Source organism: Ammodytes marinus (genome assembly GCF_949987685.1).
Source record: "Ammodytes marinus genome assembly, chromosome: 21".
Taxonomy (NCBI): Eukaryota; Metazoa; Chordata; class Actinopteri; order Uranoscopiformes; family Ammodytidae; genus Ammodytes; species Ammodytes marinus.
Window position 1 is genome coordinate 8,324,566 of NC_137225.1, and position 71,535 is coordinate 8,396,100.

The following is a 71,535-nucleotide window of genomic DNA, read 5'->3' on the forward strand; positions in this document are numbered from 1 at the left end:
GCACAAGTCATATTAATGCCAGTTAAAATTAAAATAACAGGCCTTTAATTTGTGAAGACAAAATCAAAAATCTCACTGGGCAAAGGTGTGTTCCATTTTGAAACTCTGCAAGCGTGGCTTGAAAGCTCCCAATGAGGTCGTGAGAGCCATTGATATGACTGTCGTAACATTCAACCTGAAGATAAACATTTAAAATAAATCAAGGTTGGCCCATAATACAGTATGTTTAGAGACAGTCAACTAGGTATCAAGACAGGAGGTATAGATTAAGGGGAATGTGATTCAGTATTTCAAAATACATTACAACATTTTTTAACTTAGTCTATGTCCATTTGAATTAAAAAGCAGTATTAATTAAGCATTAAGTAAGTGCTTAGAAGTGTTGTTTTTGTCAGCATTTGAAATTAAATTTTCACTTCAATGGCAGGTTTCTCTGGTCATAAATGTAATATAAACATTATTTACACACACACACACATACATACAGTATGCTATTAGTCTTCTTATACCAGTCTAACTATACAATAAATAACAAAGATCCCACTTGACACAAATAATCGATCGCATTTAACTCTCAGTTATCAAAATAAATGCAGTGGGAGTAATGACAGAGACTCAACTGAGCAAAAAGAAAATGCACACCTTCATGTTGTGACGTCATGATTTACACATGCAAACACACACACACACCGCTTATCCAGCCGGATCTGAAGCACCCCCCATGCTCTGAGTTTGGGGCGCATGAAAGGGAACATTAAAGGAAAATGCAAATACATGGTGAGTAATTAGTTTGTTAGAGTTGCATGGTCAGGCTGTATTAGATAAATAACTTAAATGGTAAATAAAAAAATAAAAAAACACAAAAATGTACCTTTATAGGCTTCTCCACATCTCCTCCACAGAGAGCTCGCAGTGAGATGCGGAAGGGTCTCCATATTGGGTTGAGGTTGTTTTTTACCACCTACATAAACGGATCATGAACCACAGGTAAATGTTTGTATGCGGGCAGCGGAATGAGTTACTGGTAATTGTGTGTACCTCTGTCCTGTGAGCTAGCTGCCATCCTGTTTCTGTCCGCTTGTAGAATTCCAGGAAAGGGTCGGACCACCACAAATACTGAACAACCATATCCAATGAATAATCTACAGTTCCTCCAGACATAGAGTAAATCAGAAGGTAATTGAAATAAAGAAGCAAGATTTTAAACCTAACTTTTTACATTACCTTTTTGTCCAGCCTGCGGCCTGACACCTCAAAGCATGCCACTCTGGTGTCGGTTATCTCTTCAGCACAGATCTATAAGTAAAAATCAGGTAAAAATACAGTATTCTAATAGTCTGAGCATTTTTTTCTCAAATTGGGGATTTTCAGTCATCGATTCTAGAGAATGCTTTTTGTCTAAATCAGTGAATATCTCTTCATGATCTGCTACCTGTCTTTGCTGAGTGTGCGCTGAAAAAAAGTTGACACACAAGTTTACAGAGCCAAGGCTGTAACAAGCAAGCTGACAACAAGCGTTCTCAAGAATCGCTGACTCAATCTTTAAATCAATGTCCAGAAAGAGAGTACCTCAATGGCACAAGACATTGGCTCGTCACTACTTTCAAACATTTGAAATGACTCCACTCACTGTGATGGTCCCTTGACCAGCAGGCCTCTTGTCCTTCAGAAACAAACTTCGAGTGATCTGCCTGTTAGAAACAATCTGGACACAAAGCCCAGACAGTGTCACAGAACAGTGAAGAGGCAAATAAACGACCAAAGTTGACTTTTTTTTATAAAGCGAAACTTACCTGACCCAGGGTACATTCAGTCTCGCCCAGAAAGTCATCATCACCCAGGTCATGGGTGTCATTGTCAATATCATACACGCAAAACTTCAGCCGCTGCACCGTCTCAAAATGGTAGTCAATGACAAACTTCTTGGCAAACTTTGGATTCAGGCAGTTCAGGATCATCTCTGTGCGCCCAAACTGATTCACCGAAACAAGTATGATGATGTCAGAGGCAAAATCAGTAGCTAAAAACACACGTTGAAAGAGAAGACTGGGAACATTATCTGTGTTGGATGTAAAGCCATCAACTTGTCTACCTAATACAGACCTCATACCACTGGATGGAGCCTACAGTGTTGATGTACAGGGCACACAGCGGGTCAGACTTGGAGAAGACGTCCATGTCCATGAGGTTCTCACAGGAGATGGTCAGCTCCACCTTGGTGGTACACTGAGCTCCCCCTGGCAATGGAGCCCCGCCCGAAGCCATGGCAGCTCCCCGGTACTGCCACAGAGGATCCACAAATACATGAATGGAAACATAATTTTCTTTTTACCACTCACCATAACTTCTACTAGCCTACTATTATTAGTTGTCAGTTATTGCAATATAGTTATAGCAGTTTTCACAGAATGGACCTTATGTGCGCTATAAGGGGATCTATAATAATACATTGAGAAGGCCTCAAAGCTAAGTTTAAAAAATATATATAATTAGGCTATAATAATAATGTAATGACACACACACATAGCGTTACATCTTTAAAAAGAAAACGTTGGTACGCATTCCACGTTACAGAAGTGTTAGCTTTGAGAGGTGGGTGTGACGAGGCTGCACCAAACAACAACAGGCACCCTATCCCCATAAAACATGTTTGTTTTTTTAAATAGCAGCTGAAATATACTACGGCTTATTTACCTGTTAAGTTGTTGAAAGAATATTCAGTTCTGCCCTCCTTTGGACATACATGAATGCCGTAACGTAGGCTATATTTGACAAGAACAGCTGAGGAGCCCCCAGGGGTGGAGCTGAAACTCCGCAGCGCTAGGAGATGTCAGCTAACTTCTTCTGCTTACCAGACGTTCAACTTTACTTTTTTACTTGTTGCTCTTCAAATTCTCCTATCGATATTGTTTGTCAACATGTTTGAGTAGCCTATGTTCAAAACATTGTCCAATAAGTAGGAATATCCAGGACCTAGATTCCAGGGTGAAACGAGGTGAAATTATAACGGAACTCTCATGGATAGATCGTTTCTTATCAGCTGAATAAGCAGGGGGACAGACCTCTCCGGGGTGCATTCAAGGACAATCATGTAGAAATCCTTGTTTTGGTATGACGCTGTATGTTCTAAATAGATGTTTATCTAACGAATGCAGCATTTATTCTGTGTCGGTTTTTTTTTTTGCCTTAAAATACATTTGTAGGCCTACACTATAAAATACACTTTCGGATGTTAATATACGTTTAAAAACCGTAGTATGTTCTTGTAGTGTTACCTTTACAGCTTCCACAAGTTGGGAGCGAGCTGGTGCCGGTGTTGCACCGAAAACTGTGACCTGTCAGAATGTGTGACCCTAGAGGGCGCTGTTCTTATTTCAATAGACTGTAGGCATATCAAGTATTACCCGACACAGTGGCGGGTGAAGTGACACAATTTACACGCCAGCACGCAAATCTACCCGCATTTGGCGTGTGGCGGGTGTTAATTTCCATCCCTGATATCAACCCAGTCTCACAGTGAAATGTTTTAATACTTATGTTGGTCCACAGCTGAAAACATAGTTTCACAAAAACAAGTTGTTAAGTTGTTTGCTTCCAATTTAAAATGATTGCGCAGTGGAAAAAGTATAGCCTACACATTTCACTGTGATGGGTAACTAGGTTGGCTATTCACCGTTAAAAAAACAAAAAAACAATCTGACCATTTCAGTGCCAATTTTGAGAAACGTCTACGATTTGTGCAATGGACCAACGTTTTTACATAGCCTAGGCCTATATTTCACTATGAGACTGGGTTAATCAATAATCACACATTCTGACAGGTCACAGCTTTCGGTGCAACACCGGAACTGCTCCCGAGTCTCCAGCTGGCTGTCTGCCGGCTATCTGCATCTTTATTATTTGTCTTTTAGCAACCTTTGTTGTGCTCTTGAATGTTGCCTGTTTGTGTGTTTGCCGTCGGTCGCTGTGATCTGTCGCAAAGCATCTGAAAGTTTGTGAAACTGTCAGGACACCTGACCACTGAGTGTTCATCTGCTCACGTCTAGTTTATGTCTATGGTTCTACTGCTGACATACAATGGCTAGAATAGTGTTGATTCGGCGCGTGAGCGGGACTTTACTGTCAGCGTACCGTGCAAACTGCATCATGAGCAGAGGGACTCAGAGCCGGTGTTACTATAACACTGTGAAGAGGACTGCCGCTGCTCTGACTGTAAATACCAATGCCTTTTACTCTCACTAATCGGAAACTGTGTTATCCTACATTAAACTATGAGAATAGACCACTTTTAGATGCACAGGTTCACAAACTAAACGCGTTGGAAGGACGGCGGTGCAACAGTAAAAGCGACTGATGTTTGTTTTAGTAGGTTAAAGGGCACTAGGGCAGCAGGGCTAGGGACACACTGCGGCTTTATTTCCGGATGTAACGTCACCACTGTGTCCAAGTGTAACAGGTTTACAACAATAATGATGCATTTTGGCTATTCCTTACCCAAATTTAGGTTGAAGTGAAAATGTAAACAGCAAGTTTATGTGAGTATTTGCATGACCACCCCTAAACCAATATTTGTAGGCTATGCATATATGCTATGTTTTGGGAAATGTAGGCCTATATTGAATGCAATTAACTTAAAGGAATACTTCACCCATACGGAACAGGCGTTCTATCATTATAAAATCACTATTATAATATAATGAATTAGGTTTTTCTTCCCTCTGTCTTCCCTTGGCCCAGCTGTCCTATTAATCCTAGCCCTTACTGTGATGTCACAGTAAGGAAAATGTAGGGTTAGACAGTGAGACCATAAAACACTCTTTCTGCCTTTTCTCAGGCAAGGATGAACCAATTTAATTTTTTTTGCACATTTATACTAAATAGGATCTCAGAATTCAATACACCTTCATATTCCCACCGGTGAAGTAGGTCTTTAACGATGAACAGTCAGATGAAATGCATTGACCTGCCTCCACGCTGCTTTTCTGGCGAGTGTCAGGTTACCTTGGTTCAACTGAGACTGATCATTGTAAATAAATAATAGCTATCTCTGAAGTAGACCCCTACATGATGTTCTAAAATAAATAATCCCTGCGTTCCAATACCCATACTGTCTACTATTGAGTATTATAGAAAAAAGATTTAGGATGTCCCGATTCTTGTGGCCAGGTTTAGTATGGTTAGAAATAACCGGATTTCTACTACATCCGTCCGAGATTTTTAGTGTTGAAAACATCCTACTTGGGCGATCCATACGAAAACAAACGGGGATGCGACGGATATAAAAGCAGGAGGCAAGATCAAGGCGCAGAGTTATGATAAAATAAATAAGTAAAAGTATGTCCCAATAGTATGCCTACTGCATCCTAACTAGATTGTTGTTATCGTCAGATGTAGTATGTAGAATAGAAAAAAGAAAGAGTATGTGATTCAGAATGAAGGGAACGTGTGTTTGTGTCACTTCTTTCCTGGTATGCAGGGCGGAGGGGCTGCGTTCCTCCTGGGGCTCCCCGCGCTGTCCTGTCTGGTTTATGAAGCTTATCGCAAAGTGCAGAGTTCAGCCGTGGTCTATGCTCTGCAAAAAGGTTAGTGTGCTGGAGGTGTATGGATCACACACAAACACACACACACACACACACACACACACACACACACACACACACACACACACACACACACACACACACACACACACACACACACACACACACACACTCAACAGAGAGTAGAGTTGAGACGGGGGCTGGCCACTGGTGTAATGTGCTTATTTTGTGTGTGTAGAGGAGGTGTTGGAGCAGGCTGACTACCTGTACGGCTGTGCGGAGACGCAGAAGCTGTACCAACTGCTGCTGCAGTACAAGGACAGGTGAGGAGAGAGCTCACTCACACGTAGCCTAGTCACCACATCTTTTGGGGGGGATCTGGGCTTGTGAAGGAAAATAAGGCAATGGCCCGTAGCAATATTCTTCTACTCCTTTTAGCAAACCGATACAAGGGGGGTAATTCTTAAACATTTTCCATACGTATTTTTGGCGGTTGGTTCAGTTGATAGTACAACAACGGATCGTTATTTGTTTCTGGTTTCTGGTTCGCTACTTTTGGCTTTCTGCCCCTTTGTATGACGACCCCGCATACGTTCAGAAGGTACTATTAGCAGTGGAAAACGACCCGTGCTGCTACCAAAACCAAGTTGAGCTGAGTCGAGTTAAGTCGAGTAGAGCTACATCATGTGCGGTGGATAAGCGCCATAAACTTGGTGTCTCCTTCCAGTGATGATGCAGAGTTCCTGTGGCGGCTGGCCCGGGCGTCGCGCGACCTCTCCCTCCAGCCCACGGTGGAGGCAGAGCAGAAGAAGCAGCTGGTGTACGAAGGCTTCACGTATGCAAAGAAGGCACTGGAGAGGGACGAGAATAATTTCGCAGCACATAAAGTAAGACAGCAGTCTCAGTGAGAAGGCATGTGAGTTAATCACTTAAGTGCTAAGATATCAGTTTGAGACCCCTGCTGTAGTAGCCTGGCACCGCCCGCCTACATACTTCCGCTCAGTTTTCATTTCCCTTCAGTAGTCAGTCTGGGAGTGCGGTGTTATTAGTCTCACAAAGCCAGACTAAACTACAGCAAGTAGTATGAGCGGTATTAGTGGGTTTTCTCCAGCCAGATTTCTGCCAGTCCAATCAGCGAACAGAAGGAGTGGCTCAGAAGCCGGCGCATGACATACGTCACGACCAAACGTTATGCGATTGGTTGGCAGATCCAGATTGGCACTGGGTAGATCCAATAGTTTTAAACTTCAACAGACACCCACCTCCAAGTGAGTTAACGTTTCCAGACCTTCTTCTGTACAAATGAAATGAAGTACGATGATCTAGGACCAGGCTACTGCTGTAGGGCATTGTATCATGAGTATCACAGCCATTGTAAAACTAACATTAACAGCGACATTATGACACAGTGCAACTTCTTTATTTTTCTACCAAACACTGACCCTTCTTTCACTTCATAGTGGTTCGCGGTGTGTCTCAGCGATGTCGGGGACTACGAGGGGGTCAAGGTGAAAATAGGAAATTCATACATCATCAGGGAGCATTTAGAGGTGAGTGTTTGGGTAAACCTGGAGAGATCAACCTGGGGCCTATTGCACAAAACCAAGATAAGCCAGGACATTTTGGTTATCATGGCTTGGTTTAGCCATGATCCGGTTGCACAAAACGGGACATAAGTTACCATGGAGATTTATAAATGTATTCTGTTGCCTGATTTGTTCAGTCAGCTGTCACTCTGATCTGAAATCAAGGTGTTTAACAGTCATCCCACGATCTTCTGTGTACTGCTTAATTTTTATTAGTTTTAAAGTACCACATTAAAGACTACATTGTCATTTAGTGAAATATTTCTAATTTGTTATTTATTTAACCTGAACCATGTATAATTAAATTAAATTAATTATAATTAGATAAAGATAATACCAATATCAATTATAATAATTGATGTGATAGTCTGTTCATATCGTAGGCTATAATTATACAATTGATTATCGATGGCAGATGAAGTTGCAAATGTGGTTTAAATGAATGTTCTCACTTTGTACTTATAACCATAAACAGGTGCATCTAAAAAAAAAATATCAATGAAAAGTAAATTTCTTCTGTAATTTAATGCAAAAATTTAAACTTTAATAATATATTCTATATTCATTACAAATGAAGTAAAATTAATCTAGAATCAACATACATTTCAAAAGGTCGACATTTATGTATTATACATCTTTTTTTTGATTGGTTTTATGTAATATTGTAATATTTTGGATTTGCATTTGTGCAATTGACTAATCCAAAGTGCCCAGACTAGACTTTGTCGTGGCTGGCTTTATCAATCATCCTGAATACCTGAATTCTACTTTCGTGCAATAGGCCTCGGTTCTGGCGTGCAAGATCACATGATTTTCTTTCCCGCAGATCAGTCTGGCCTTTCTCAAATCTCCGTGGGGAGGAGTCCGGCCCTGTCCGTTTGTGGAAAGCAGCCACTGATTGGCTCATGTAGTCGTCAATCTAGCCTCCGACCAGGCGGGCCCTACTTTTTCCGTCCTTAGCACATGATTTGTTCATGTAGCTATTGACGTGAACATGGATTGACCAATGTGAAACTTGTGAGATATAGCTGGTCTCGCAATGGCTAGATTGACGACTACGTGACCCAATCAGAAGCTGCCTTCCACTATAAGGGATGAACGTTATGTTTGAACGTGTGTTCGAATTGTATTTTTTGGACTGCAGAAGAGAAACAAATGTGAAGCTTGTGCAAAATCAGGCTTGTCTCACCAGGCTGTCTAGGTCACATTATCATAGTGTCACGCCTATCTGTGTTCTTAAACCATACGCGTTGCTTTTTCTGTAGAAAGCCATCCAGCTCAATCCCAAAGATGCCACTTCCTTACATATCCTGGGTGTCTGGTGAGTATTCTTACTGTAACATCCATTTGTTATGCAGTGGGATGTGTTTCTTTATTATTATTATTATTATTATTATTATTATTATTATTATTATTATTATTATTATTATTTTGAGATATTTACGGAAACCTGCATGTCTTCTGTCTCGCAGGTGCTTTGCTTTCGCTGAGCTGCCTTGGTACCAACGGAAGGTGGCGGCGGTAATTTTCTCGACACCGCCTACGTCAACATATCAAGAGGTGAAGACTTTTCTACAGCTGACATCAGTTGTTGGTTCTTTTTGGTTTAGGACAGTTTTGAAAATATCTTCACAAATTCCTGATTTTCTGCCTTCTCTTTCCAGGCATTGGAGTTCTTCCTGAAAGCAGAGGAAGGTAAAACACAGCATACTAAATCAAATATTGAAGTCTGTTTGCTGCGGCCTTGAACCAACACAGCACTGTTGGTTGGAAGTCAATTCCGCCAACATAATCTCCTATCTCCTATTGTTTTTATTTTTTTCCAGTTGATCCAAACTTCTACAGCACAAACCTACTACAGCTGGGGAAGACCTACATGGCCATGAAGGACAATCAGACAGCAGTGCTCTGGCTGACCAAAGCAAAAGAGTACCCAGCTCACACACTGGAAGACAAAGAGGTATACACACAAACACACACACACACACACAAACACACACACACACACACACACACACACACAAACACACACACACACACACATATATTTTAATCCAGATGTTTTATAGTTGAACTGTCATTCTTGGTGGGTTTACCTCCGCAGGTACACAAAGAGGCTGTAGACCTTTTGAAGAAGCTAGGATGAAGCCGTCGTGCCTTTCAAGACGTCTGGACTGCTAACAGAATGTTTTTCTCACATTGCAGTGGCCTGACTTTTCCCTGACATCTGGCTTAAATGTCACTTTGGAGTGTTGAATCTGCCCATACGTTGATTATAACAATATTTCTTTAAACCAAATGACAAATCTTGGCTTCAAATGCATCTTTATTTAGCAATGGTTGTTGTTTGTTGACCATGAGCCGATGAAGGAGTAAACACAGGACAGGCATGTGTTTGATTGTTGCCAGTGTGATTGCAATGGTTCTCTGATTAAATGATAGTTTATAACTCTTCCGGACACGTGTGGTTTGAAGAATTGATTTCAAAATATTAATGTTGGTTTATAAAGCCCTAAATGGTCTAGGGCCAAAATATATTACTGATCTGCTGATACGTTATGAGCCGTCCAGAGCCCTTAGGTCGTCTGGGACAGGTCTACTTACAGTCCCCAGAGTTAGGACTAAACAAGGAGAAGCAGCGTTTAGTTTTTATGCACCAAATCTCTGGAACAGACTGCAACTCTCAGATCTTTTAAATGAAGTCTGAAGATTTTTCTGTTTCCATTTTAACCTGTAATTTTTAAATGTTATTAATTCGCTTTTAAATCTTTTATTCATTCGCTTTTCTAATGTGTATTGTGTATTTTAATCTTGCCCCTGTAAAGCACTTTGAATGGCCTTGTGTCTGAATTGTGCTATATAAATAAACTTGCCTTGTCTTTAAGCCATTCCCCATTTCAGCAGTGCATTCAACAGCTCTTATTAGTCATACACACACTGATTGGACTACAAATAAAAAAACAAATCAGCTGTAAAGATGATCGGATATGTTTATTAAATAGTTTTCTTTCTACAGGCAAGATCCAATTAGAACAGATTAAAACCTGCCCACAGTCCTGAGCAGAAGACCTCTCCCCCGGTCATCACAACAACGAAAAAAGAAAACAAAGCGTGGTCATGGAGGGGATTTATTCACTTATTTATTTGTATCTCATAAATCCATCTCTTCATTAAAATGGGTGGAAGCAGATTAAAAATGAATCTTCTATACACATTGTCTCCAATAAAGGGGCATTCTGTACAGTGTAGTTGGTGTTTACAGTGTGTATCTACACTCGATATGTTACAGTCTCGGTGCGTTTCAGACGGCCAGAACCGCAGTCGGCACAGTAACAAGGTCCCTGCTGCATTCCCACGCACTGAAATGATAAACAGCAGCAGGAAGCAACTCTGCCTCCAGGGAATGCACCTGGACAGGTGAGACCTGATGTTGTCGCTGGCTACGATCAAGGCCACCTGAAACGTCCCATCTATTAATGATAAGAGCAAAAGGCATCACAGATTTTTCCATCAATGGAGCGACGGCTCTGTGTAATTAATCATAATATTTAAGTATTGTATTTACTTTCATTATCTTTATACAATGAACATTCACATACACAGTTGATTTTTCTTTGATTACAAGTTGCTGTTCAAAAGGAAGCACAGAGTTTATGCAGTTTTGACTTTTCTTAAAAAGTCGGCTCCTTTTGCTACGGTAAATGTTTCGTCCCTCCTTTCAGCTCTTCCACAGGGACAGATGTCATACACATGACTGATAAAAAAAAAATCCTAAAAAGTCGAAAGCAGCTTGCTGCTGTTTGCAGTGATCTGAAGGTAAAGTGAAGAAGAAAAAAAGCTTGAGAAAACCGAATGGCCTGCCACTGCCACAGCTTTACCCTGCATTCAGACCACTGACTGACATAGAAAGCACCAGAGTTGTCCTTTAGAGACAATGGAATCAGACGTGACATTACATTACATTTTATTTAGCTGACGCTTTTATCCAGAGCGAATTCCATCCACTTAACGTTTGGAAAAACAAAGGGACATGTCCCTTGAAGCGTTACAGGACAAAGGGGAAAGTGTGCTGCTTGAAAGTATGTGAACCCCTTGAGCTGTTTGGAATGTTACAGCTCAACCATTATCAATTAATTTTTTTTTATCAAAACTGGTATTTTTTATATGAAATAAGAGCTGTCTGTTAATCAATTCCACATTTTTCTTTTCCGGAAATCAATTGTTTATACAAATAAAACAAATGATTTGCTAAATTTTGTATGTGCAAAAGTTTGTGAACCCTGAGCTGCATTGCTTAAATGGAGCAGGTAACCACAATCAGGTCGGCCAAATTGAGTGATGAAATGGACCAATGTGATGAGAGATCTTTAGGGAAGAAATTGGGCGGCACTAGATAAAACAAGACAACAAAAAACCAGGTCAGTTTAGGCTCACCAAAGTGAAACCATACAGGCCAGACATGCCAAGAAGAAAGAACATCTCAGAGGATCTCAGGAATAGAGTTGTGATGTTGCACATTTGTCTGGGGACAGCTATAAATTAATTTAAGTTTGAGCTCCATCAGTCCAACGAGAGGCAAATCATCTACAAATAGAAAGCTTTAAGAGTGACTCAACATCTGCCTAGAAGTAGACTTCCTTTAAAAATATCCACAAGCGCCACAAGAAAAGTGATTTTTCAGGTAAAAGCCAACCCAAACATTACATCTAGAGATTTGCAGACCATTTGGCACCACCATTCTTCACTTGAGAGAAGGTTCTTTTGGTGGTAGGCAGCGTTGCCTTTTCGCCCAAACATGGCGGTTTTGGTTATGGCCAAACAGTTCAATTTTTGACTAATCTGTCCACACAATAGACTTCAAGAAGACTTCAGGTATCTCCAGGTGCTCTCTGGCAAAGTTATGACAAGCAGTTTTGTTCTTTTTCGAGAGCATAGGATTCTTTAGCAACCCTCCCATGAAAGCCATATTGACTGGGTTTTCTTCTTATTGTGGAACCATGCACATCTGTCCCAGAATCTGCAAGAGAGGTCTGCAAATCACTAGATGTAATGTTTTGGTTGGCTTTTAACTGAAAAATCACTTTTCTTGTGGCGCTTGTGGATATTATTGAAGGAAGTCGTTCACTTCTAGGCAGATGTTGAGTCACTCTTAAAGCTCTCCATTTGTAGATGATTTGCCTCACGGTGGACCGATGGAGCTCAAACTTTTTTTTTTAAATGTATTTATAGCTGTCCCCAGACAAATGTGTAACATCACAACTCTTCCTGAGATTTTTTTTCCTCTTGGCATGTCTGGCCTTCTAGTGCTGCCAAATGTATTCCCTAAAGTTCTCTCATTACATCCATTTCATCACTCAATTTGGCTGTGTTTACCTGCTCAATTTAAGCAATGCAGCTCAGGGTTCACAAACTGTTGCACATACAAAATGTGGCAAATCATGTTTTATTTGTTTTAACAATTGATTTCCGGAAAAGAAAAATGTGGAATTGATGAACAGACACCTTTTATTTAATATAAAACATGCTGGTATTGATACAAATTAATAAACAATGGTTAAACTAAATAAAATTCCAAAATGCTCAAGGGGTTCACATACTTTCAAGCAGCACTGTATGCAGATGCATCAGGCTGCTGTTTCGGTCTCCAAGCAGCCCTTTGGCTGCTAAGGAGTTTCCACCTATCAGGTCTGTGGCACATTAGTGTCTCATTAATGGAGACTTTAGAAGCATTATTTGTATGTGAACAAGGTCACCGTAACTGACTTTATGCACACATCTTTATTAAACTAAGGCCATATCATCTAAGAATGTTTTTAACGCTCACTTTATTTTACTTTCCACTCTGTGCTGCCTGCATGGAATAATGTATTTGCTTTCCAGTCATAGAAGACATGACATTTGCTGCTTTTTATGGTAAGGTGCACTGTAGGAGTATTTGCCTACTGTGATACCTATAAGTCAGGGGCTAAAGGAGCTGTCATCAAAGGAGCACATTATGTCTGTTGCTAAGTCAATCACAGTGGCTTCATGGGAGTGGAGGCAGAAGAGAGTCAGCCAAGCGCATGAGCCTAGACACAAGCCATCGAGCCAGATTCTGCTTTTTTCCTTTTCTGCAAACAACTCCACGTTTGCATGAAATCTAAGAGTGAAATGAGGATGTGGTCCTGGTGTTTATCTAACATGTCAGCTGAAGCAGCAGGCTGGGGTCTAGGTTGGCCTGAAACATGTCCAGTGTCTCTGGGATTAAACATCACAACTATGAACCAAAGACCCCACCGCCACACCCACACATACAATTCACTGTTCAATATAGATTATTTTCCTCGGGTCCCAATAATCCTTTTAATATGGTAGCCGCTCTCCATGCACGTCTTTTTTCCCAAAATCTTGTAATTTTCTCAACGGGAGGATCTGATGCTGTGCAGAATCTCACTCAGGGAAAAACTGTATGACAGAGTTGCACTCAGCTTCACGTGTTCCTCAGGAATACTCTGCCTTCTTGATGAGAATGGTAAGAAAAGCTCTTGAAGAGACAGAGCCTCCATGCTAAAATGCCTTTTTTTCTTGAGTGTACGTGTGGTGGGTGGAGGCTGGTCACATCAGTCTTCTCGTCTTCAGAGGCAGCCACGCAAGTAGCACATTTTTTAATTTTTTTTTACAATTTCTACGGGTCCAATGGGAGGAGATTAAAATAATAATAATAATTCAGGCACCAGACCCCGAAACTACTCATGCCTTTAAGAAGCTCTATAGAACTAGAGCTTTAAAAGAAGATTGCGCTTCCACTATAAAATCCTCTCAAAAACACAGTCTCTTTTAAAAAGCCAGTCAGCAGTGGGGAGGAAATTAAAAAATATATATATATCCATGATTTCTGTTTTTAAACAGATGAAATGCTTGCATATTTCATGATGGGTTATCATATTATATATAAGGGCAAGGGAACGGGGTTTTGCGGCAAAAGAAATAATGCTGCAAATTAAGATTTGGTTTAAAATGACAAAATAGCTTATATACATTGGTGGTTATCTTGTGCAATTTTTTTTTTAGTTTGTTTTACTTGGCTGATAAACAGCGATGGGGTGGGAGGGAGAGAAATAACAAGAGGACTCCTTCCTCTATTCTTGGCCAAATCCTTCCGTTTCCTCGATGGCGAAGAGCAGCTTCTCTTTCAGCTGGTCGAAGCTCTTGTAAGGAGGCAGGTCCAGACGGTTAAAACTGAAAAGACAAAGGAGGACGACCAAAGATCAGTATAAAAGGGTCCAGATTTTCATTCTAAGTCTCATTACCAGCTTTCTAGGTAAATTGTGGCTGCTGTGAGGCACCTTTATAGCAAACTCATTGCACCCTGTGGCAGCGACTGGAATTCGTCAGCAAAACTGTTTGAGTCATAGTATGTTGGAGTCAAAGTTAAAAGGCTTTACAAATGTATATGTAAGGTAAAATGTCTTCTTATTCTAAGGTCTTTACATTTTGAGAGTGCCACTTTCGATATACATTATCCCACTAATTACATGGCTACTAACTAAGTTAATTAATTGAAGTAAAATATTGTTTTAGGTTTGGTTTAATTGATTTAGGTACAAAAAATAATCTGCTACAGTTGGAACCTTCTCCATAGCAACAGTAACTATGTAGCTCTGTGTCCAAACCTCCTCACATCTTGACTGGAGTCTTTCCAAACATGACTCCAAAGTTCCCTGTTCTCCACATACATTCAAAGTCATGAAAAGAAAAAGTTATTTTAATGTGACTGTCTGTTTTTGTCTTGTGGTCTCCAGTATGTCTTTTTTCACTTTATGGTTCCTTGTATTTTATCACATTCGAATAGAAAAACAGAATAATAGAAAAAGAAAAAGAAAAATAATTCCATTGTTTTTGAGTAGAATTGGTCTATTTCATCAATCAGTTTGGCCCACCTGATTGTTTTTACCTGCTCGATTTAAGCAATGCAGCTCAGGGTTCACAAACTTTTGCAGATACAACAGTTGGCAAATAATTTGCTTTATCTCTTTTAACAATTGATTTCTGGAAAAGAAAAATGTTGAATTGATAAACAAACATCTGTCATTTCATATAAAAAATACTGGTATTGATAAAATGAATTAATAATGGTTTAACACAATAAAATTCCAAAATGCTCAAGGGGTTCAGAAACTTTCAAACAGCACTGTATATTTCTTAAACAGTTTATTCCAGATCCAAAGTTTTTATTGCCAGGGATGCACAACATCCTGAAATATATGTACATATTTGAGTTGGAGACTTTACTATCAAGGCCTCACTTTAAAGTCACTTTTATTTTTTTTGTCTTAAGTTTTGGATAAAATGTTTGGTGACGGAAGCTGTAGCTGTTAAGTGTGTATTTGCTTTCTAACTTGATTTTTGGTTTACATCAGAGTTCAATATTTTTTATTTTTCAACAGTAATATATTGTTACAGAAAAAAGAGAAATGTTATATCTTTGGTTATTTTTTCATTCATGTTGCTTATATTGTTCTTTGTGTTCAAATCTGTTCAGGTTATTTGTTATTAAATTGTACATCAATTAAATGTTACCAGAAATGTTATTTAAATAAAATGCTTTTCAAATGTCATAAATCGTTGTATGTATCGAATTGTGGGTTAAAAATCGTGATACAAATCGAATTGTGAGTTTTTTTTTTGTTACAGCCCTATCACTCACCATGTGTGGCTCCGAGGAAGCCACGTGTCCTTTCCAACCTTCTCAATGCAGAACTTCTGGGGCCCGTTACTTCCTGCAAAGCAAAATAAGATGAGCGGTGAGAAGACGACAAGAAAAATTTATAAATGTTTATGTGTAGCTCTTCATGTTGGAACGATGATGTAGTGAATGTGTTACTCTGTGTTTGTCAATCAGTCACTGACCCATGAGCTCAGCGAAGCCGCCCAGAGGAAGCCTGCAGGTTCCAGTGACAAACTGCATGAGCCGCAGTCGAACCTCGTTGTCTACTTCTTTCACCAGCTGGAAGTGACAACACACACACACGCACTCAAAGACTTGACAGACTCTCAACCGCCAGACTATACCACACATTATAAACGAACTCAACAGACATGTTTGCAGTATAAACAGTAGAAGGTAGGGAGTACAGAAACCGTGTGTGTGTGTCTCTCTGTACCTGCCAGAACCAGATGATTTGTTTGCTGTTCCTCGTGTAGTGACGATACACTGTATTCCTCTGCCAGTCCTGCAAGTCCACTTCTTGCATGCCACACAGCATCACCTGGATCACACACACACACACACACACACACACACACACACACACACACACACACACACACACACACACACACACACACACACACACACACACACACACACACACACACACACACACACACACACACACACACACACACACACACACACACACACACACACACACACACACACACACACACACTAATTACAGGTAATGTTCTACTTGTCCAAATGTAATTTTCACTTGCCCTAATGAAAACAAAAAACATATTTTTTTTAATTATGAGTATAACTTAATTATATACCTTTTAGCGTGTCCTTACTTGTCACAAACCGATAACATAAAACCAACAATAATTCATATAAGCCTACATATCATAACATTGCACATACAGCCAAGCGCTTGGTCCTGCTGCAGTATTGTGAAAGGGCCTCTTTTTGCCAGGCACCTGGCCTGGTTTTGGGGAGCTCAGAAAACTCATGCCTGGTTTCCACCAAGCAGAGCGGGTCGGCTCGGAGCGGCTCAGAGCGGGACAGCTTGTTTAAAACTATTGGATCTGGCCAGTGCCACTCTGGATCGGCCAACCAACCGCATAACGTTTGGTCGGGACGTATGTCATGAGCCGGCTTCTGACTTCAACTGAAACTGGAGCGTGACTTCGACGTCATCGTTCTCAGCCACTCGCTCTGTTCGCTGATTGGACCGGCAGAAAACTGACTGAGCAGGAAACCATGAATACACCGCAGCCCCAGACTGACTACTGAAGTGAAATTAAAATTGAGCGGAAGTAGGTAGGCGGGCGGTGCCAGGCTAGCCCTAGGGTGAAGTATTCCTTTTTTTTTTACCTTTATTTATACAGGTAAATCCCATTGAGTCCGAAGACTCTTTTGCAAGGGAGACCTGTTCCCATTTACACGTTACCATTCACACACACATTCATACACCGATAGCAGGCTAACTATCGACATTCACACGAGGCAAGGTGGGTGAAGTGTCTTGCCCAAGGACACAACAACTATGACACAGGTGGCAGGGCGGGGATCGAACCTCCAACCCTTTGATCATCGGCCGACCCGCTCTGCCACCTGAGCCACAGTCGCCCCCTTAAACTCACTTGAAGGCTGGTGTCTGTTGAAGTTTAAAACTATTGGATCTTCCCAGTCCCACTCTGGATCTGCCAACCAATCGCATAATGTTATGTCATGTGCCAGCTTCTGACTACAACTAAACAGGACCACTCCCTCTGTTTGCTGATTGGACTGTCAAAATTCTGGACGGAGAATCATGCCTATTGATAACCCCTCAAAAATCCTCTTGCCCGTTCGGGCAACCAGAAAGCAATCTCCATTTGCCCAAACATTATTTTTAATTGCCACAGGCAAGCGGGCAACCGTTAGTTTCAACCCCTGATCGTTGATGGGGTAGGTTACTGGGAATCATTTGAAACATGACAACAGTGGCTAGTAACGGCGCTCAATTAGACAGAACAATTGGTGCTTTGCTGTTCACCTCAAGCTCCTTCTCATCAAAGTACTGCAGCCACTGGAGTGGGACCACCTCGTTGAAGCCGTCAAGGAAAGCTTTGGTCTGACCTTCAACCCCGCGGGAGAACCTCCACTCTGCCATTAGACTGCAAGACATACAGTGAAAATGGACTTTGAATATATATATATATTTTTTTTTTTAAATGACTCATTATGATTCTCAGAGTTCAGAGATTGTTATAATGCAACAGTGACTCTACTTTACCCGATATACTCCTCCTTGTTCTCCTCAGTGACTAGAACATTGACGCCGTCGGGTTTGAGGTCATGTGACGTGATCTTGCCCAGGATCTCCATGTCCACTGAGAAGAACATCTCAAGGCCACACTCTTCAATGTTGTTATCCCTGAGGAGTGACGAGATTGTGTTGTGGTCACAGCATAATTACATTTGAAAAGCTCATTGTTGCCAAAAAAGAATAAAAATTTATTTTAATAAAATAAAATAAAATGTATGAAAATAAATAAATAAATAACTGTCAAATCAATAATAAAAAACTGGCTTCCCACTCTCAAATGCTTGGCAGTAAAGTAATCAATGAAATTCGAATATACGCACAGATTTCAGGGATGCTAATTTCCCTGTCCTCTGAGGTCAGAAAAATACATAATTACATTCTGATTGGCACAAATTACCTGATCCATATGAGAGAGTTGTAGAACTCTGGGTCGATGGACTCCAGGTCTTTGAGTATCAGCTTCTTATTCAGCATGCGTTTGTAGAAAGGCAGAGAGAAGCCTGTATCGATGAACTTGCCGTGGAAAAGTGCCTGCAGCCGGAGATACATTTTTTTTTAAATCTAATTTGCTTGTCAATCTGAAAATGTTGTTGCATCTATGATGGAATAATTAGCACATGACAGATGTATGTAAGGAAACTGGAAACGAATACTGAAAAAGTTTAGTGCATATTTTTTTAACGAAATAAACCTGAACATCTTTGGTTTGACATGTTTTATTAACCCATTGATGACTATGGCAATCTAGGATATGTGTCCTTATCTCCTGAGGGTTTTCTGAAAAAATTGACAGCGTCTACCAAAACCTTAATATCTAAGCCTCTGTAGCACATAGAAACATGAAATAAAATACATTTAAAAAGGTAAGGTTCACAGGTTTTATTTAAATATGCTGCCTTAGCGCTTACAAACCAACACATTTTTCTAAAAATTGTGAAAATCAGATGGGAATAAAAATTTAAATAAATAATATAAAATATTTAAAAATAATATGCTAAATGAGGTTATAATCCTGCTTCCTTTGAGCATGGATAGCAGTGACTGAGTGTGCACTGGAGAGAGAAAGATAGACAGATAGAGGGATGAAGAGATAAGCTTTATTTTATAATTTAGTTCAGTTATCACTGGCACCATAAATACAACTTCCCAGTACAACTAGAACGCAGACTGACTCCCGCTGTCGGGAGCCGATCAGCTGGTCCAAACAGCTGTATAACACCGAGATGAAAATGAAACTGAAACTTAACTATCGCCTGGCTGGGCTGAATTTGAGTTGGAGCAGCAAATTGATTGACGTGATTTTAGGCAAACCACACAACATTTGGATTTCTTGTGTAAGTGTTTTCAGGATAGCTTGCCTTTTGTGTATACAAAGTGTGAACTTACCATTGCAATGAAGCGGCCTATGAAGCAGAAGTAGGACAGGTGATCAGGGTTGATAGCCGAGGCCGGGTTGATCTGCAGACAGTAGTTGCTCTTGCCAGCGTACTCAAACAGACAGTACATGGGGTTCAGCACTTCATGGGACAACAAGAAGAACCACTCGCTGCAATGAAAGACGGATAATGAGATAAAAGACTTCGACACATTGTGTGTCTTTGAACTAGTTTTTTGTGAGTTCTAAGCAGTAATTGATCAATTACCGAGCTAAGCCACCATAGTCCAGACCCTCCTCGCCTCTGAAGATGACATAGAGTCTCCTCCTCAGGTCGTAAGGCTTTAGGGCCATAATCTAATAAACAGAGAAAACACACACACGCTCATCAAAACTCTGAAATGAACCCTGCATGTGGGCTATGACCAATGTCTCATCTTGATGTATGTATATTATTGATCTTAATGTGCTTTATAACTTTAGTTTAAACTAAAATAAATTGTTATCTAATCTTAAAAAGGAAAGTGGTAGGAAACCTCTTACTTGTTGGAAAGAGTCTTCAAACAGCGTCTGTCTGGAGACGGTGATCTTCACATGACTAGGGAGAGCATTGGACTGTGGAGAGACAGGGCAAAACATTAATGCTCTGTGTGTGTGTATGTATGTGTGTGTGTGTGTGTGTGTGTGTGTGTGTGCCTGTGTGTGTGTGTGTGTGTGTGTGTGTGTGTGTGTGTGTGTGTGTGTGTGTGTGTGTGTGTGTGTGTGTGTGTGTGTCTGTGTGTGTGTGTGTGTGTGTGTGTGTGTGTGTGTGTGCCTGGGCGGGGGGGGGGGGGGGGTGAGAAGAAAGGAGAACACCCACCTGGCACAAGTAGCGAAAATGGGCCAGCTTCCATCGGAAGCTGCGCTCATAAGCAATCTGAGGGCCTTTGGTGCTGAGAGGAACAGAGGGAGTAGATTAATTAAAAAATACATTTCATCTATGGGGATGAACGTCTTACAATATATTGGAAAAAATGTTGTGCGCGTGAAATATGGTCTGGTCCCATGAAATTAACATTTGGAAATATTTTTTGGGCTTTAGGAGAAAATGATCTGAACATCTTCATGTGGAATACAAGTCATGGCTTTAAGATGTAATATGATGCAGCATATTTTATGTGCGTTCTTACACAGAGGACTTTCCAGTGCGAGGGTCGCTGAAGGTGGTGGTCCGGGTGTTGTGATCCACAAAATAGCGAACCCCTTCCCTTGTGTACCTGATCTCCCAACCTTCAGGCAGAGGATCCTCATTCTGTAGCCTACACACACATACACACACAGACCAATCACATATATGGACTGATAATAGTAGGAAATAGAAGCTGTTACCAAAAACAAGATCTAAATCCAAGACACTGACAGCATTCGATTGCACTGATTGAACTCTTCAACTCCACATAGACCTTTGAAACATTACCACCGACTATACACCAAACTTAGCTAGTAACTTTTTGTCCAACTATAGCTGCTATTAAATAATAATATAAAATACAGGCCATGAAGACATAAAACAATCTTTAATTGGGGATCATTTGAGTGAAATTGCTGAACAAGCTTATTGTTATTTCAGGATATCAACGTTTCTTTGAGCTTTAGTAGTCCAGTGCAAATTCTTGTAAATTCCTGAGTGAGGAACACTGACTTCTTCTATTCTGGCATACCAACTTGAGTGACTCAACATGGCCACTAAAACTGGTGGTGTCATGACAGGAAACGCAGAGTTACGTATGTGCAGTGCATTAAGCACTGGATTTATCTGTCTTGCGCATGCGCAGTTCGAGTACCTATACCAACAAAGTCACCTGTGACCCTCGCCTCGTAACACCGGAAGGGCTATATAGCCCGGTGTCAACAGAGGATCTGTTCCCAGAATCTTCTCGCAAACCAAAGACTTCTGAGTGACCTGTAACTCTGGCGGTCATCCAGGATTCATAGAACTGGAGTTACACTCTGCGTTCTATTTCATCCTTACTGACCGCCAGAGGCGGTGCATTAAGCACTGGATGGCCAATACCAAGAATGTCAAGAAGAAACCAAGCAACCAGCTCACTGGTTGGAGAGAGCAGAGCTTGGCATAGGACCACCCCCATTGGATGGGGAATGGCGACGTTGAAAACCTGGAAAATGTGCTAGGCGATGCCGTGGCACAGATGGTCCTCAGGGGCAGCTCTCTCAGGGCAGCCCATGATGCTGAGACACTCCTGGTTGAATGGGGGGCGTCCACTGGTCCCATGGACATGTGCAATGGTATGAACAATCCAGTGGGACAGCCCCTGCTTTGTTTAGAGCCTGACCCTTGTTAGGACCACAATGGCAAACAAAGAGCTGCTCTGACTGACGAATACAGGTGGTAGCAGAAATATAAGCCCAAAGAGCCTGCTTCGGGCACAGTAGCTCAGACCTGCCAATGAGCCAGCTTCACTGTACCAGCTGTGTGTACTTAGACTTGCATGGCTTAATCTTTGAGGCAACCATATGCTACTGGCAGGATCAACCAGTTCAAGTAAACGGGAGAGGTCGCAAGAGCGCTGTCTTCACCAACAAGTGACTGAACGGAAACATACAGCAGTGTTACCAGGAGAGGACGCGAGAGCGCTGTCTTCACCAGTAAGTGACTGAAACGAATACACAGCAGTGCCGTGTTAACAACAAGTGTTAACCTTTAAGTTTAGCATTTCATAACTTTACACTTAAAACGTTATAATATAATAAATACAAAGGGTGGAATCCGAAAAACTACTCTGCAGTATTACCAGGAGAGGACGTGAGAGCGCTGCCTTCACCAGTAAGTGACTGAAAAGAAATGCACAGCAGTGTTACCAGGAGAGGACGCGAGACCGCTGCCTTCACCGGTAAGTGACTGAAGGAATTCACTTATTTATTTATTTATGTATTACAAACAAAATAGTTACTAAACAAATGTGGTCACTTAGAACACAGGCGAGCTGCTTCTTTTAACCAACAGGGAAGCCATAAATAGTAGCTACAAGCACTGGAAGTGAGCAGACACGCTCCCTCACCAACAAAGCAGATTAGCACTAAACAGTGTTACCAGTAAGTGACTGAAAATATATACACAGCAGTGTTGCCGCGAGAGGACGCGAGAACACTGCCTTCACCGGTAAGGTTAACAGAAATACACAGCAGCGTTACTGGGAGAAGACGCGAGCCCAAAGCTTTCACCTGTAATCTACACCTTTTCCTTTCTTTTTTAACAAAACAAAAAAATTACCAGACAAAAAATTTGGCAATCTAGAACACAGCCGAGCTGTTTCTATTAAGAAACAAAGGAAATTCACAAAGGCAGCTATACTTAGCGGATGCAACAGTGGGGGGGAAGCGACAAGCTGCCTCTCCAGCAAAGTAGCGGCAATAGCTCTTTCCGCGCTGTACAGTTAAACAGCCCCTGGAGGACGAGCTCACCCGTTTACTGCAACCTTTTTGGTCGCGAGGCTGCACACAGTCTGGAGCGCGATCCTTAAAAAAAACGAATACGTTATCCGCAAGTGGTACTACCTGCGTCTTCTGCGAGAAGATGAAAGGAACAGATCCTCTGTCGACACCGGGCTATATAGCCCTTCCGGTGTCACAAGAGTCACAGGTGACTTTGTTGGTATAGGTACTCGAACTGCGCATGCGCGAGACGGATAAATCCAGTGCTTACTGCACCGCCTCTGGCGTTAGTATCTCTAAAAGATCTTTAATAATCCTCTTGTTTCATTTCATTAGACTTAACAATAGCTTAGCAGTATATCAGGATTCATATAGGCTTCTGTGAGGTATGATGTTCTATTCATCTTGGGCTTATTGTATGATTATTATAAGTGTTTGGAGTACTTGATCACAGTGAGGTGATGTGTGGAAAATGCAATGTTTCTGAACTCACCCTTGGGTTCGGGGGTCTTCCCACTGAGTTGTCTTGGTGCTATGGTTGACAAAGTACACTCTGTCATTGGAGTCCACACGTCTCTCTAGAGTTGATAAAATCACAGAGAGGAATCTGAAGCTTAATAGAGCGCATGGACAGCTGGCCCCGCCATGTCCCAAATTACCACCAGTGCTGACTCATGCTATGAACAGACACTTATTTGAAATGCTGTCATCCATGATGGGGGAACTGTGACAGCAACAAAACCAACTTGATAAAACCATGGTATCTGCCAATTTTTAAAGTTCAAATTTAAAGACATTTAAGACCTTTTTAAGACCTCTAAAATGGAAAAATAATACCAATACCGCGGTAACAGAAATCGACAAACTACACTATACTCTGTAAAGGGTTACATTAAATCTGACTACCAAATATTCAATGCACTTTAGCTAACAACTGCTGTCTAATTACAGAAAATAAAAAACGAAAAGGTCCAACTAGCTGATCTTTTGAGGGAACTATTAGTATCTTTAAAGATGAGCTAGTTGGACCTTTTCGGGTTGAAGATGGCCTCAAAATCAACTCCCAAACTTACTGCCAGTTTCTAGAAGATACTTTCTTCAGTGGTACAGTAAAAGGTCTGCATCTTTCAAGAAGACCATGATTTTTATGCAGGACAATGCTCCATCACATGCATCGAAGTACTCAACTGCATGGCTAGCCAGTAAAGGCCTTAAGGATGAAAAAATAATGACATGACCCCCTTCCTCACCTGACTTAAACCCTATTGAGAACCTGTGGGCCCTGCATAAACGGGATATTTACAGTGAAGGAAATCAGTACACCTCTCGGAACAGTGTCTGGGAGGCTGTGGTTGCTGCTGCACAAAAAGTTGATCGTCAACAGATCAAGAAACTGACAGACTCCATGAATGGAAGGCTTGTGACAGTTATTGAAAAGAAGGGTGGCTATATTGGTCACTGATTTTTTTTTTTTTGACATGTCGGACATTTTTATTTGTAAATGTTGAGTTGTTTTATTATTCTCACTGTAACAGATGAAAATGAACAAGTGAGATGGGAACATTTTAGTTTTTTTATTTAGTTGCAGAATAATTCTGCACACTAATAGTTACCTAATAATAGCAAAACATATATATATTCTCGTAAGAAAGACAAAACCTCACCTTTACTTTCGTAAACATTCAGGTTTAGGTTCTTTAACATTTTGGATTGACCGAGAGCACTGTAGTTGTTCAATAATAAAATAAATCCTCAAAAATACAACTTGCCTAAAAAATTTGCACACACAGTGTAAGAGATCACTGTAAAGGCAACCTGCAAACCAATCATTACCACCTTTTCAACCAATTACAGAACTGTATCAATTGGTTTACATTTTCTGATTAATCGAGTAACAAGAACAGTTTAATCAATTTAGAAAATATGTGTTAGGTGCAGCATACAATATTTTAATTAGGCTAAATTAAAAATGGGATATTTTTGGGAGAAGAATAATCCGAATGTTCTTCATATTTTAATTCCTTATTCAATAAATAACAAACTTAGTCCATTAACTTTATTTTTCAGAACTTATGGCAGAAACTATTTAAAAATTGGTTCCACAGGTCAAGGGAGGTTTTTGCAATTTCAAAATCGTATATGTATGTTGGCCCACTGTAGATTTACATCCATGCTCACGAGACCTGCGGTAATTTGCGCAAAGTAATTTTTTCTTCATACAGTATTGTTGCAGGCGTTCAGGTTAATAAACCGCGGGTATTAGAGTTGTACCGATTGGCAAAGGAAACGTAGGCTACTATCTGCGATTGATGGGAGGATCGGCAATAGTTTTTATCTAGCTGTCAGAAAGGGAGTGCAGAGTGGAGAGAAAGAAAGTGACAGAAAGAGACCCGCGTCTCACTCCATGAGCTCACGCCAAGTCAACGCGACCTGAATGAGCTGAATGAACGTCTGATGAGCAGTTATTTATAAATATAGATACATAAACATTGTTTACTAAACACAATCAACGTGTTGTGTGATTTGCGACAGTAGCCTACCTATATCAGCGGACGGGTGGTTGCGCACCTACAAGCAGCGGCAGTGTGTGGTCGTGGTCGCGGGGTGAAAAAAGCCAGCCAGTCGTCCTCCCTCCACCTCTCACTGAATTTATAATAGCTGCGCATGCATTTCGCTGGGTCGTTCTCTCATTTTTTGCTCTACCGCGGCCGACTTCAAATTCGAAAGCAGGGAACACACGTTCTTCTTCTACGTTTTAAATGCGGTACTCAGCCTCACACGGCCGTACTGCCTCTAGCGTAGGCGTCGGACTTGCCGGATATCTTTGTAAAACACAGATAAAATAAAAACATAGAAATCTAACAATTAAACTAGAAAACTAGAATGAAACAAATAAGGCAAGCTCTTTAATTCTGCCCCCGAGTAAATTTAATGCCGCCCACCCAATAATTCCAGACTTTTTAAGACATTTAAGGCCTTGAATATTGAAACTTAAATTTAATGACTTTTAATGCTTTTCAAGATCCGCGGCAACCCTGGATAAAACCAAGTATTTGTATTTTCGTATTAACACCAAATTTGACACTGTGCATTGTATATAATACATGTGTTTTTCATATCAGCAAGAACTGCTGATATAAACCAATTTCCCATTTTAAGTACAGAAGATACTAACATCAAGTGAATATATACAGGCCTGTGTACAGTGTTTACCAATGTGAACTTACCCCAGCCAGGAGGTAGCGGGCCAAGAGGATCGTTCTCAGCAGACATCATGGATGCCTGACGACGAAAACGAGGAAAGCACACGTACACATCCATTGAGAAAACGCAAGGAAAAGTATTCGAAATATGTAGGATATGACACAAAATCATTCCAAAAGAAACTAAATGGCATATAAGAGTTTTGTTATGTTGCCGTCAAGAGGGCCTCTGTGACTGGTTACTGCTCAGTACTTCCTGTGTTTGTAGGCTCATCATGATCAGTGAAGATCACATCACTGCTGAGAACAAAGACTTAGGAGCGGGACCCTCACAAAGATACCAGATAAGTGCACAAGCAAGGGGCGTATTTAAAATTCTGAAAAGGTAAAGTCCCACCTTTAAGCTACATGGGTCAAGCTGTGTATAGAGTGAGTAGGGCTGAAACACAAATGCACTTCTAGAAAGTGACTAGATTCAGCACGCACGATAAAGTACAGTACGATACACTAAATATCCAAGACACACCGAGCAAAGTGATCACTGAAATCACAGATAACCAGAAGATAATCATTCAAGTAAATTTTTTGTTAAAAGCTGGACCGATCCAGTGTGGTGAGGTGAGTAAATAACGCATAGTGTTTGCTGAGCAGAAATTTGCAGTGTTACATTATTTGTCAGTGGCCACTTAAATGGACTTGTGCTCTTGTGTTTAACTTTTTCTTGTTTATATTTTGTGAAGCACTTTATGTTGCCTTTGCTGCATATAAAAGTGCTATATAATTAAAGTGTGTTTTGATTGGATTTGAACTAAACATCTTACTGGAACAGGAACATGACTCGAATAAAAGACCAGATGCTAATATTCAAGTAATATTAATTCCAGTAATCTACAAATGGGGAACACACTGGCCATTTAGATTTATTGTTACTGACAAACTGAGGTATTGGGTATTAAAACAGAGACACAAGTAAAACATTTTTTTTTAACCATGATCGAGGAAGAGAATGGGTGGGTATTTCCTTACAGAGTAGAGGTATCTCTGGTTAAACTGGTGCATAGCTCCCTGCAGCTGGCTGCGTTGGCTCTGCCACTGCTCAAAGTTGCGGACCGATTCCATGGTGGGACGCTGCCACGTGGTGGTGCGTGTGTTGTGGTCCACGTAATAGATCCGGCCCCGGTCGTCCACTCGGCGCTCCCAGCTGGCAGAGTGAAGGACATAAACAGTACAATAAGCAAACAGGGAGACAATAAGCAAGCTGGAGAGCTAAAGAGAGACACTCACCCTGGTGGTAGGGGCTGGGGTCTTTCCCAGGTAGTAGTCCTGGTGTTGTGGTCTACATAGTACGTTCTCCCGTGAGCGTCTTTTCTCTGCTCCCACCTTAACAACACAACAATATACAACTTTGAAAATGTACACATTTGAAAGATAAAGCTTCATAAGGTTGTTTAAGTAAGTATAACATTTTGATACAATTGTGTGAAGTATGAGTGTTTGTAGGTGATTAACTGTTTGTGACTCAATGATGGCTGTATCACTTTAGGTGGCACGCTCTTAAAAGGTGGAGTGAGCGATTCTGGGGAAAAAAATGTTTGTCGTCATTTCCCTTTGTCAAAATCAGAATCAGAATCATACGATCTCCTACTTGAATTGTGTGCGCAAAAAAAAAAAAAAAAAACGTGCTATTATACAGGCAAGGCAACATAGGCTGTGTATTAAGACTTTGTTTTTGTTACAGCGCGCACACAGTATGTACAAGTAGCAAAAAGTGATTTTGACAAGCGTTCTCCAGAATCGCTGAATTATTGGACTTAAGAATTTTTATCGTTTTTAACTAAGACTATATTTTGTTCAAAATATACTAAATACCTCATAATGTAGTAACAACTATAAAATCGATAAAAAAGTTTAAACAGCAAAACAATGCAGAAAATGAGCAGCTGGAGGTGTTTACCCCGGGGGTAGAGGATCTGGGGCTCCAGCATTGGGAGTCTGTTGCCTGGGCTTGGCCCCGTCTGTAGCTTCAGTTGCAGTGCTACTACTACTACCGCCACCGGCTCCTGAAGCGTTTGTTTCTCCTGGTGCTGGGGGGGGAGCGGTGGATGAAGAGGAGGTTGTGATGGTGGTGGCCCCCTGGGCTGGGGAAGTGACTGTGGAGGGAGGAGCAGTGGTGCCATCACTAGGCTTAGCAGCAGCTGAGGAGGAGGAGGCTGGAGCCTGTGTAGAGGTGGACAGGGGTTGAGATGTGCTATTTGTTACTGTGTCAGAGTCTGGCAGTAGGACGTCTTGATTGCAGTTCTCGTGGTCATCTGCAGGGGGCGCCACATCAACTGTTGTAGGAGGCGGCCTCAGAGCAGTATCACAGGACTCCCCATTGACTGCAGGCAAATCAGACAGAAAGTCAATGGTGTTATTTATATGCATGGACTAAGCACACTCCATGATTTGATACAAGTGCCATGTAAATAATTGCCTTTTTAATGGCTGACAGTACAACAAGTGCACTGTAGTCTAGCCCAGCGTTTCAATAGTCGTTCAACATGCTCTCGTTCACTTGCCCTCGGGGCAATTCCTGCCGCCATCATAAGTGTTGTTCCAATTGTCTGGAAAACTGAAGTGAACTTTGTGAGATGGACCCTCGGAGGGCTGAATGATCGAGTAAACAACTATGGTCACTCCGAGGTGGATATCACCCACAGTGCATTGCAGTTCTTCTTCGTCTTTTTCTTCTTTTATTTAACGGTAGACTGTATATATACACAGTGCTGTGTGAAAGTTTGTGAACCCCTCGAGCATTTTGGAATTTTATTGTGTTTAACCATTATTAATTAATTTTTATCAATACCAGTATTTTTAAATGAAATAACAGATGTTTGTTTATCAATTCAACATTTTTCTTTTCCAGAAATCAATTGTTAAAACAAATTATTTGACAACTGCTGTATGTGCAAAAGTTTGTGAACCCTAAGCTGCATTGCTTAAATCGAGCAAGTAAACATAATCAGATGGGCCAAAATGAGTCATGAAATGGACCAATGTAGTGAGAGATCTTTAGAGAAGAAATTAGGCGGCACTAGAAAAAACAGAGATAAAACCAGGTCAGTTTAGGCTCACCAAAGTGAACCCATACAGGTCAGACATGCTAAAAGGGAAAAAAATCTCTGGGGATCTCAGGAATAGAGTTGTGATGCTGCACATTTGTCTGGGGACAGCAATAAATTATTTTAAAAAAAAGTTTGAGCTCCATCGGTCCACCGTGAGGCAAATCATCTACAAATGGAGAGCTTTAAGAGTGAATGAACATCTGCCTAGAAGTAGACTTCCTTCAAAAATATCCACAAGTGCCACAAGAAAAGTGATTTTTCAGTTCAAAGCCAACCCAAACATTACATGTAGTGATTTGCAGACCTGTCTTGCAGCATCTGGGACAGATGTGCATGGTTCCACAATAAGAAGAAAACTCAGTCAAAATGGCTTTCATGGGAGGGTTGCTGAAGAAGCCTCTGCTCTCAAAAAAGAACAAAACTGCTTGTCACAACTTTGCCAGAGAGCACCTGGAGATACCTGAAGTCTTATTCTGTGGACAGATTAGTCCAAAATTTGGTCATAACCAAAACCGCCATGTTTGGGCAAAAAAGCAACTCTGCCTACCACCAAGAGAACCTTCTCCCAAGTGAAGAATGGCGGTGTCAAATTGTCAGCAAATCTCCATATGTAATGTTTGGGTTGTCCTTTACCTGAAAAATCACTTTTCTTGTGGCACTTGAGGATATTTTTGAAGGAAGTCCACTTCTAGGCAGATGTTAAGTCACTCTTAAAGCTCTCCATTTGTAGATGATTAGCCTCACGGTGGACCGATGGAGCTCAAATTTTTTTATATGAATTTATAGCTGTCCCTAGACAAATGTGCAACATCAAAACTCTATTCCTGAGATTTTTTTTCCCTTTTAGCATGTCTGACCTGTATGGGTTCACTTTGGTGAGCCTAAACCAGGTGCGCCGAGATCGTTTTCCGGCATGTGGCAGTGTCACGGCGACCACTGTCTCTGGTCCTTTCCGTTGTAAGGATATGTGCGATCTGTTTGTTGTTGCTTTTGAAATGATAGATGCTTTATAAAACAGTCGGACTTGCTCCGGTCACGGTGGTTAGCCTAGCCTCCTGAGCAGGTCGATAACAGAGAATTAGCCCTGACTACAGAGGCAGGTTGCTATATATAGCAGGGAGTGACACTTTTGTCTAGAGCTCGCCTAGCTCAGCAGGTAAGGAGTTCACTTATGAAACAATAGACCCGAGTTTGCGTCCTGCCCGGGTTGTTTCTTTGCATCTCTTGACTAGACATTTAGAATTTTTTCACTATATTTTATCAAAGTAGGCCTACAGGTTCCTATCGTTTAACACAAATTCAGTGTCATAAACCTTTTTCCGCAAACGCGATTGTGATTATTTAATTAAAAACAAGTTAAAGCCACTACGAGAAAAATGGCACGTTGGCGTCCCCTTTGGACAAAAGCGGTAGTATTTTTACGACGCCAGTTGTCGTGAAGCTGTTTTCTAGCTCGTGCCGGGCGTGCGAGATTCAAATAATCAGGAAGCAATATAGTGCATGTCCGTGTGTTGAAAGTGTGAGGGCACCGGACTCTTTTCGGCTCCGTGAGAGTGGTTAGTGACACAGCATCAACGAATGCCAGTCAGTGCTACACACACCTGATTGCAATGAGTTGATGCAGTGTCACCTCTCACGGAGCTGAAAGATTCTGTGTCCTCACACAAAGCGAATGAACGAGAGACGGCAGTTAGTGTGGATCAGATGAGGTAATGTGTTTATGTTGTAAATAATGACTATTTCCGATGAATAATGGTCATCTGATGATGCTGGTGAGGCAAAGTAAACTTTGTTTTAGTAGGCTACCGCTCATTCATTTAGGAGTAAACACTGCAGTCTAGGTTCGCTCCGTGAAATTGTGTATCACTCGCCCGCCTATCACTCTCCCTTTTAGCTTTTCTTCATTGCATTTTCTTTTTTTTCTTTGATGGTTCGGCCCCGTTATCAGTCATTATGACGACAAATAACTCAAACAAGGCTCCCGCTCCCCTTCCCTCACCTGGAGGGATAGGCTTCTCAAATCGCGTTCCTGTGCCACACTGAAATCTGCGACCAATACGGATATGTGACCATAGAGCATGCACGCGTGAACCGAAAATCGGACTGGGTGTGCGACCAGACCAAACACAGTAATAAAAACTATATAAAAACTTATTTCTTTGCACTGATGGTCTCGTTTGCTGTTAAAGGTAATTTATGATTATGAGAGGAAACATGAGGCTGTTTAAATGATATTTAAATGTTATTCGTAGCCGCTTTAATTCAATATTCCGAGCGGGGGACTTCCTTTAGTTATTTGAACAGCTTTATTTGCTGATCTCATACCCCAATAACTTTAACTCCTAACCCTGTATTTGAGGGTAGAGTGTTCAGGTTGCGCGGCTGTCAGCCTGGTTCTCCACCGAGGCTTCTATGAAAAAGTATCCGAAATAAGTGCCTCACCAGGCGGACACAGGTCGCGACTAATGCCGCTCCTCCTGCGTCGTGCTTGGTGCATGCGAGAGTGTGACAGTGTTTACGTAATTTTGCTTGAGCCAACCCCCTAAAACTAGCGATAATATCAAACATGTTTGATAATGTCGGAAGACGGGAAGAAGACTGGCTGAAATCGGGTCGGAAGACCACCATACACGACTGAGATTACGTGCGCGCGCCACAACTCCAGCACGACTCCAGTGATTTCAGTCCGACATTGGAAGATTGGAAGATTGTCTGCGACTGTCAAATCGCGTAAAAAGTCGTGTAGTGTAAGCCCAGCATTAGTCGCTTGTTGAGGAGTCTTGTGGCTGAAGCTCCAGCCATCTCTGCACCCCAACAATAAAACTTATTTCAAAGCCATTCAAATATTTTCCTCGTCATCTTGATACCAATGTAGAATCAACTAGGCCTGCTTAGCATTTTTATAAAAGCCAGAGCATGATCGGATGTTGATTGCCTAATTGTACCATGCGATGCCCTTGTGTGAAAGCATCTACATTTGTACAGTTACCCCACTCATTCATGCAGGTTTTTCCTTTCATTGGTCACCCATCTGTAAAATGACATGCGTGAACTAAGAGCAAATGTCCCTGTGAATGTAAACATATCCAATCGCAGAAGGAATGTAAGAGTTGAAAATTGATTTTATTCAACTTCATGAATACAGGCCTGAGCCTCGACCAGGCCGTGAGAGAGAAACACAGAGCCGGTGACGGCTACAGAGTGAGTCGCCCGAGTAAAAAAGATGAGATGCTTGCGGTCTACAGGGGCTTTGTTTCCAAGGCGAATTATCTTTACTACAGCACATATAAGAGCAGAATCAATAGGCCTATATGGTGCACAAACGTATAAATCTGCTTTGGTTTTTTCTTTTGTCATTTCCTAGTTTAGTTTTCTAAAGGCAACTATTAGTATCTTTAAAGATAAACTAGTTGGACCTTTTCGGGTTGAAGATGACCTCAAAATCAACTCCCAAACCTACTGCCAGTTTCTAGAAGATACTTTCTTCAAGCAGTGGTAGAGGAAAAAGTCTGCATCTTTCAAGAAGACCATAATTTTTATGCAGGACAATGCTCCATCACATGCATCGAAGTACTCAATTGCATGGCTAGCCAGTAAAGGCCTTAAGGATGAAAAAATAATGACATGACCCCCTTCCTCACCCGACTTAAACCCTATTGAGAACCTGTGGGCCCTGCTTAACCCATTTATGACAGCTGCTGCGCGATGCCACATTGTATCTCCTGCCTGATGCTGCGTAGCGCAGCATTGTTACTTTATCTAATGTTCATGGCGTGCGCAACATAGAATGCACCGTCATTGGTTCAAATACACAAGGTGGGTTTTGTTGATTTTTTTAAGACCACGTGACCACCCAAAAGTTGTGTGGTTTGCCGAAAATCACGCCAATCAAAAAAATAAAAAATTATAATAAAAAAAATACGCCAGCTGTGTCGGCGATAGTGTATTACAGAACAGTTAGTGGCGTTCGGAGCGCAGTATCTAGGTCTACTATAGGCTACTGACGAAAATCACACAACACATTGCATCTATTTATTAACAATATTTATGAATTTAGGCTATATTTTGCTGCTCCAACTCAAATTCAGCCCAGCCAGGCGATAGTTAAGTTTCAGTTTCGTTTTCATCTTCGTGGTATACAGCCGTTTGGACCAGCTGATCGGGTCCCAACAGCAGGAGTCATTCTGCGTTCCAGTTGTACTGGGAAGTCGGATTTATGGTGCCAGTGATAACTGAACTAAATGATCAAATAAAGCTATCTTCTCCTTCCTATATCTGTCTATCTTTATCCCTCCACTGGACACTCAGTCACTACTATCCATGCTAAAAGGAAGCAGGATTATAACCCTATTTAGCATATTATTTTTAAATATTTTATATTATTTATTATTATTTTTTTCCCCCCCCATCTAATTTTGATGATTTTTAGAAAAGAAAATTGGTTTGTAAGCGCTAAGGGAGCATGTTTAAATAAAACCAGTGAACCTTAACTTTTAAATGTATTTTATTTCATGTTTCTATGTGCTAAGCAGGCTTAGATATTAAGGTTTTGGTAGACTTGACAATTCATACTATTTTTTCAGAAAACCCTCAGGCATTAAGGACATGCATCCTAGATTGCCATAGTCATCAAAGGGTTAAACGGGATATTTACAGTGAAGGAAATCAGTACACCTCTCGGAACAGTGTCTGGGAGGCTGTGGTTGCTGCTATACAAAAAGTTGATTGTCAACAGATCAAGAAACTGACAGACTCCATCAATGGAAGGTTTGTGACAGTTATTGAAAAGAAGGGTGGCTAAATTGGTCACTGATTTTTTTTTTTTTACATGTCGGAAATCTTTATTTGTAAATTTTGAGTTGTTTTATTATTCTCACTGTAACAGATGAAAATAAACAAGTGAGATGGGAACATTTTCGTTTTTTTATTTAGTTGCAGAATAAATCTGCATACTAATAGTTGCCTAATAATAGCAATACATATATATATATTCTCGTAAGAAAGACAAAACCTCACTTTTACTTTCGTAAACATTCAGGTTTAGGTTCTTTAACATTTTGGATTGACCGAGAGCACTGCAGTTGTTCAATAATAAAATTAATCCTCAAAAATACAACTTGCCTAAAAATGTTGCACAGTGTATATTCTCTTTTATTATAATTTACACTGACTGAAAAAACAAAAAAACGATGGTTCGACTTGAAGAATCTACGTCGATTGCGGATGTTCCCGACTGATGATTAGAATCATCGACGTTCAGGGGGCAGCCCAAATAGGTAGCATTTTCATTATTTTCCCCCTAACTTTGGCAAACTAGTAAAGAATTAATATTCTCTTATTGACCTCAGTTCGGTGCAGTCAATGTGCTAGTGGTGCCCTGCCTGCCCTCCACAGTCTGCTTTCCTTTCTTTCTGTTTTTTTCTCCAGGGAGTTTTAGAGCTGACAGCCGCAGAGATTAAAGGTCCCACTTAATGAAAATGAATCTACTGATCTTCTACACTGATCACTCGGACCGAGTGAACCATGAATAATTTTAAGTGAGAGTGGTTTAAGCCCAGCCAAGGCAACACAGTGTGTAATACCTGGTGGAAGGATGCACATGAGTTAGTTGGGTTATAATTCTATCTTTGATGAGCCTATAGCCATCCAAACACTACCGCTCAGGAAATTTGGCCTTAATAAGAAAAACTTTTCCAAAAGACACACATCTTGGGAGACTGTCGGGTTTGTAGCACTGAAAAGGATGGAAACACACCACACACCTGGGGTTTCCAATTCCTATACTGTAAAAACAAAAACAAAAAAGGTAAAGCTCACTTGGGGTGCACTTATTGTGTATTGAGCATCCCCTTAGAGGCTTATGCTTCGCAACGGACTCGGGTCAGTTCTCGGCATGTCCTCCCCTCTTTGCCCCATTTCAACTCTGTCTCTCCAAAATCTGTCTAATAAATAGCAAAATGCCCAAAAGAGAATCTTAATAATAAAAAAAAAAAGAAAGACAGACAGACAGAAAAAAAAAGCTCACCCGTCCAGCTCTCCATGTCACTGTCTGATGGTTGGTGGACTGGGGTGCAGTTGGGTGTGGCTTCTCCGTTGACGGCATGACTGAGGGCAGGGCTGCAGGAGCTGGAGAGCACCTGAACATCCAGACCATTGGAGGCCGAACAGGAACTTGACCTTGGGACCATGTCTGTACTGTTCACTGAGCTTTAGGAGGAAACAACACAAGGAGTTCAAACACAAAAATGATCTTGTTAATCTTAATTAATAAACTAAAAAATCCCGCTGAGATTTTAAAAGTGCAGGCCCCCCTGGCTCCGACCGCAAGCCCTGCATGAGCTATCTCGCTTAAACTGTACACATATGTATACCGATCCCCTGAGGCTGTGTACATAATTTGGTGATGATGGTTGGAAATCCATAAAGTAGACAGTGGACAGAATCTCCCTCTTCAATAAGTATGTGGAGCAACACCAAATGCCCCAAAATTCTTGGGGTGGTTTATTGAGTTAGTTTACCTGCTGGCAGCTCTTGAGGAAGAGGAAGAGGAGTCTCTGTTTTCATGGATGGCATCACCATTGTGTTGGACTTCTGGAAAGGATTACAGAAAGCCATGTAAGCCTACAGATATTATTATGCATTGTGTAATGTGTTTATGCATTCAATCAGTTCAAACAGGAACTTGTAAGTACTTGATTGTACAAGGATTTTGTGATGTGTTCCAGTATTTTCCAGAGCATATATGTGTACACACACTAATTACAAACAAACAGGTCAGAGGTGATGATGGGAACCTTGAGTAGCCATTCAAACCTGTTTGTGTCAACTTTTGTGCACGTCATCAGGGCAAAGTCACTGGGGTATGTAAACTTTTGATCAGGGTCATTTGGGTACTTTCTTTTGTCATTTTAATTTAAAAGGAGTAAACACAGTTGTTTGCCAATAAATAGCTTCACCCAACCATTAACCATGACTGGCAGAAAGGCTTTTGTGTTATCATTCATATTCTCTGAAGAATGGCCAAGAAATCATAAATTCTCCCAGGGTATGTAAACTTAGGAGCACAACTGTATATGAAAGGTTTTAGGAATAGCTGCCAACCCCCGCTAAGCAACTGTCATGTCAGTTGGTCGACCATTTGAAAAATCCTGATTCGAATGTTGCATTAGAAGCCGTTTTCACACGTATCTCCATGCTAAAATACATTGGGAGGACCATTAGAAAATTTCAAATTAGAATTTTGTCTTGGAGTTTTGTTTTCACACGTCAAGCGATTCTAAAATACTATAAAAAACAATTCTATACCATCTCTCTGGTGCCGCGCAAGAAATAAAGACTGTCTCTTTGCGCCTGAGCCTACACTCCAAGCCCCGTCTTAGCAAAGTATTGCGTCTCCCGGTTAAAGTGTGACGGTAAAGTTCACAGTGAGACCTCGCGAGCCGCAGTGCCGAAAAACTATGTGGTTTAAGACTAAAATGATCACCGGGGATTCCGATTGCCTGGATACACAGAGACATGTCCCCAAACTGACTGCACGACTAACTGTAAAGTGAAACAACCGCCTCGCTCAATTTTTTTCAGTCTACAGCCGACACAGTTATTATAACCAACGCATGGACAGCGGATGTGGAGCTCTTTGGCCATTTCCCGTGCCTCTTTTTCCTCTTGTCACATCGTTCTCTCTCCCAGCGCACACACGCATGTCCCGACCGCTTCCGAAAGCACAGCCAGTGTTCCACCCAAAAAGTTGGACACAAGCCCTGAAGCTGAATGATCGCTCTGGTAACGGTCAGTCCATTACTGGACGCCGAATATTAGACCCCGAATATAAAACCACCCGACTTTTGACGACCTATTCTCAGGGAGAAACCCCTGTCTTATAATCGGACCAATACGGTATGTGTCACCGCTGCATGTAACAATATTGAATTGGTGATGCATTTTTTTAATCAATGTAGCAAGTTACGAGTCAAGTGCAGGCTGAGCTTTTTTCTTTCGTCAGCACTCTTCTGAGAATAGCCTATGTTTCCGCGGCTATGCCTGCAGCGCACTTCAACAGCGGGTGTCCACACTGTTGATCCGCCCAGACAACTTTAGCCGGCATGTTTAGGATCCAACTGGCCGGCTGGTTTGAACTCATTTGATTATCTTTTTTATATTTTACGAGTTTACTCCTTGTGCTCTTAATTCAAATTGCATATCGAAACATCAGCTCATCTGATGAGCAACATTATCAGACTCCGTTTTCTCTCTCTCTCTCTCTCTATTCCCACTCCTATCCTCAGAAAAATCTGATTTTAAAGATGCATCTGCCTAAAATTGATAGGGGATTTTTTGCAAGTTAAACGGGAAACAAACTAATAAGAGATAATAATAAATATAAGACAGAGGTAATTTTATATATTTTCATTGTGACACTGACACCTGATTCAATTAAATAGGTTGTGGTGGGAAAAAATTGCCTACAACAAATGGCAAACCTATAAGTTACTTTCTAGCAGGATGCAAGTGATTCTGAGCTGCGGCTCTCAGTTGTGCCAGAGAGCATTCACCGTTGCTAGGGAAACCAGCTACCGTCGCAGCAGTGTGAACTGCCAGTCAGGCTCATTGTGAGCATTTGCAGCATTTTCAAGTTTATGTCTCGTGAATCTTTGGTCTGAACTGGGCTTAACCTGCTCAGCGCCATGAGTGAGAGAACGTTCCCTTTGAGAACGTTATTGGCCACACCCACACCGCCCTGCAAAATTTTCTAGACAGCAAAAAAAAAAATGTTTTAGGGTAAACTTTATAATATTTATGAAAATGTATTTTTAATTGGACAATTGTTAACAGCTTATAGAGAAACCCAACATTAATGTCATATATTTATGTCTGTGGGTTGCCAGGGCCTTTAATGAGCTTCAATGGAGAGTGCCCAGACCAACAGGCGCAGCAAATTTTATTTGCGAGCGCCTAGTGGCAGGTCTGGAAATTCCAGGCTATGAAATGACAAATTTTACTCAGATTGTCAGAGAGAAATGCACTGTAACTATTTGCTGCCTTCTAGGGGTGTGAACGTTTACAAAAATGCCTAACCGTGTACACGACGAATTTTTTTTCGTGTACACGGTTAACCGTGACGTCATTGTCCTCGTGCCCCCGCCGTCTTGTAGGCGCGCGCGCACACACACACACGCGTTCGTTCGCCTGTAAACACACAATTGACATGAACTACGCTCGTTTACACACCTCTTATAATAGGTCCATGGTACACACACACACACACACACACACACACACACGTTCGCCGTCATAATCGCGCTTCATTAATTTCCTGATTAATATAGCCTATCGCTTTCTACATGTCCACGTTAAATGCATGTTGAACAGGTGTTATAAAGTTCGGGCTACTTACGAGCGTAGTTCACGTCAACCGGGTAACTTTAATCTTTAGGTTATCTTTCATCACTCTTCCGTGGCTGTGAGTCGAGCCCCAGCACGGCGACTCCCCGTGTGTGTGTGTGTGTGCGCCGATACACACACTCACTCACACACACTCGCCGAGGGACAGACAGATTCTCGGCAGACTAGCTTTTATCCTCCCCAATTAGTTTATTAGTGATGTAAAATCAATAAACGCGTGTCTCCAGAACATATTTAAAAACGTTGAAATTTGAAAAAAAAAAAAAAAAAAACGGTTTTCGTTTATTGATTTTTCCTAAACGGTTATGATTTACTAAACGGTTACACGTGTACACGTGCACACCCCTACTGCCTTCATCCTTAAATAAGGGCAACTTTTTTGAGATCTATTTTTTTCACAGAATGAATGACCTCACGAATAGAACTCCACACTGCTATTAGTTTGAACATGCCCCTTTCAATTAATGATTAAATTACACAGAATTAGAAGCATGAATGTCATGACTGTTAGGTCCGTTGGTTTTTCTATTACTCTACTACACCTAATAGTAAATTATTTGCTATGTAGAAATATCATTTCTACCAAAAAAAAGTGATTGATCTGGTTGGTGATGTCAGACTGCTATTATTTTGAACACAACTGTATCTGTATTAGGGCTGGCCCGAATACCATTTTTCAGACTTCGAATATTCGTTGGTTTTTCCGAGCTAATATTCGAATATTCGTTCCAGAAAAACACACCATCAAAAAATACATAAAAAAAAAAAAAAAAAAAAAATTAAAAAGATTTTTTTTTTTTATTTTTTTTTTTTAAACGTTATATCCCTTTATACTCCCTGGAACCGATTTTGACAGTATCTGCATATTTTGTTGAAGATTTACGCGCTCGGAGGTGAAGTAATGGATGCGCTATGACACTTAGTGATGTAATATCCTCCTAAATGAGCAATACTACTACTACTACTACAATATTACTAACTTTTATATCCAAATATAAAATTATTTGATGACATTATATTGCAGTACTAGCTTCTTGCAAAACATTTTTTTGAAAAAAAATAAAATAAATTATAAAAAAAAAAAAAAAAAAATTATTAAAAAAAAAAAAAAAAAAAACGAAGCTCCGAATACTAATTTAAGCTCCGAATACTAATTTTCCGAACGAATATTCGAATATTCGAATAATTCGGGCCAGCCCTAATCTGTATGCATGTTATTTTGGCTTTTCTCTGTCCCAGTGTTTACTTGTTGATTGTCATTCACCAGTACACATGGAAATTGAAAATGACAACCCCACAATTGCCCAGCCCGAGGTATAAATACTGGGCTCACTGGTGCCATTTTCTGCGTCGCCGTTGGTGAGCGGTGCCAGTTCATCCTGGTCGGTGACATTCAGGCCATCTAGGTAGACTGTCAGCTCGCCTGTTGGAACCAGAGCTCCTTTCTGCTCCACACTCAGTTTCAGCACCTCCTTCACATTTTCCACTGTGGAGCCAAAGCAGGGATGGTGTTACAATACAGTGACAGAGAAAAATGTAAAGCTAACCACATTAATAGAAATGCTTCATTTAGTCAATTTGCTCTCACATTAGAGAATAAAACACACAGTGTGGGATAAATGGCACACTCAACAACAAAGGTTTTGTCATGGAGAATTAAAACAGAGTTTGATGATCAGGATTGTTTAATGTAGCAAATATACAGTTTGATACTGATTTTGGCGTGTGTAAATAAATAGTACCTTCATGATCTGCAGTAGCTACTTGTTAAGAAACAAACACATGCAGCTTTACACCTTGTATTATGATTTGATTCTGTATTTTTGCTCAAACGTACATTTTCTGTCATGCTGCTCCAAGGCTTGAATTAAGTCTAGCGTGGCTTTGCCCAGCAGAGCGTCTGCCTTCAGGGTGTTGTGACTCCATACTTTGAAATCCAACTGTGTGTGCGGTGTTACATTCCTAGAAGGTCAGAAACACAAAAACAAACAAACACACTTAACACAACTCACAAAACATTACAGATAATAAAACATTAGGGAATTTATTCACCATCTTTGTTCTTTTAACCTTCTTTATTTTTATACAGGGTAAATTCATCAAGTACAACAGCTCTGTTTTGCAAAAAAAAATCTCACAGCAGTAACTTGTCCTTGCTTGCAGGCTGAGCATCTGTTTTAGTCCTTTAACAACAAATGAACTAAATAGCAGGGATTGGAAATATAAATATCTACCAGCAGAGCCTAAACGCCATATGTAGGAGCCATTAAAGCTTGCAACATATCCGTGATGCAAACATAGCACTCCTTTGTCTTATCAGCAGTAATTACCCAACCAAGACAATTAGCATTTCCAATGACATTTCTCTGGCATATGGCCGAGTCAGATGGGAGACAAAGAGCAATAATGGTGCCATGTTTAAACCGTTGGCTCCACTAGTGTCTCAAAGGATACAAAGAGCCCTGTCTGTTGTCGTACAGAATTTTGTCCTTGACCAAATTATTATCAGATCAGCTTTATATTTTGATAAGAATAACATAACGTATTCACTAGGGCCAGACCGATTAATTGTCCGGCAGATTTAATCGTCCGATTACAGCCAACCATGGAATAATTGGCATCTGCCAAAAAATGTCAGATTTAAAAAAAAAAAAACATTTAATCAAGCAATCGTGTTTAGTGAAATATATTGCTGCCCTGGAGGTAGACTAAACGAATAGTATTAAGGCTATAGCCTATTTACAGCAGCAGCAGCAGGTGTTGTAATACATTGGATTCATTTACATTGAGAGTTCCCCCTGCAACCAATAGCAGAAGCATTGGTCATCTTTTGACTGTTAATGACTTGCAGTACAATAAAATGCTTAATGTCTGAGTTTAAAAATGCACCCTGTCACTTTAGACATATTTGTAACACTTTTTTTTATGAATTCAAAAAAGTTTTTTTTTTCAACATATATTTTTGGGGAACAAATTCAAATGTAATCGGTTAACAATAATCTGCATCAGCCCCAAAAAAATCCATATCGGTCGGGCCCTAGTATACACTGTCAAGAGAGCTTGAATTCCTGAAACTGTTGTTCCATCTTCCTCTATCAACAGCTTTTATGAGCTTAAACCATATACTAGAGATCAAGGTACTCTCTCTCTCTCTCTCTTAAGGCATATGCCGTTTAAAGGAGAGTATGAGAAGAAAATGTTGACTCTCAGTCTCATTACATCTTCTCCAAATAGAAAAGCAGCTGGGAATTCATATGATAAGCATACCAGTGGCCGTTCTGTGTATACCTAGAAATTCACTTTATACATTTATTGTGCACAAAGATATACTTTTCTGTATTAAAGGTACAGAAAAGTGTGTGCGTGTGTATGCGTGCGTAAGCGCGGGTGTGTGTGTGTGTGTCATATACACAGAGGAGGCAAAATATTGCTTCTTACAGAGTGAGTCTCTCATCCCATTTAGGACTGGAGGAGCTGTGGGACTTGGCTGTGCGGCGCTGCTCCCCCTCCGCTGTCACCTCCACATAGATGGCAGCTCCAAACAGGCTCTTCTTCCTCTTGATTTTGGCACAGGAAACTGGCGATGGCGGGTACATGAAGGAAGTGATGAGAACAATGAATTTTTTTTACTTTCAACGTCTAAAAAATTTCAGCAGAAAGTTGGCCCTCTTAGGGTGTATTCACATTGGGAAAGTCCGCTAGTTCACTTGCTTAGGTACAGACCAAATCGAATTGACATGTTTTTTTGTTTGGTGTGGTCCACTTTCATATTGCTCCTTTTGCAAGTGAAGCAGCATTATGAAGCAAAACCACACGTGATCTGAGGTCCTTCATTCATTGGACAGACATTCTGGGGTGGAGAGAAGCCGGAAGCACTAAGTGAAAACTGCAAAATTGTTAACAATCATGGAGATATTGTGATAGTGTTTATTTTGTGCCTATCAGCAAATAACAACTATTGGTCAGTAAAATCTGTAGGCTAGACTGCGAGTCATTTACGTTGTAGAGAGAGGAAGGGGGACTACTGCCTGATCTACAGTAATATAGGGTTAAAAATAATAAATAAATAGGCCTACATCTAGCCTATAAATAAAGAAGAAAAAGGCCTATGTCAATGCTACGTTATGTGGCTTGTAGCCTACGATGTGAAACATAATTTTTTACAGTATTTTTGATGCTGGACGCGCGGCTCGCGAGAATAGGCTCAGCTGGGTGTCAGTCTGGCACAGCTCAGCTCCAAACTGACACGGGGATAGTATTAACGGTCCCGTTAACACACAATTCATGCAAGTGCGGCGTGAACCTGTTGGCACTGTGTGGGAGACGCACCACTCTCCTTCATCTGATCGCTGAACTCATCAGCATTGTTACGCGTCATGTCTCTATCAAATGTAATATATTGGCTCGGGGCTCCCGGTCAAACCACAACTAATCTTCCTAACAATGGCGACAGCACTTTCCCATAATGTGAAGCTGACGGAAATGTATTAAAAAATAAAAGAAAGAAAATGCACAGTCTTTGTTTGAAAGCCCACTCAGATCACCTCTACAGGTGGGTCTCGGAGCGCTTGTTTGGACCGCCCCCGACATCTTTCAGACCTGTCTGAAAGATGCGCTCCGGAGGCGGAAGTGCACTTGAGTTTGTTTCAACCGAATTAAACCTGGCAGGTGTGAATACGCCCTTATATTAAGATATTCTGAATAAAAATATAATGTGATAACTGATCCTGCCATTAAAGCTTACTGCGTGTTGGACTCACCAATGGCATGGAGCTGAGACGTTCCGCTGTGGTTATGGCTAGACTCTGCTCTAGATGAGGCCGTGGCCATGTCATACGCCACAGTGGGGAACCTTCAAAACCGTAAGAAAGCAAACATCAAACACACACATGCTCCCGGTAAATCCACAAAGATGAAACAGGTGAACTCAGCAAGATTCCAATAAAAAAACAGCTTAGAAGAGGCTGCTTGGGCCCATCCTACACATTTAACCTGGTAATATTATTATTATTATTATTATTATTATTATTATTATTATTATTATTATTATTATTATTATTATTATTATTATTATTATTATTATTATTATTATTATGTTGTAATTGTTTCCTTTAATTCTAAATGCTTGGAAAACAATCTTTACTTACAATTGGGGTGTGCTGCTAGACCCTCCGGTTCAGCCCACTCCGTGTCCCATGATTCCTCTGAAACAGAAAAGAGCTATTATTAGGACAAAGCTCAACACAGCTGGTGCAAACTTCAGCAGTTTAGAGTCTGACCTCAGATTAAGAAACAGATTTATTACATAGTGTGTGTTATACAATTTTCCGCTATACGTTATTAGATACATTTATACATACAAACTGTTTTGTTTTCCAACATGGAAGAATTAATCTGACATTGTCTTTGTCACATCATACCAGACAAATTACCTTATCTTTAAAGCTGGGGTATATGATTTCTGATTGGTTAAAGTTAGGGGTGTAACGGTACACTAAAGTCACGGTTCGGTACGTACCTCGGTTTTGAAGTCACGGTACGGTACAGTACGGTACGGTTCATAGTTAACGGAGAATGAACAGCAATAGCTGTCAGTAACTAGCTGACAGTAACATATATTTATTTTGAATTGTTTTAGTTTTACAGTCTCTAGTGTTTTCTCTCTGATGATGGCGTTTCCTCAGCGCACTTCCTGTTTTTAATGAATTTCTTATTTTGGGGTATGGATGGGTGGGAGGGGGAATGTTTTTGCATGTATGCATATCTCTGGGTGGGGGGTGTGGGGGGGGGGAGTTGTATTAAGCACTTTGTGTTACATTTGATTCTATGAAAAGTGCTATATAAATAAAGTTTGATTGATTGATATACATAAAATGCATAACAAATATAAAAATACTGCTGCAATTCTCCAATAAATAAAATACTTATTAAATACTAGTGTAGGTGCAGCATAAACTAAAATTGCAATGAAAAAAAATATAGTGTTAATGCTCAGCAGGCTCTGTAAGCTGGTGTAAACAAAGGGTATGTCATATTTAAGGGTCTTTTTGACTTTAAAAAAATAAAATATTGCTGCAGCTCTCTTAAACTCTGTATATATAAGTGCTCTTATATATAAAAATTATCAAATAAAAGTGCTACTGCAGCATTAATTAAATGACAGATTGTTTATATTCAGTATAAAAAAGAAAATAATGTCTGGGTTTTGCCCAGCTCGTTTTTCTTCACAGTAATGGTGAGAGTAGCCAAACACCTGATGGTGCCTTTTCAAATGTGCATGCATGTTCGACGTGTTGCCTCCTACAATAACCTGTGTGCCGACATTGTTCCACACGTCTATCACGGTTTTCATAATTCACCTGGAATCCGAAGTTATCCCTCAAACGGGATTTGAATGACGGGGGCGCCTGCGCGCTCCGGTTTCCTGTTGTCTTTCGCCATGCAGTTCGCTCTGTTTGATAGCACTGTATAACATTTTGATTTGCACTACTCATAGACAGTAAAAGAGGGGGGAACGCTGCTACTACAACTGCTAATAGTGATGCAAACGGAACACTAGAGCGGAGAGGTGTGTATCTCTTGCTCTGACTGCAGTTGGGAGGGACTGCTGCGTGAGGACTCGGCCGCCTGTCAGTGCTCTGGGAACGGGGGAGTGGCCGTTTAGCACCCGATGCTCGTTTAGAAGTGTTAAGAGCGATACATGCTTTAGCGACAGCACAGGGTCTCCAAAAGTCACCAATAACACCAGAAAAAGTAGCTAGATTGGTCGCTGGTCGCTTTAAAAAAAAAAGAGTCGCCAGAGGGATCTGAAAAGTCGCTGAATATTGCGGCTAAGTTGCTAACACTGCCTGACCCTCATGCTCACCATGGAGCTAATAGACTCACTGGCTGCTACTGCGCACGTGCGAGCCGAGCCGGAGGCTAAATGTTCCGGGGGGAACTCCAACGACAAGTTTTAAGTTCCACACCGCAAAACAAGCCTGTACATTCGCCATATAATAACGTTATGTACGCCACGAACGGACCGCGGTCCACCTCTGTAACACCAAATACGTGCCTGTACCGTCACGGTACGGTACAAATACGTGTACCGTTACACCCCTAGTTAAAGTTAACATGAGCTGACACTTTGACCAATCAGAGCGAGGCTCCGATTCTCTGTTCTTATTGGCTGTTGGGACTGACCATTCACTTTGGCACGACTTTGTTGGTGTAGAGCGTGTCAGGGAGGGACCATAGGGGAGGGACCAAAGAGAACAAGTGGAGCGGTTGAGGTATTTGGATTCGAGTCTCTATCCCAACTGCCATTTTCTCCCCAAATCCTCCACCCCAGTTTTAAGTTATATATTTTTTCAGACTGGCTGGGTCCCCACTACAACTGATCACCAATTACACATACTGTACATTCTTCCTATTTGTCCCCATTCTACGATCACTATTAGCAATCACATAATTAAATAAAGTTTGCTATGAACTATTATGCACACACAGTTTTTGCCATGTGAAGCAAAAGAAAAACTGTTCAAGGGTGGGCAGCTATGCTTTCACTTATCAACTAGTGATCTGGATAACTGGGTTAAAGTGAACCTGTTTAAAAACTATCTGAGATTACTCATAATGCAAAGTGCCATGTTCTGCTGTAAGGTTATCTCCCCTGCAGTACCAAGAGGGGAGGGAAAACACTTGACACACAAATACAAATTAATCATTAGACCAACAAAGTCCCCATAATAGTTTCATGCTAACTGATTACAGTATAAATATGATTACACAACATTATCATACTGTTCTGTCCTGTGCCTAATTATGCAAGTGTTTTTCAGAGTTCTTAATCATGCCTGAACAAACTACAAAATTAAGATGCAGCTCCAGAAAAAAGCTTTTTCTTTGTATTCAATTTGCAGTTAGTAAATTAAGCTGTCTTGTAACTAAAATGCCTTCTTTTGTCCACAGTAAACAGGAACATCATCCTAAAACAGGACAAGGTGAAGACAAGAACAAGCCCATTCATTGGCTCAGCTCCAGCAGTCCAGTGTTGGGAAAGTTATTTTTCTACGTGAACTAGTTCAAAGTTCAGTTCACACACTTTAAAATGAACTAGTTCAGTTCATAGTTCATAATTCAAAATTCTGAACTAAGTTCACAGTTCAAAAATGAACTAGTTCATAGTTCTTTTTTTTCAATATGTTGCTGCAGGCTATTATGTTTCTAAATAATTGCCACAGACCATATACTGTAGAACCACAGACAGAAATTATTTCAATAACATTCAGTCCACACTAGAAGCCAGCTTCAGCTTTTACCCTGGGCCCTACAGTAATTCTCAAAAACATGAATGAATGGTCTTTTTAATGAGGAATTATTCAAACAAAAACGGTTAAAGCAGCTACGAGTAACATTTCAATATATTTTAAACAGCCCCATGTTTCCTATAATCATAAATGACCTTAAATAGCAAACGAGGGGGGCGCCTTTAGCTCAGTTGGTAAGGCGTCCCCCTCCCGGGCCGGGCCCAGCAGCAGACCCGGGTTCGATTCCCACCCGCGGTCGTTCTCTGCATGTCACTCCCCTCTCTGCCCCATTTCACCTCTGTCTCTCTGCACTATCAAATAAAGCATAAAAATGCCCAAAAAATATCTTAAAAAAACAAAACAGCAAACGAGACCATCAGTGCAAAGAAAGACGTTTTTATATAGTTTGTATTACTGCATTTGGTCTGGTCGCACACCCAGTCCGATTTTCGGTTCGCGCATGCAGGCTCTATGGTCACATATCCGTATTGGTCGCAGATTTGGATAACTTTATTTTCAAGCATTTCGGACACCAACACTGATAATTTCTAAAGCGAACTTAATAGGAAATCAGGATAATATGAGAATTAAAATAGATTTGCAATTGAATAATGAATAAGACATTTAATTGCTGTTATCAGGCTCTTTCTGAAGTCCCTATCAAGTTGTCCTCACGCTTTAAAAATGCAACGCTACCCGTGGAATAATGACTGAAGGCTGCTTTCATCGGACAAATCGTGGTAAAAGTGGAATATTATCAGATTTACCATGGGATTTATAGGTAGCCTACACGTCCACCTATCGTATGAGGATTCTGCTGCACACCTGCAAGCTACGGTGAGTTTAAAAACTTTTGGGGGTGGCAGAGTAGCTTATAGGAAAGTTAATTTATGCTGTGATATCCAATGATTTTTATTTTATTTTAGTTGTTTGAGGCAATGCGCTGCTGGTGATGATTGTGCGTATGTGTCTCTGTGTGCGGCTCGCGTGCCTATTTTGTCGGTGCCGTTGTGTAAAAAGCTAGCTCCTATATATTTTAGTATTGCATAAAACATATGACCGCAGCTATCCCCATGAACACAGTGGGAACGGGCTTATAATGGTTAGTTTAACGTTTGGCTTATCGTCATAGCTTAATCATACACTCAAATTGTGAGGCTTCTCTATTTTCTTCATGGACACTGCTCTGACAATAACTTCAAATGTTCCCTGATCTTTACTAGACACTAAGAGATGGGCGTAACGTTAGTAGGCCTAAAGTAAGCACAATAAGAGACAGTTGGTGTTTCAAATACAAAAAAAAAATTACTCTGTTAATTAAAAATCCGGTACACCACTTACTTAACCACTTACTTATACAAATAACTTAAATATCAAACTTAAATCCCTTTCCCGCTTGCTCGTTGGAGCAAAATATTATGAAATTCAACTGTATGGACAGAGTCAGTAAGTACACCGGAAACTAGAAAGTCAACACCGTCAGTTGACTTCCGGGTTCTAGTGCACAGAGCCTATTAAAGCTCACATATTATACACTTTTCTGTCAATATTATATGGTCTTAGAGGTCCCTAATACGTTTTTCTTTAGTTGTTTGCTGAAAAAAACGTTCAGATCATTTATTGTAGTATGCCTATATACCCTGAAGTTCAGCTAATCTCACGATGGCCTATTTTTTAAACCGAGCTGCAGCTCCCCTCGTAAATATACAATCTTTGAGCTGCCCCCGCCCCTCTCTGGAAGCGACGGGTCCATAGCCTGTAGTAGTAGCCTGTCCACAGTGCCTGTACTTTTAGCCGTTAGCACGGAAGCTAACGGCTAAAAATATCACGTAAATCAGTGAAAAAATGAGCTTCAAAGTTAGACTTAAACTCTATTACCTTCCTATGCTTTGTCTGGCTAAAAACGAGGCATTTTCAGACTGCTGTGGAGAATATAAAGAGCTTGTTGTGGGCAAAATATCAATGCTTTTCCCGAAGCGACGGGTCCATAGCCTGTAGTAGTAGCCTGTCCACAGTGCCTGTACTTTTAGCCGTTAGCACGGAAGCTAATGGCTAAAAATATCACGAAAATCAGTGAAAAAATTAGCTTCAAAGCTAGACTTCGACTCTATTACCTTCCTATGCTTTGTCTTGCTAAAAGCGAGGCTGTGTCAGACTGCTGTGGGGAATATAAACAGCGTGTTATGAGCAAAAGCTGGTTGCTTGTCCCAAAGCTAATAGCTATACACCAGGCAGGCAAAAATACCAATAAAAACAATTATTTTAGTTTCACCGTTTAAAAAAAAGTACAAGTAGCTTCCTATCCGTTGTGTTATTAAAAACGAGGCATTAATAGACTGCTGTGGTTAAGATAAATTAGTGGAGTATGAGCAAAAGCATTCTGTGTTGGTGTATGTAACATTCAGGCTGTACTATGGGCATCTTGACGCTTAGCGGGGAAAGCAACATGGCTGTCGCTCGGAAAATGTTCCATCGGATCTCGGGGCCGTGGACCAATAAGAAATGGGGGGGGGGGGTGGGGTTATCATACGGTGGACGTTTCTGGTTACTAATGTGGGGGGAAGCATGGACATATAAAGAAAATATGGGGATGTGGCTGTGCCGACTGTGACGTAATAGTCGGCGAGAATTCTGACTCGAGTATATTGGGGGGGAGGGGTGGGGGTTTCAGAAAGGGGGAGAGTGATAAAAGGAGAGATTGTTATTTTTTTTTATATTTTGGCAGTCTCTAGGCACACCGTGGACCCATGGATATGTTGGAACACATTTAAAAAGTGCATTTAGCATAATATGTGACCTTTAACAGTCGAAAAAGGAAAACTTGCTGCTGTGTGTGGCTCTTCAGCGTGCTGTTGCCGTGAGGCAGAGTTGGCTTGTTTTAAGCCGCAAACTACATGGGTTAGCTTTTGTGAGCTAGCTGACTAACAATGACATATTTAGCATCTACTCAGGGCTTAACTTTAAAACATGTCAAACTTGAACATATTATTTGTGTTGAAGCTGGAGTTAAAGTATTACCAGACATTTGCTCACTAGTTAATTTTGACAGCTTTTTTAAATGAAGATGAACAAATACTGCAGGAAAATTCAAGTCTTTCATTATTTTGATATAGGCTACTATCAATTGGAAAATGTAGGCTATTTGGTTGATGCTGTCATTTTTATTTTGCACTGACTGACTAAAGCCAGACTGGTGTGTTATTTTGCACCAGTTTTTCTTTTGAAATTTAAGTTCCAAGCAAAAAATTAAAATAATCTAATGTGATTAAAGTTCAGTACGGTTATTGTAATCCATTGAATTTAAAAGGAAAAATACTATACCGTGATATATATCCATATCGTGATATAAAATTACCTATATCGTGATATAAGATTTGGTCCATATCGCCCAGCCCTAATACCATGCATGATTTAAACTTATTTATTTGATTTGTTTGATTCTTAATTTTCCATTGACCTCACGCGGGCCAGTCAGAGACAGGCAGCGGGCCGGATGTGGCCCGCGGGCCACACAATGTCCAGGTCTGGTCTAACCCTACATTTTGCACAGTTGTGATGTCACAACTGTGCAAAATGTAGGGTTTGACAGTGAGACCGTAAAACACTCTTTCTGCCTTTTCTCAGGCTACGATGAACTGATTTCTAAAATGTTTGCACATTTATACTACATAGGATCTCAGAGTTCAATACACCTTCATATTCCCACTGGGGAAGTAGGCCTTTAAATATGATATCCATGTGAGACGTTGGTCTCCACAGTGTTTATCTTTGCCAGTCAAGGACGGTTACAGTGCAAGTGTTACATTGTTCATATCCAGTATTTGTAAAAAGGGCTATTGAAATGTTTTAGCATTGCTGCATTACATGGCATTATGTAAGGCCAATGTTTACCTTTGTCTTGAGTCAGGACCAAATACACCCTTTAAAGACAACACATGTCAACATCAATGCTTTTTGTATTTTCTTTTTTCTATTAATTAAAAAAACGAATTATTGGGTAAAAAATTAGCTGATTTCTAACACTTTCAAACTACGCTAAAAACACCTTGTTGATATTTCAAACGCAAACACCGATCATCATCACACACACAAACTGTTGTGGTCAACGAACACTTTGGATAATCTACTGTCATGCTAACAGTATCGCAAAAATTAAGAGTAACTTGTGTTAAAAAGTCCTAGATTTGAGGCAAATGTTTAGTGATCTTATATTTGCATTAGACACATCACATAGGTACAGTATCTGTCAGATAAGGTTGGCTAACGACATGTACTGGCTGCAACGAAAGCTAGCTATCATAAGCTATCATAAACTAGCCACAGAAAAACATCCCCATTTTAATGTTGTGTGCTGTGACAAGCTTAACCCTAGCTGGCTTCTCATTCTACCTGCCGTCACGACATGTTAGTGTCCAGCCAGAAAGTAATATCATCCACACACAACAGAAATACTGAAGGTGTTTGTTTAGTGCTTACCGTCAGCTAGGAGCTCAGCTTACAGTAAGAGAGAAGCCACGGCTAGTTTAGCAAGCTAACGCCACAAACTAAGTTAGCTTTTATCCAGTTGCCAGCTAGCCGGCTTGCTAGCTCATTTTACTTAACAGCTTTCGCTAGGTGTCCGCCATCACTGAGTGCAGTAGTTTGGTTTGATGTGGATGGCAGACTTGTCAATAAATCATTTTCTATTTCACGAGAAAGTCGTTCGTAAAGTTCCGAGCTACATAAGCGGCCGAGTGTTACCTTTTCCGTCCGCTCCTCTCCTGCTGTCTCTGTCTCTGCGCTTACGGTTGTTGTCGGTGAAATGCCCAACCGTACAGGGCCCACAGTCTGCTATGGCTCACTTTCCATCTCTCTGCACAGCCCCCGAGCTGCAAAACAGTCGGGCGACAGGCGCGCCACCCCAAATATTCCTGTGTAATAATATAGGAATTAGCCCGCTGATATAGGCTACCTTTATTGTAATTGCACAACCTGCTGATAAGGCTATTTGATTCACGATAAGACCAGACCATGTAGGCCTACCTTTATTCTGCATTGCCTATAATTGGAATCAATTGTAATCGAAAATGAATATTCACTTATTTAAGTAAACCAAACTAATAAAGGCTTCTTTACTCAATTAACCTATAGCCTATACATTGGAGGTATATGCTACACAACTTTACTCAAATATTTCAATTTAATGTTCTAGGCTTTCTTTTTCACTTATTTTCACTACATTCATCTTTCGTCTTCATATATCATGTTTTCATATTACAATTTTTTCATCACATTCCCATCATTTTCCAATGGAAACTATGTATCTCTAAATTTGGTGATTTTTGTTGAAATATTCATATAAACTGAAGGATGAATTGTTCCTTTATGGGTCGAGAAAATTATCTTACTTCTTACAACATATTAACTATTTTAAATCCTCCTTGGATTTAGAGGAAAATGCATCGTAGCTATCTTATAAAGTTTTCATTTTCTTGGTTATTAGTGCAGTGTTATTCACCTTTAAAGCCTATGTTGTAAAAGGCAATTCAAAGGTCTATTTAATTTCACTTTACTACAGTGGTTCCCAAACTGGAAGTCAGGATCCGAAAGGGTATCCCAAGATAAATCGGAGCGGTCACAAAATGATAAAAGAAATACACAGATATTTTGTTACCTAAAAGTGTTTATTTTTCAAATTTGTAATACTTTTTCTCTTCTGTCTGTACAAATCGTTCTTAGAACTAGGCCACCTTCTACAATAAGGTCAAAAGTAGGTATTGTTGTAGTTTATTTTTATGCACTATCTCTATTCGTGCTGTGCATTTTATTAAGTTTGGTTGCGTTCCGAATCGCATACTTTCTACTATAGGCTATAGTATGTAGAAAAAAGATTTAGGATGTCCCGATTCTTGTGGCCAGATTTAGGATGGTTAGAAGTACCCGGATGTCCTACTTCATGCGGCCAAGATTGTTAGTGTTGAAAAGTGCATCCTATTTGGGCGATTCTGACCCACAATCCAGTGCGCACGTGAAGTGACGTAACATCGACGAAGCCTCCATATGAAAACAAACGGGGATGCGACGGATATAAAAGCAAGAGGCAAGATCAAGGCGCAATGTTATGATGAAATAAGAGAGAAAAGTATGTCCCAATAGTATGCCTACTGCATCCTAACTAGATTATTTTTATCGTCGGATGTAGTATATAGAATAGAAAAAAGAAAGAGTATGCGATTCGGAACGCAACCATTGTTTTTGCAAAAACCAAGCCCCAACCACAGCGAGTGCTACCAGCATCCAATGCGACAAACATTGCAGTAACATCCGGTGGCCATTAGGGGCAGGTTTCAAAACAGAGCAATTTTTCCTTGACTCCAATGTTAAATGTGCCGTTTTCACAGCATTATTAAACCTATTTAAGGCCTGGACCAAAAAAACATTCTAATAATAATAATAATAATTGATAGGTTTTATAAAGCACTTTTTTGGAGGTCACTCAAAGACGCTTTACATTGCATAGAATATACATAAAAGAAAAGAAAGAAAAAACACAAAAACAAGATACAAAAACAAATTAAAAATAGTCAGGTGTCATATGCTTTCTTGAAGAGGTGAGTTTTGAGTTGGCTTTTGAATGAGTTTATAGAGTCTGAGTTTCGGATATTTGGGTGGAGGGAGTTCCAGAGGATTTGGGCAGAAATGGCAAAAGCTCTGTCTCCCAGGGTGCGGTGTTTTGATCTTGTGATGGGGGTCAGAAGGTTTGTGTGAGATGATCTGAGTTGGCGAGTGGGAGAGTGACGTTTGAGGAGGTCGGTGAGGTAGGGGGAGGGGGGGCAAGGTGTGTTTCTGCAGTGGAGGGGGAGAGAGTGGGTCCAAGGCGTGCAATGTTACGGAGGTGGAAGAAAGATATTTTTGTGATGTTCTTGATGTGGGGTTTGAAGGAGAGTGTAGGATCTAAGATGACTCCAAGGTTCCGGACCAGGGGGGAGGGAGTGACTGTGTGTCCATCAATGCAAAGTGAGATGTCTTGGGTGGAGGGGAGGCGGGATTTGGGGCCAATGATGATGATTTCCGATTTATTGCAGTTGAGTTTCCAGCCTGTATGTTTAGTTCATATCTCCATGACAACACTGAGGGGGGTGATTTTTTTTTCTCAGAATCCAGCAGTGCTCAGTGGCCAAGCCTGGTATCAATGGGCTGTGGATGGGCTGTGGGAGGGGCTTATTTTCATAGGGCCCGGACCCAGATATCCCCGAGCATTACACTACACGCGAACAAGATTGTGTCTTCGCAAAAAATGTCTGGATATCAATCATAGGCTCATACTTATCTCTAGACCAGGGGTGTCCAAACTACGGCCCGCGGGCCAACTGCGGCCCGCGGCCCGCTTTTTATTGACCGCGGCCGATTTTAAAAATATAGTGTAATGTGGCCCTTTGAAAAAAAAAAATTTTTTTTTTTTTTTTTTTTGCATTTCTTAGTTAACCCACTAGTGTGGCACATTTTAAAAATATAATGTAATATGGGGCTTTTAATTTTTAAATAATTTAAATGCACTCATTATATTACAGAGAAATATGTCCCATAAAAGAAAAAGAGCAACAAGCCCATCCCAGAGGACCCTGCATACTATTTTATTTTAAATTAATATTATTATGGAAAATCTATGTGTCCTTCTCCAATAGCTTCTAATTCATCTGACACAGTGTCTCCATTTTTTTTTCATACAAAATTCTTCAGACTTAGCCTCTTAATTTCCCTCTCAAAGTGCACCAGATTCATGCATTTCACTTTAAAAACTTTAAAAAATCTCCCGGGGGGGCATACCCCCGGACCCCCCTAGGAGGGTCGGGACCTCGGCTGGATACTATTTTCACCCCCAACACTGGGTGTATCATTGGCATATAAACAAGAGGCGAAATGTGTCTGTTTAATGTGCAAGGAAAGTGTTGCCGTGAAGAAGGATTACAATTTACGAAGACACGATGAAACTAAACATCAGAGCAGCTACATGTCCTGATAAATGTGTTATTTTTGCAAAGTGGCCCGGCCCTTCGTAGATTTTTCTGTATGTGGCCCTCAGTGAAAAAAGTTTGGACACCCCTGCTCTAGACCATACCTAATAAAATGGAAGTTTTCTCATTTCAAAACGCCACATCAAGCGTTTTATTAGCCCAACGGCTTTCAACGGCTTTCCGTTTGTTTTCGCGGGAGGAGGAGGGGTGGGCAGCCGTGGGCAGCTGAACAGAGTCGTAGTGAAACAAATGTTTCGGTTTCGGCCCGGCCTCGCGGCAGGAAAATAAAACTAATTCTTACTCATTCTGATTAGGCAATTGCGTTCACAGCTACAATATTGGTCTTATAAGTAAACTTTAAAAAGCTCACTTAAGCATTTGAACATTTGTTTGGTTGATTTCAATAGTTAATGTAATTAATGATAATGTAGTCAAGATTTTAAGAGTCTAGGTGTAGTGGTTTTCAATCAGGACCAGTTCTAATGTGGTCTAGACCCTAAAAAAGCGTTGACATGTGCCTTTATTGCATTTTCACAAATAGGGTAAACGTTTCACAAATCTGAAACTTTGTTTTCTATAATGAATAGCCTCACAGTGATAATCTAGTCCAGATTTGAAGAGTCTAGGTGCAGTGGTTTTCAATCAGGACCAGTTCTAATGCAGTCTGGACCCCTAAAAACCATTAAAATGTGCATTCTTTGCATTTTCACAAATAGGGTGAAGGTTTCACAAATCTGAAACTATGTTTTCTATAATGTATGGCCTCGATATGATAATGTAGTCAAGATTTTAAGAGTCTATGTGTAGTGGTTTTCAATCAGGACTAGTTCTAAAGTGGTCAGGACCCCTAAAAAGCTACTACTGCATGGGCACAGGCCAAGGGGCCCAAGGGCTCAGGGGGGCCCTAAGCCAGAGATACTGATAGTAACTTTTCATGAGCTCAGTCACTCAAGTCAATAACATGCTCCAAAAATTAATAGCCTAAACCCAGACCCAGCCGGGCTGTTCAGTTTGCTCTCTGTAGTGCTGTATGTTTAATATCATTCTTTCCTGAACCCACTGGTTGTTACTGGCTGTTGCTATCTGTCTTACCTTCTTATATACTACATAAGGCTTTCTTTTTGGAACATGAATAGTGCATAATACCAACTGTAACTGTTCTGTATAAGAAGTGTTTTGAAATGATTTCTGTTATGATTTTACAATTCAACTGACTTGACTTATTAAAATCTTTACCATTATTGAATTGTGACTTCATTCATTTACCATATCAATTAAATGTACAAAAAGAAACGGAAGCATGTGTAGGAGAGCAAAGCAGATCTGTCTCCTATTTGTTTCAAGTGCAAAACAGCCTTATGCAATGCCTGTAGAATTGCAGTAAGATACAGATGTTCTGGTCGACTGTAACATAAATGAATGAAATCTTGTTGAGATAGTGACCAGAGAAGTATGCTACTTGGAGATTTGAGTACACAAACTATTGATTAAAAACAAAGGGAAGATATATGACATGTTGACATTCTGTGCATTCGTTTAAACTGGACCTTTTAGAGGGGCCCCATCCAAAACTTTGTGGCATCGTTAAGGTTTAACATGTGCTGCGTGACTATTTGACTTGCCTGATACACTTCTAAGGACCAAGTGCACTGCAGAGTCTGGTATTCTTTTCATGTATGTTTTTTTGGGCATTTTTCATGTTTTAATGACGGAGAGATGGAATGGGGTAGAGAGGGGAATGACATGCAGAAAATTCGAACCCGCATTTGCTGCGACGAGGGCTGAGCCTCATGGGGTGGACGCTCTAACCCAGGCATTGTGGGTAGATCGCATGGCATTCTTTCAATTAAAAAATAAAATAAATATATTTATTTTTTCAATATAGGCTCCTAATCTTTGAAAAAAAATAAATGACTCATTATAGGCCCCTAACCTTCGTAGGGGGCATACAGAGATCAGGGGCCTATCATGCGCAAGTACATTTGTTATTTTTTAATTTACATTGTTCGTGGCTACGAAGACAGGGGCCTATATTGAGCTATACTGTATTAGAAAAAAAACAGACTTCACAGAGATTTTTTAAACCTGTACATTTTTTCTTTCTGCTTTTTGGTAATTCTGTCTCCAAATTATTCCATAAAATAGTACTAAATAGCTCCGTAGGACGCAGCTGATTTAGCCTTAGTTTTCTTCTCAAAATGCACCAGATTGATACATTTCACTTTAAAAGGTTCACATATTTCTTCCGGGGGTGCATGCCCTGGACCCCCGTAGAAGGTCTCGAGTCGCCACAACTGTCTCCCAAATTCCCGTGAGAAATACTGCATTACCTTAAAATGATTTGTTTATTAATCAAAAGAAATATTGTAAATTTTTTGTTGTTTGACGGCCACTCAGGGAGGCTATGAAACCTCTCAGCCCAGGGCCTGATGGCAGGTAGAGGCGGGCCTGGCTATATGGATTCATACAGTTATGCAAGGTACACCAACTTATATTGTACATATAAAGAAGGATCAATATATGTTTAAATAAATATATGTTTTCCATTGTTATAGTAGGTAGATCTTCTTGACTTGGTCATTTTAAAAGTAGCTTACAAGCTGAAAAACTGTGGTCTCCCCTGCTCTAACCACTACACCACAAGTGCCCCCATGGGTCTGTATATTTCTGTTATTATCTCTAGGGGCAATGTCTGAGGCCCTGTTTGCTTTGCCTTTGTGTTTTCCTTATTTTGTGCCATTCTCCTGCCTATGTTGATGTACATGAGCTGAGTGTGTGGGTGTGTTTTTTTATATTCTATTTTAGGTGTAGTTCTGTCTGTTTTTTTCCATTGTTTGGATTAATTTTGATGATGTGGATAGGGTTGATGTTGAGATTTAAAAAGAAAAGAAAAAGGAAAATCAATAAATATATTGTAAAAAAAGAAAGAAAAAACTGTGTACCGTACGGTGCAAATGTGAGGTAGCTTCCTTGCTTGTTTCTATACTGGATCTTATTAAGGCAGAACTCGCTGCAGGTCGTCCGGAAGAATCACAGATGTTCAGGTCCTCTTTGTTCATTTTCTTTCACCACCACACTCACATTCTGAACTTGTCTGATGACTCAGTGGTTCTGTATAAATACAGTGGCTTGCAAAAGTATTCATACCCCTTCAAGTTTTCCACATTTTGTCATGTTACAATCACAAACCTCCATTTATTTTATTGGGATTTTATGTGAAAGAACAACACAAAGTTCCTACCACGGCGGTTGCGGTTATGCATGGTGGCCAGATGAGGGCGCTGTAACACATTATATTATATTGTACTGTACTGTACTGTTATTCAGCAGCAAAAAAAGTAGTTGTAACCTCTATGTTAGGCAGGTGGTTGTCAGTTTATCCCATGACGGGTGGGCACATGCACAGGGTTAGCCTACTTTGTGGTCATCTTCCTTCTTTATAACATATGACTCTCAACCTGTAGAGACATTTTTAGGGATGGGAATTGATAAGAATTTAATGATTCCGATTCCGATATTGCTTATCGCTCGATTCTCTTATCGATTCTCATTGGGTGAGAAAATAAGTACAAATTTGTTTGTTTGTATTAACTCGCTTTAATATATGATCAGAAGTGTGTCTAGTGTGTGCCTTGAACGATTATCAAGAGTACTTTAGGATTAGGAAATTGTCAATTTTCACATTAATTGGTCCAGACAAAAAAATTAATGGTTGGCTTTTTAAGCCCAAATGCCATTATGTGCCCTAAAAACTAAAAACACAGACTGAAAACAGTTGAGGAAGAGCTTGTGCCTTTTGGAATATTAACAGTGCTCATTTGCATTCAACTTGAAACAAAATTCAACTGACAAAAATACAAAGAAGTCTGCTGTAAAGATAAGACTGACGAACTATCAACTTTGGCAAATTAACCATTTTTGTGCAGAAAAAATACCATGTTTGCTCTCTCAGGACGGATACAAGATATTTAATGTACATGCTGTGCTAATGTGCAGCGCGCTGTTTATTTTTAATATAACGGCCCATCATCAGGAAAATGTACCGGATGGTTTTTGCAGAGCTTTTTGTATGGGCAGATATCGTTATTTTAAGTGTGTCTTTATAAAGTTTCTAGTTAAACATTAGTGTAGGCTACTGTTTCCTTATCGCCGAGTCCCGCTGTGTGTTGTTTTGGGTTTGTCTCCACCGTCGTGCGTAAAGGCAGCATTAAAACAGCTGACGGGAGGAAAAAGAAAAAGGCTCTTGCCTTTTATCTCTCTCCCTCTTTTATAAGCCCACACCTAGGCCTACACACAGGTTAATTTTCATACATTTTATGTTAAAGTCCAAGTGGTGGGCAATTCTGGTGCCGACTAGTAAGGCAGCGGACGTTTAAACGTTTAACCGCCAGGATCGCCGTCTGCGCGCTTGCTTGTGCTTGTGCGCATGTCGTTTGATGAAATGGAAACTTCACAATTGTTGCAAGTGGCCGTATTGACGTATTTTCACGTGAAATACAACCAAACTTTAAAGCGCTACTGCCTCAACGCCATGTATGCTGCGTTTTGAACCAAAACAAAGCAGCGTGTGTGTGAAGTCATGACGCATTTGCAACGAGTGGAACCGATAAAGCGGAATCGTTGAGCAGGCATGCTGACGATTCCAAGGAATTGATTCACTGGGCACCGGGTCTGAAGAAGAACCGGGTCTCGATTCCCATCCCGAGACATTATGCAATGCAAGTTTCAAGTTTCTTTATTTATCAAATGCACAAAAAAGAAAAACCAGCCACTATTAGAAATAAAGTACCATGTAATATAAATACAAATGCTGGCTACTGTTCACTGCAATGAAGGTAGGAATGCAATGGTGGTGAAGTTAGATATGAAGGGCTGTCAAATTAACGCGTTAATTTTTATTAATTAATGACAGAAAAATTAACGCGATTTAAAAAATTAACGCAGATTAAACGCCCTTTGACCCGGTGCAAAAGTGGTGCGCAGCTTCACCTGTAGCTTGCAGACCACACGGCCTGCACGGGTAAAAGGGAGAAAAGTAAAGAGAGAAGCAGGGGAAAGGGGCCGAGTGTTACGGTTAAGTTCTGGACCCAAGAGCAGACAGAGGCAGTTGTGGATATAATAAAAAAGGTTTATTTCAACGAGGTGGGGAAGCAGGTGGTGAGTGGGGAAGCCGGGGCGGAGAAGCAGGTAGGTAAGCTGGAGGTTGTGGTCCGGGTAACTGCAGGCAGAGGAAAAAAACAACGTTAGGGTGGTGATCACAAAAACACGAGAACACGAGATTAGGACGAGGTAGAATACTTGTAGCCAGGCGTGTATAGTTACCACTGTAGTGCATGGTACGAACTGGCAACGACAGCAGGGAAGCCAGAGGTGATATAGTCGCGATGATTGCTGATGCAGACCAGGTGTGCCACAGAACAGAGGGAGTGGGAGTGGCAAAAGGAGGAGGAGCGCACAGCAGCCAGCTGTGATCACCACAGTACCTCCCCCTCAACGGACGCCTCCAGGCGGCCTAAGCTTCTCCGGATGAGCCTGATGAAACTCACGGACGAGAGAAGGGTCGAGGATGAGGCCCCGCGAGACCCAGGTTCTCTCCTCCGGCCCGTAACCTTCCCAGTCGGCGAGGTACTGAAAACCCCTGCCCCGCCGCCGTATGTCCAGCAGCCGCCGGACAGTAAAGGCCGGATGATCGTCAATCAACCGGGGAGGAGGGGGGGGGGCATCCGGGAGAGAGAGAGGACTGGTGGAGACTGGCTTCAATTTGGACACATGGAAGGTGGGGTGAACGCGCATAGACGGGGGAAGCTTGAGCTTCACAGCAGAGGGATTAATAATGTCAACAATCGGGAAGGGACCAACAAAACGAGGGGTAAGTTTTTTAGAGCCAGTCTGCAGCGGAAGATCCTTCGAGGAAAGCCACACCAGTTGCCCCACCCGATAGGCAGGAGCGGGAGCCCGGTGGCGATCCGCGATGCGGCGGTTCTGTTCCGCAGAGCGCAACAGAGCGGAGCGAGTACCCTTCCAAACCCTGCGGCAACGGTGGAGATGGTGCTGGATGGAGGGGACGGAGATGTCGTCCTCTTGAGCGGGGAACAAAGGTGGCTGGTAACCAAGGGAACACTCAAATGGGGACATGCCGGTGGCTGCGCAGGACATCGAGTTGTGGGCATATTCGATCCATGAGAGGTGGTCACTCCACGCCGTGGGGTTGCGTGCTGCCACACAGCGCAGAGCGGTTCCCAGGTCCTGATTAGCCCTTTCAGCCTGCCCATTGGTCTGAGGGTGGTATCCAGACGACAGGCTGACAGAGGCCCCCAGCGCACGGCAGAAGGACTTCCACACCTGGGAGATGAATTGGGGACCCCGGTCGGAGACGAGGTCCGCGGGAATCCCATGGAGACGGAACACATGCTGCACCAGCAGCTGGGCAGTCTCGGTGGCAGAGGGGAGTTTAGGGAGGGCAATGAAATGAACAGCCTTAGAGAATCTGTCCACGACTGTGAGAATGACTGTGTGGCCATTAGAGGGGGGAAGACCAGTCACAAAATCCAGGCCAATGTGAGACCAGGGCCGGCCAGGAACAGGAAGGGGGCGTAGCAGACCAGCAGGGGGTTGGTGGGAGGACTTGGCCCGAGCACAGACCGTGCAGGCCAGCACAAATGCCCGGGTGTCAGCGTCCATTGCTGGCCACCAAAAGTGCCTCTTCAGTAGGGAAAGGGTGCGACCCACGCCAGGGTGACAGGCAAAGCGCGATGTGTGGCCCCACACCAGAACTTGAGACCGCACCGAACTGGGGACAAAAAGGCGGTTAGGAGGGCCGTTGCCCGGTTCTGGTTCGGTGACCTGGGCCTCCCGGATGAGGGACTCTATCTCCCAGGTAACAGCAGCCACGTTGAGACAGGAAGGAGAGAGGATAGTGTCGGGGGGGGCCGGTGTGTTCACAGTGCCAAACTGACGAGATAGGGCGTCAGGCTTGACGTTACGGGACCCGGGCCGGTAGGTGAGGGTGAAATTGAACCGCCCAAAGAAAAGGGACCACCGGGCTTGGCGGGAATTTAATCGCTTAGCTGTCTGGATGTAAGACAAATTCTTGTGGTCGGTCCAAACCACGAACGGCTGTTCTGACCCCTCAAGCCAGTGCCGCCATTCCTCCAACGCCAGTTTCACAGCCAGCAGCTCTCTGTTACCCACATCATAGTTCCGCTCAGCAGGAACCAGCCGGCGAGAGAAAAAGGCGCAGGGGTGAATCTTCTCATCAGTGGCAGAGCGCTGGGACAGGACCGCCCCCACCCCAGTGTCAGATGCATCAACCTCCACAACGAACTGCCTGGAGGGGTCCGGTTGGATGAGAATGGGGGCAGATGAGAAAAGCCTTTTAAGCCCAGAGAAGGCAGCGTCCGCCTCCGGCGTCCAGGCAAACGGGAGGGCAGGAGAGGTGAGACGGGTGAGAGGGGCTGCAACCCTGCTGTAATCCCGGATAAATCTCCGGTAAAAATTGGCAAACCCCAGAAACTGCTGCAGTTTCTTGCGGGAATCGGGGATGGGCCAGTCTGTCACTGCAATGACCTTCTCGGGGCAGGTCCTCACTTGCCCGCTCTCAATGATGAACCCCAGGAAGGATACAGAGGTGACACTGAACTCACACTTCTCGGCCTTCACATATAGTTTGTTCTCCAACAGCCGTTGAAGAACTTGACGGACATGCTGAATGTGTTCCTCCTGGTTGCGGGAAAAAATCAGGATGTCGTCCAAATAGACAAAAACTGAGCGGTTGAGAAAGTCCCGGAGGACGTCGTTAACCAGGTTCTGGAACACAGCAGGGGCATTAGTTAGGCCGAAAGGCATGACGAGATACTCAAAATGGCCGAGGGGGGTGTTAAAGGCCGTCTTCCACTCATCGCCTTCACGGATGCGCACCAGATGATAGGCATTACGTAGGTCCAATTTGGAGAAGACTGTGGCGCCCTGCAGTGGCTCGAATGCGGAACTGATGAGGGGCAAAGCATACTTGTTCTTCACTGTAATGTTATTAAGACCCCTGAAATCAATGCACGGGCGAAGTGACTTGTCCTTTTTGGCCACAAAAAAGAAACCTGCACCAACAGGAGAAGAGGAGGGTCTCATGAGGCCAGCCGAAAGAGAATCCTTAATGTACTTCTCCATGGCCTCCCTCTCAGGACGGGACAAGTTATAAAGGCGACTACTGGGCAAAGGGGCGCCGGGGAGGAGAACAATGGCACAGTCGTAGGGGCGATGAGGAGGCAGGGTGAGCGCACGACACTTACTAAATACCTCTCCCAGGTCATGATAGATTTGGGGAACCAAGGAGAGGTCGGGAGGTTCCTTGGGCAAGGGAACATCTCCCACTGCCGGAGACAGGGCAGATTGTAAGCAGGTGGAATGACAAAAAGTGCTCCAACTCACCACCTTGCCAGAAGACCAGTCAAATTGGGGATTGTGCCGTTTGAGCCAGGGGTGCCCCAGCACCAGGGGAGTGAGGGGAGACAGGATGACATGAAACTGCAGTATCTCGTGGTGATTACCGGAAACAATTAACTCAAGGGGCTTAGTACGGTGAGTAATAAGGGCCAGGTGACGGCCGTCTAAGGCGTTAGCATTTAAGGGAGTGGGTAATTGTTCCAATTTAATGCCAACCTGAGACGCGAAGCCGGCATCAATGAAGTTCTCATCCGCTCCAGAATCCACCAGGGCTGACACAGGAAAGGAATGCCCGAGGGACAAGAGAGTGGCATCCAGCAGGGAGCGAGAACAGTGAGAATCGGGGACGGAGGGGGCGTGGCTCAGCAGGGCCCCGAGCCTCACTGCCGAGCCCTGTCTTTTGGCAGTGACGGACAGGTGGAGATGAGATGCCCGGGCAGCGCACAGTACAGACACACTCCGGTCTTAATCCGATGAAGCCGCTCTGCCTGGGTGAGACGTGTGCGGCCCAGCTGCATGGGCTCCTCTTCAGTGACACCATGCGTCACGGGGGCAGAGAGGGTAGTCTTAGGGAAGAGTGGGGAACAGGAAGCAGCGAAAGCCGGAGGCACGGAGCTGCCCGCCTTCTCCCTACGCCGCTCACGTAGACGATTATCCAGCCGGATAGAGAGGGAAATCAATTCATCGAGAGTGTCAGCTTCCTCCCTAGTAGCCAGCTCATCTTTGATCGACTCACCGAGACCGGAAAGAAAAAGCCCACGTAGTGACTTGTCGTTCCAGCCCGACCTGGCGGCATAGGTCCTGAACTCAACAGAGAACTCAGCTACACTGCGGGAGCCCTGACGTAAAGAAATAAGCCGCTTGGCGGCGTCCCCTCCCTCTACTGGGTGATCAAAAACTTTCCTCATTTCCGCTACAAAAAGGTCAAAATTGTCATTAACTGGAGAACTACTGTCCCATAATGCTGAAGCCCACGCTAGTGCATTACCCTTAAGTGACCCCATAATGTAAGCGATCTTAGATCTTTCAGTGGGGTAAGTGAGGGGCTGCTGACTGAAAACTAGGGAACATTGGATCAGAAAGGCTCTACACGTACCCATGTCCCCAGCATAGCGCTCAGGCGCAGGAATGAAGGGCTCACGGGCTCGTGGCAGGTGTATCGGAGGAGTGGGAGCAGGCGGAGGTGCCGCTTGCAGTAGAGGCACTGTGGTGAGGGGAACCAGTAAGTCCAATTGCTGCCCCATTTGAGTGACACGGGTAGCGAGATTCTCAAAAGCCTCCATAGCGTCCCGGAGGGCTTGGCTGTGCTCAGCCACCTGAGTGCCTTGGGCGGCGAGAGCTCCACGGATCCTGCCAAATTCCGCTGGGTCCATTTTGGCCAGTTCGTTCTGTTACGGTTAAGTTCTGGACCCAAGAGCAGACAGAGGCAGTTGTGGATATAATAAAAAAGGTTTATTTCAACGAGGTGGGGAAGCAGGTGGTGAGTGGGGAAGCCGGGGCGGAGAAGCAGGTAGGTAAGCTGGAGGTTGTGGTCCGGGTAACTGCAGGCAGAGGAAAAAAACAACGTTAGGGTGGTGATCACAAAAACACGAGAACACGAGATTAGGACGAGGTAGAATACTTGTAGCCAGGCGTGTATAGTTACCACTGTAGTGCATGGTACGAACTGGCAACGACAGCAGGGAAGCCAGAGGTGATATAGTCGCGATGATTGCTGATGCAGACCAGGTGTGCCACAGAACAGAGGGAGTGGGAGTGGCAAAAGGAGGAGGAGCGCACAGCAGCCAGCTGTGATCACCACACCGAGGGCTCTATGGACTGTTTATGGGATGCTTAGGGCAAATAAGCATGAAGGTAGGAAGACATCTTACTTTATTCTCCGCAGTGTCTGTGCATTATTGATTTAGTGGGTGCAACAATGTATGTTCAAAACAGTATCTCTCAATCTTCCTCCATGTGTCTCAATTTTGTTTGCTAGCTGTCTCGTCTCCCGCATAAAGGGACACCCGCCGTGTGTGTGTGTGTGTGTGTGTGTGTGTGTGTCAATATTTTTGCCTATGAGTATGGCGATGGTGAATGAATCGGCATAGGCTATGCGCACCTGCAGTGCAGCGCTGTCTGTTGTGGGAGATGGAAAGTCGTCATTTAATCTGCTTGTTTTTTTTTGAGAAAATTCGGAGCTAGTTCCTAATTTTATTTCATGTAGAAACCTGGCTGAGGGGAGGAGACAGAAGTTATGAGAGACGGAGAGCGAGGGGGAGTCATGTGACCTGCTGGACAAGATGGCTGCTTAGGTTCCTTAGCGCAACCCAGCATTGTCAATTTCAATATTTTATACCGTTGAGACAACGTTTTTTTTTTTGGTCATTCGACGTCTTAAGCTGTCTGTAAGAAGTCATGGCCGATTCAACTAAAACAGGTCCGGTAACAAGAGGGAAATCTGAAATGGAGGCCCTGGCGGAGGCAGTGCTAGAGAAGCAACGTGGCTACCTTGAGTCACGCTTCGATCAACTTCAAACAATGGGAAAAGGCACAGAAGACAAATTAAAAGCTATCCAAACTGACTTGGTAGCCCTTACTGTGAGTATTGGCACAGTTAAATCAGATATGGTCAAGATACGGTCTGATGTTGTGGGCAACTCCAAGATGCTAGCCGACCATGAGAGTACGCTGGATTCAATTCAGCTTAAACTAGCTGATATGGAGGACAGAAACAGAAGATGCAACGTCCGCATCATTGGCCTAGCGGAAAGCCTCGAGGGGTCTAACGCCATTCAGTTCCTCACACACTCGCTGCAAAAGTGGTTCCCATCCCTGCGCAACCTTGAGGGGGAGATCATGCGTGCCCACCGTGTTTACAATGACAACCACAAGAAGCAAGGTGCCTCTCGTACTCTGATCTTCAATGTTCTCCGATATACCACCCGCCAAAGCATTCTACGAGCCGCAAAGAAATCCCCCCTCACCATCGACGGGCGGAGGATTCGCTTCTCACCTGACTACAGCAGCTACACCGTTAAGCGTCGCCAAGCGTTCTCTCAGGCTATGGACACGGCCCGAGCCAAAGGTGTGGAATTTTTCCTGCTTTACCCCGCTGTGCTCAAAGTTAAAGAAGGCGGCCGAATAAAGACATTCCAGTCAGCCAGCGAAGCCGACGACTTCATCGCCTCCCTGCCGGGAGCGCAGGCTCTCCAAAGGGACGAGGACGGAGAGCAGCTGCCAACTTCAGCGTCGTCCTGAGGTTATGCAGTAGCAATCTACACCAGAAATTAGCAATACACACCGCTCTGGACTAATTCACATTGCTTGACTTTGACCGGGAGACGAGCCACAGCACTGGATTATTTATTTTTGTTTGTTTTTTTATAATGTGGCTAGGCTCAATCGCCTGAGATTTTCACCATGATTTTGGACTAACGGGACGAAGGAGAGACGTTGCCGCTGAACACCGAAGAGGACCACCACTTGTCTATTCGGCTTAAAACGGACTATTTATTTTTATTTTTGGTATTGGACGGATATTTTAGCCGTCCTGTTAGGCTACTTCTTTTCAACTTTTTACCCTCGCTTGACGATCTGAAGAGCTCGGCTTTTCTTTGTTTACTTTTTTTTTCTCTCTCTATTCTCCCCGTTTGTACGGAGCGTCGACTGGTAAGGTGTGTATTTTTCTGATTTAACAACATGGAATACGATAGCCTGTTATAGTGTTCTGTAGCTGATTTGATCGCATCTGCTGAATTTAATCTCTACGATGTTCTGTTATCAACGGTACAGTTAATACTTTAAAGGACTGGGTTGAACCTCACTGGTTAATCTTTTGCAGCCCCTTGTCCGTTAGGTCACGGACCAATCTAGATATATGTTAATCTACGTTTATGGATGTTGTTTTTTTTGTTTGTTTTTTTTGTCGTTGTGTGTTTTTTTGTTTTTTGTTTTTTGTCGTTGTGTGTTGCGTCACTGTCTTATCTGTTTTACCGGGGAAAATCAGCTGCGTTTGTTATGTTTACATCCAACTACGGGAAACCCTCAGAGGGATTTGGAATGCTCACCGAAGGAATTATCACTTACATATGACTGTTTTCATGGAATGTGTCATGTCTTTGAGCTTGTCGGAAATGTTGTTGGAAAATTAATATACAATGGGTGAATTAAATATGCTTGTCTGGAACTGCGGCGGGCTGAATGTGCCTCATAAAAGAACTAGTGTACTGACTATGCTGCGCCGTCGGAAAATTGATCTAGCTCTCCTACAAGAGACGCACCTTCTTAAAAAAGATGCTGGTCGTGTTGCTAATAAATTTTACCATACTATTGCTTCCTCTTCGGCTGACACGAAAACTAAAGGAGTTGCCATTGTAATAAGACGCACACTGAAAGTGAAACTGTTGGGCATATGGGCGGATACAGACGGTAGAATGACGTGTGCTAGAGTGGAATTGAACGGGAGAAAGGTGGCCCTTATCTCTGCTTATGCCCCCAATACTTTTGATAAAGATTTCTATGCAATGCTAACACAAAAAATGCTAGAGCTAACTGATTATGCATTTGTGGTAGGAGCTGATATGAATGCAGTATGGCATACAAACGATCGCTCAAGTGCAACTGCCTCTAGAGAGCAGGGATTGGCAACTGCGGCCTTACGGTCTTGGGCAGGGAGTTTGGGACTTGTTGACATGTGGCGCTCTGTCAACCCGACAGTGAAGGACTACACGTTTTTTTCAGGCAGACATAAATCCTTTTCCAGGATTGATTTTCTTTTTTCTTCGCCGCAACTTTTCCAAAAAATTGATAATGCATTGTTACTTCCCATTGCATTGTCAGATCATAAGGGAATACTCTGTCAGGCTACTTTGAGTCCTATATCAAAACGCGCCGCTAGATGGCGCTTTAATACCACATTATTAGGCAACGAGGATTATAGATCACAATTCTTGACCCAACTAAATGAATTCCTTGAATTCAACATAGGCTCAGTTGAGGACCCTAGAGTCTTATGGGATGCTGTTAAAGGTTTCATAAGAAGTAACGCAATATTGTTTTCCTCAAATTTAAGTAAGATTAGATCTGCCAAATTAAAAACTTTAGAAGCAGACTTTGCTAGAATAGACTCTATTTTGCAAAATAATTACTCTGAACAAACAGCATCTCAACGGGACATTGTAAAGAAGGAAATAAATGATATCTTAAAACAACGCTCTGAATTTTTAATGCATAGAACTAGACAGCGCTACTATTTCCAAGGGTCCAGACCTAGTCACCTTTTAGCCATGAAAATCCGATCTAGTGAGCACTTTGCAGATATCCCATCCATCAAAGCTTCCAATGGAAACATCTTAACTGAACCTAAGCAAATAAATGAGACTTTCCGCTCCTTTTACTCTAATTTATATCAGTCAGAAATCAAGCTGGATGAAGAAAGGTGCAACAACTTTCTTGGTCAATTACACTTACCTCAGCTTGCAGCAGGTGACTCTACTCATTTAGATGACCCGATTTATTTAGAAGAATTAAAATTGGCTGTATTTACAATGCAAAGGAATAAATCCCCAGGTCTGGATGGAATACCTCCTGAGTTTTATGTTACATTCTGGAGCAAACTAGGTCCACTACTCTTAGACATGATTAAAGCCTCTATAGATAAAGGGGGTTTCTCAAGAGATGTAAATATAGCTCTGATTTCATTACTATTAAAGAAAGACAAGGATCCAACCGAATGTCAAAATTATAGGCCTCTTAGTTTGTTAAATTCCGATCTTAAAATTTACGCAAAGGTGCTTGCCCGACGTATTCAGGACTATCTACCAGAACTAGTTAACTGTGATCAGACAGGATTTATAAAATCAAGGCTAGCCACAGATAATGTAAGACGTCTTCTCCATGTAATAGATGCTGCAAGTGTCAAAACTGAACCTGCAGCTGTGCTGTCCCTTGATGCTATGAAAGCATTTGACAGACTTGAATGGGCCTTTTTGTGGTCTGTCCTGGAAAAAATGGGTTTCGGTAAAGGTTTTATACATATGGTTAAGGTATTGTATTCTAACCCCTCAGCTCTTGTGCTCACTGGGCAATTATCTTCCACGCTGTTTCCGGTTACTAGATCTTCCCGCCAGGGTTGCCCTTTAAGTCCAGCACTCTTTGCACTTTCCCTTGAACCTTTAGCTCAAATGATTCGTCAATCTACTATCCTACAGCCTATCTCTTTTAATGACACTCAACACCATGTAGCATTATATGCTGATGATGTTTTAGTGTTTATGGAAAATCCAACACTTTCTTTGCCTAATCTGCTGTCTATTTGTGAGGAGTTTGGTGGTCTTTCAGGATTCAAAATTAACTGGTCCAAGTCTGCCCTCTTACCATTAAATGAGCCAGCTAAAACACTGCAAGCTCCAGCTAATGTTCCGATTGTTCAGCACTTTAAGTATCTTGGGATTGATATTTATCCTTCTATAAACCGCATTGTGACACACAATTACTCTGAGGCATGGAACAGAGTTAAAGCAGACATAGATAGGTGGATTTGCCTCCCTAATTCTCTTCGTGCCCGTATCTCAATAGTGAAAATGAATATTCTCCCAAGAATTAATTTTGTGAGCTCTATGATCCCCCTCTCTCCTCCTGTCAACTTCTGGTCAAAAATCCACTCTAGCATCTCACGGTTTATCTGGAATACAAGACGCCCACGTCTGAAATTAACCACTACACAGAGGAAAAGGGAAGATGGGGGTCTTGCAGTGCCAAATTTTAAATTCTATTTTTGGTCATTTACTCTTCGACCAATAACGGTTTGGTGTGACCCTACTGCCTCTGTCTCCTGGCGTAATATTGAAGAAAATATAGTAAGACCATGGAATCTGCAGGATGTCCTCTTTGCTAATATTGCAGACAAGCAATGTCAGTTACGCTTTGGCCCAATTGTTTCCCATCTCATTCGGACTTGGCGCACAGCTGAACGGGGATGTAAGATCTCCTGTAAATTGCATTCCCATTCACCTGTATATAATAACAAGGGTCTGTTAATTGGAGGGAGACCTATCTCACCATCTTATTGGATTGGCAGTAACATTCGCCATTTAAAGGACATCTGTGATGACATGGGCTTATGCTCCTTCCAAGATATTCGTGTTGCATTTAACCTACCCGGTTCCTCGTTTTTTTTTTATTTACAGCTCAGATCAGCTCTTAAAGCACACGGTGTCCCATGGCAACAACCTTTGCCTATTCATCCAATGTATAAATTGTTTACGGTACTGGGTAAAAACAAGGGTATGGTGTCCAAACTGTATACGTTTTTTTTGGAGGCCTCATATGTTGATTTATCCCTAGACAGAGTATGGAGGAGTGACTACCCAGATCTGGACTCAGATTTTGATTGGAGAGAGGTGTGGGCAAACATAAAGGAGGCTTCTCGTAATCCCGACCATCAACAAATTCACTTTAATTATGCTCATAGGACATATTTAACACCACGCAAACTATACTGTATGAAGGCCATAAGTGATCCCTCCTGTACTTTATGTACTATGAAAACTCCTGGCACTTTCCTTCACATGATATGGGATTGTCCACCAGTGTCACAATTTTGGGCTAAAGTGGCATCTGTAATATCTGACTTAATATCAGTAACAATACCAGTGACTGTGCCTGTCCTTTTGTTGAATGATTTCTCAAAGCTCAATGTCACCAAGCTTAAAATACGTATAGCACTGGCAGGCCTGACAGCTGCCAAAAAGATGGTTGCGGTGCGATGGAAGCCTCCTCACTCCCTTGTTGTCAGACACTGGGTCCTCACCTTTTTGGATGTAATTTATCTTGAACTTTCAACTGCTCGGATTAATAAGGCCACTGAGACCAATTTAAACAACTGGCACTCTGCCGCTAATTCTCTGAAAGAATTTTTAAAGTGACCTCTTTCCTGTAATGTTGCTAAGTAAACCGACAGAATTTCCCTGGTGTGTGTGTGTGTGTGTGTGTGTGTGTGTGTGTGCGCGTGTGTGTGTTCAGGTTGGTGTCTTTCTGTTTTGGTTGTTTGTTTTGACATGTTAGGGATGTATTTTCTTCTTTTTTTTTTGTATTATTTTACACTGACTGTGGCTTGTAACCTTTGAGATATTTCCCTAGCTGTCTTTATTCTATTTATTTTTATTTTTTATTTTT

The 71,535-nt window shown here is 41.9% G+C and overlaps 4 protein-coding genes across 5 annotated transcripts in view; 1 reads left to right on the forward strand and 3 right to left on the reverse strand.

Moving 5' to 3' along the window:
- The window catches only part of LOC307267904 (copine-3-like), a 9,638-nt gene extending 6,632 nt beyond the window's left edge, over window positions 1-3,006 (reverse strand). For both annotated transcript variants that reach the window (XM_080050360.1, XM_080050359.1), the window contains exons 1-8: window positions 2,695-3,006; window positions 2,104-2,280; window positions 1,794-1,973; window positions 1,631-1,705; window positions 1,225-1,296; window positions 1,039-1,116; window positions 872-961; window positions 77-175 (exon numbers count right to left, since the gene is read on the reverse strand). In XM_080050360.1, coding sequence (XP_079906486.1) covers window positions 77-175; window positions 872-961; window positions 1,039-1,116; window positions 1,225-1,296; window positions 1,631-1,705; window positions 1,794-1,973; window positions 2,104-2,265 — 756 coding nt within the window. In that variant the 5' untranslated portion in view covers window positions 2,266-2,280; window positions 2,695-3,006. The remainder of the gene's footprint in view (window positions 1-76; window positions 176-871; window positions 962-1,038; window positions 1,117-1,224; window positions 1,297-1,630; window positions 1,706-1,793; window positions 1,974-2,103; window positions 2,281-2,694) is intronic.
- Window positions 3,007-4,008: 1,002 nt separating this feature from the next.
- rmdn1 (regulator of microtubule dynamics 1) lies at window positions 4,009-9,870 on the forward strand. Its single transcript, XM_080050260.1, has 10 exons — window positions 4,009-4,212; window positions 5,477-5,582; window positions 5,779-5,863; window positions 6,268-6,427; window positions 7,001-7,090; window positions 8,392-8,447; window positions 8,599-8,686; window positions 8,791-8,821; window positions 8,953-9,086; window positions 9,231-9,870. Exons 1-10 carry the CDS (start codon window positions 4,078-4,080, stop codon window positions 9,270-9,272), a joined length of 927 nt encoding a protein of 308 aa, XP_079906386.1. The 5' UTR covers window positions 4,009-4,077; the 3' UTR covers window positions 9,273-9,870.
- A 246-nt stretch (window positions 9,871-10,116) lies between these two features.
- On the reverse strand, window positions 10,117-51,813 carry wwp1 (WW domain containing E3 ubiquitin protein ligase 1). The gene is made up of 25 exons (XM_080049878.1): window positions 51,686-51,813; window positions 43,802-43,858; window positions 43,415-43,506; window positions 42,093-42,231; window positions 40,492-40,616; window positions 39,988-40,140; window positions 35,771-35,843; window positions 35,278-35,459; window positions 28,103-28,526; window positions 27,433-27,528; window positions 27,175-27,349; window positions 26,173-26,227; window positions 23,439-23,523; window positions 20,683-20,811; window positions 20,373-20,445; window positions 20,057-20,128; window positions 19,782-19,870; window positions 19,525-19,684; window positions 18,536-18,669; window positions 18,106-18,246; window positions 17,866-17,986; window positions 16,270-16,374; window positions 16,016-16,112; window positions 15,813-15,885; window positions 10,117-14,344 (listed from the first exon to the last, which is right to left on the reverse strand). Exons 3-25 carry the CDS (start codon window positions 43,482-43,484, stop codon window positions 14,245-14,247), a joined length of 2,871 nt encoding a protein of 956 aa, XP_079906004.1. The 5' UTR covers window positions 43,485-43,506; window positions 43,802-43,858; window positions 51,686-51,813; the 3' UTR covers window positions 10,117-14,244.
- An 8,247-nt stretch (window positions 51,814-60,060) lies between these two features.
- Window positions 60,061-64,751, reverse strand: LOC307267611 (uncharacterized protein; the record flags this gene model as incomplete). The annotated part of the gene is made up of 2 exons (XM_080049970.1): window positions 60,061-60,157; window positions 64,475-64,751. 2 exons carry the CDS (start codon window positions 64,749-64,751, stop codon window positions 60,069-60,071), a joined length of 366 nt encoding a protein of 121 aa, XP_079906096.1. The 3' UTR covers window positions 60,061-60,068.
- Between the last annotated feature and the right edge of the window lie 6,784 nt (window positions 64,752-71,535).

Excerpts from the sequence above, each read along its gene's own strand:
- rmdn1 (XM_080050260.1), top strand. The coding sequence starts at position 4,078 with ATGGCTAGAATAGTGTTGATTCGGCGCGTGAGCGGGACTTTACTGTCA. Across the intron at positions 4,213-5,476 it reads GGACTGCCGCTGCTCTGACT|GGCGGAGGGGCTGCGTTCCT; the intron begins GTAAATACCAAT and ends CCTGGTATGCAG. Across the intron at positions 6,428-7,000 it reads ATAATTTCGCAGCACATAAA|TGGTTCGCGGTGTGTCTCAG; the intron begins GTAAGACAGCAG and ends TTCACTTCATAG.
- wwp1 (XM_080049878.1), bottom strand. The coding sequence starts at position 43,484 with ATGGCCACGGCCTCATCTAGAGCAGAGTCTAGCCATAACCACAGCGGA. Across the intron at positions 20,446-20,682 it reads CGCACTGGAAAGTCCTCTGT|CACCAAAGGCCCTCAGATTG; the intron begins GTAAGAACGCAC and ends TGTTCCTCTCAG. Across the intron at positions 19,871-20,056 it reads TTGAAGACTCTTTCCAACAA|ATTATGGCCCTAAAGCCTTA; the intron begins GTAAGAGGTTTC and ends TCTGTTTATTAG.